The sequence below is a fragment of the Aquarana catesbeiana genome, linkage group LG01 (assembly GCF_042186555.1).
Source record: "Aquarana catesbeiana isolate 2022-GZ linkage group LG01, ASM4218655v1, whole genome shotgun sequence".
NCBI lineage: Eukaryota > Metazoa > Chordata > Amphibia > Anura > Ranidae > Aquarana > Aquarana catesbeiana.
In genome coordinates this window covers 22,139,974-22,212,062 of record NC_133324.1, presented here as the reverse complement: position 1 = coordinate 22,212,062, position 72,089 = coordinate 22,139,974, and the positions used below count along the sequence as shown (strand labels likewise).

General features: G+C 45.6%; 1 protein-coding gene across 1 annotated transcript; it reads left to right on the top strand.

Annotated features, from left to right (window-relative positions):
• The first annotated feature begins 18,056 nt into the window (after positions 1–18,056).
• LOC141131911 (vomeronasal type-2 receptor 26-like) lies at positions 18,057–49,677 on the top strand. The gene is made up of 4 exons (XM_073619768.1): positions 18,057–18,086; positions 20,307–20,546; positions 35,444–35,567; positions 48,773–49,677. Exons 1-4 carry the CDS (start codon positions 18,057–18,059, stop codon positions 49,675–49,677), a joined length of 1,299 nt encoding a protein of 432 aa, XP_073475869.1.
• The last annotated feature ends 22,412 nt before the right edge of the window (positions 49,678–72,089 follow it).

Here is a 72,089-nt window from a genome sequence, read left to right as displayed (position 1 = left end):
AGTACACCCCTAAGTGAAAATGCCCAAATTGGGCCCAAAGTGTTAATATTTTGTGTGGCCACCATTATTTTCCAGCACTGCCCTAAACCTCTTCAGCATGGAGTTCACCAGAGCTTCACAGGTTGCCACTGAAGTCCTCTTCCACTCCTCCATGTTGACATTACGGAGCTGATGGATGTTAGAGACCTTGCTCTCCTCCACCTCCTGTTTGAGGATGCCCCACAGATGCTCAATAGAGTTTAGGTCTGGAGACATGCTTAGCCAGTCCATCACCTTGGAGGTGTGTTTGGGGTCATTATCATGTTGGAATACTGCCCTACGGCCCAGTCTCTGAAGGGAGGGATCATGCACTGCTTCAGTATGTCACAGTACATGTTGGCATTCATAGTTCCCTCAATGAACTGTAGCTCCCCAGTGCCAGCAGCACTCATGCAGCCCCAGACCACGACACTCCCACCACCATGCTTGACTTTGTACTCCTCACCTGGTTGCCGCCACACACGCTTGACACCATCTGAACCAAATAAGTTTATCTTGGTCTCATCAGACCACAGGACATGGTTCCAGTAATCCACGTCCTTAGTCTGCTTGTCTTCAGCAAACTGTTTGCAGGTTTTCTTGTGCATCATCTTTGAAGAGGCTTCTAAAGATTTGATGCAGTGTTTGTATGATCTAAGCACTGACAGGCTGACCCCCCCCCCCCCCCCCCACACTCCTTCAACCTCTGTAGCAATGCTGGCAGCACTCATACATCTATTTCCCAAAGACAACCTCTGGAGATGACGCTGAGCACGTGCACTCAACTTTTTTGGTCAACCATGATGAGGCCTGTTCTGAGTGGAACCTGTCCTGTTAAACCACTGTATGGTCTTGGCCACCGTGCTACAGCTCAGTTTCCAGGTCTTGGCAATCTTCTTATAGACTACACCATCTTTATGTAGAGCAACAATTATTTTCTTCAGATCCAGAGAATTCTTTGCCATGAGGTGCCATGTTGAACTTCCAGTGATCAGTATGAGAGAGTGAGAGTGATAACACCAAATTTAACACACCTGCTCCCCATTCATACCTGAGACCTTGTAACACTAACAAGCCACATGACACCGGGGAGGGAAAATGGCTAACTGGGCCCAATTTGGACATTTTCACTTAGGGGTATACTCACTTTTGTTGTCAGTGGTTTAGACATTAATGGCTATGTATGAGTTATTTTGAGGGGACAGCAACTTTACACTGTTATACAAGCTGTACACTCACTACTTTACATTTTAGCAAAGTGTAAGTTCTTCAGAGTTGTCACATAATATATATATTTCTTTATTTTTTACCTTTATTTTAATGTCTCCTAGTTGGTCACTTAACATACTTGGTCCTCTTCCACCCTCCCCTTAAGTCTTCTGTCTGTACATAGACACTATGAGGCAGATCTGAGCATCACTCAGAACAGTTTGAGTTGCAGTTGCTGCAGCCAGGAGGGAGGTTGACTCCTGTTTGGAGACCAAGGCAAGATCCTTGAGACAGCCCTCCATGAGGGAGAGGTTCCAGGCCATTGAATCAAGAGAGTTGGACTAGCTGAAAGAGTCTGGGAGACTGCGAGAATCTGGGAGACTAGAGCTGAGGCAACTGAGCTCAGGCCAATACCGGAGAGAGAGAGGCAAGCAGAGCAAGGTCAATAGAAGGATGAGGTCAGTACCGGGGAGGGAGGCAGCGCAAGGTCAGTAGCAGGCCGAGGCCTGTACCAGGGAGGCAGGTAGAGCAATGTTCAGTAGCAGGCTGAGATCAGTAGCAGGGAGGCAGGCAGAGAAAGGTCAGTAGCAGGGAAGCAGGTAGAGAATAGTCAGAAGGAAAGCAAGATCGGTATCCAGAATCCACAGATCAAGGTCAGGAATGAGCCGGATCAGCAACGGAAGACCAGTCAGCAAAGGCAGGAACACAGGAACAGGAGACACTGAAAAGCTGAAGAACATCCAGCAAATAGCATACTCCAGGGCAGTGGTGGCATTGAGGGCGCACGGGCGCCGCTGCCCCTTTCCCTGCCGCTGCCTCCCTATCTTTGCACCCGGCAAATTTCAGGACGCCGGACACATGGATTCCTATGGCGGGGTGGGAGGGGGTGTTTTTTTTTAAGCACGTAATTAGAGCCAGAGGCTCTAATCCGCTTCAAAAAAGGGTGGGCTCGGGGCGCAGAGAGTGCGCCCTGATCCCACCCAGTTGTCTGACCATAGCGAATCAATTTTTGATATCTTCAAACTACAGTGCCTCCCTGCCAATCAGGAGGCAGGTTGGTGATACCTGTTTCCCGATTGGCCAAAGCGCCAGGCAAACCTATTGGATGCCTAGTGGCACTTTGGCAAGTGGAGGAAGCATGAGAGGAGCGGGTACCTCTGTCACTACTGCTGCCCAAGTGTGGAGGAGAGTGGACGAAGACTCAGAGGATGCGAGTCTACAGGTAAGTGCCGGACCTCCGTAGGGGTGGGGGGGTCTAGAGTTACGAGCCCCGAGGGGGGGTGTGCAAGTGCCAGCAGCTGCGATCGCTGAGCGGGGGGGTGTGTGTTTATTGACAGGGTAAGTGGCGGCATTTGATAGGCACAAGTGGCTGCATTTGATGGGAACAAGTGGCTGCATTTGATGGGCACAAGTGGCTGAATTTTCTGGGCACAAGTGGCTTCATTTGATTGGCACAAGTGGCTGCATATACTGGGCGCAAGTGCCTGCATATGATGAGCATAGGTGGCTGCATTTGATGGGCACAAGTGGCTGCATATGATGGGCACAATTGGCTGCATATACTGGGCACAAGTGGCTGCATATGATGGGAAAAATGGCTGCATTTGATGGGCACAAGTGGCTGCATTTGACGGCACAAGTGGCTGCATATGATGAGAAAAAGTGGCTGCATTTGATGGGCACAAGTGGCTGCATATGATGGGCACAAGTGGCTGTATTTGTTTGGCACAAGTGGCTGCATATACTGGGCACAAGTGGCTGCATATGATGGGCACAAGTGGCTGCATTTGACGGGCACAAGTGGCTGCATTTGACAGGCACAAATGTTGCTTATGATGGGCACAAGTGGCTGCATATGATGGGCACAAGTGGCTGCATATGATGGGCACAAGTGGCTGCATATACTGGGCACAAGTGGCTGCATATGATGGGCACAAGTGGCTGAATTTTACAGGCACAAGTAGCTGCATTTGACAGGCACAAATGGCTGTATATGACGGGCACAGTGAGGCTGCAATTGATGGGGGGAGAGTTCAGTATTTTTCAGTCTGTTTGCACCCCCCAAAAAATTTTGAGGACCAGCCGCCACTGCTCCAGGGTTTCCTGTAAATAGGCAGCTTGGTGTCTATGCACATGGACATACACAGAGATGCACCTAGATGTCAGTGCACAATAGATCTTAGCCCGAGCTCACATGCTGAAAACTAAAAAATCCAGTGCCTCTATCCATACAGCATAATATTAGTAGAGCTTACTGGTGTTTGATCCACAGTCGTTTATCTGAGAGAGGTAATTTATTAGGGTGATCCGCACAACTAGTTGTCAATAGACATGTGCACTGCCGAAAAATGTGTTTGTTTTCCTCTTAATCGTTTTTTTTTTCGGGTCATTCGTTATGATTGCAATTAGAAAATTTTTAAATTTGTAATTTCGGAAATTCCGAAAATCAAAAATTAGAAAGAAAATCTGAAAATAAGAAATAACGAAATCCGAAAATTCTAAATAACTAACTAATAATAACTAACTATTAAATTATAGGTATTGGCATTTCCTTTCAAATTTGGCTATTAGTGAACGTAACAAATTTATCCGAAGTTATAAATTATTTGAAGTAATGAATGTCGCATCTAAACAAATGGAACAGAACAAATTAATAATAAATAATAATATTGATAAAAAGTTTTTTTTATTATTATTATTATTATTGTTATTTATTATTATTAATGAGTTGCTCCATTCGTTTAGATACGGCATTCGTTATTTCGGATAATTTGTAACTTTGGATAAATTCGTATTCGTTACATTCACTAACAGCCAAATTTGAAAGGAAATTCCAATACCTATAATTTATTAGTTCGTTATTTTTTCAGATTTTCGGGTTTTGGGATTTTCGAATTTACATGTTTACGAATATTTGGAAAAATTAGTCAAACATCCGAACTAACAGATTTGTTGAAATTCGTTAAAAAATGAATTCGGGATGGAACGAATTGCACATGTCTAGTTGTTAACTCATAAAAATCATAATTTTTATTAGAAAAATCACAGTTTATAAACGCAGATAAGAGCAGTTGATGCGTTTCAGCCTACAAGGCATTAGGCTGGCCATACATGGTCGAATTTCAAAAGAATTTTCTTTTGAAAATGAGAAAATTTGTGCGTTTTGTGATCCGATAGTGCCACCATTGATTTCGAAAAAATTCGGCAAACCGAGCTTTCAATTTCACTTCATGTTGCTTCAGAAAAGAATTTTCGTGGCTGGAAATTCTTCTTTTCTTTCGAGGAATTTTCTTTTCTTGCACATGCGCATTTCTTTTTTAATTACATTTTTCACACGATTCTCCCATCATTGATTAGAAAATCGTTCGTTTTTCAAAAAAATTTCCAACATGTCCGATTATTCAAATTTGATTGCCGCACGAAAATTGGCTGTTGCTGCAGCCCCACTAATGGTGCGAAATACGAATGAAAATTCTTAGATAAGATTTTCGACCCATGTATGGCCTGCCTAAGTCATAATACTTAACCCAAGCTCGTCTTTGTCCTGGTACATGTGCATGAGCATTACCCGCACGGGAATTAGCATTATCATTAGTATTAGCTGTGTGAGTATTGGTCCTCTGAAAAATGATTTTATTTCGAATATATAAATATAATACAAAATTGTAACAAAAAAACACATCTTTAGAACTTTTCAAAGCACTTTTCTTTCAGATCAACTATCTTGTCACTGACCCCCTTTTCAGTAACAGACAAGTTTATCCAACTTTTTACCGCATTATTCAGGATGATCGTGTCCGTTACACGTCTGTTATAAAATGTCTGAAGCATTTCGGATGGAATTGGGTTGGAATGATCACACCAAGTGATGGAAGTGGGGACACAGAATTACAAGAGTTGAGTAAAATGATGAGTCGGCACGCCATCTGCATTGAGTTTCTAATGAAGCTTACAGATAAGGATCACATTAATAAACAGAGGATGCTGACCGCCGCTAAGAAGTCAAGTAGTGATGTCATCATCATTTGTGGTCTTTTCTCCCTAGACTATCTGTATGTGTATGATGAATTTAAAGCCACTATAGAAAATAAAACTCTGATACTACATGACTCATGGACCAATTCTAAGTTTATGGAATCTGATTTCGTTTCCATAATTAACTGTAGTTTAATTTTTATATTACCATCAAAAACAATTCCAAACCTGGATACGTTTATTGACAGTGCAAATCCATCCACCCGCCCCAATGATCCAATGATCGAGGACATTTGGCTTCAATTGTTCCATTGTCTTTCTCCGAACCCATTCAAAAATATCATCCTAGAATGTATATATAACTTTTCTGGGAGAACTTGTTCAGGAATAGGTCATATCCCCCCGATGTTCTCTAACATCAAGGATTCCAAGCCCTTCTATGCCTACACCTCCGTTTATGTGATGGCTCAAGCCTTGCACAGAATGAAGCTCAGCAAAGACAAACTAGGAACGAATAAATCACATCGATTAGTAAGTTTGTACCCTGTACATTAAATAGAATACATAATATACGGTACATTTGATGGACAGTTGTTTTTTGGATGGACTATGGTCATCAAGAATAGATAAATACATCTGTTTTGATCAGTGGCGGCTGGTGGTTTTAATTTTTTTTGGGGGGGTGGGGAGCAAACAATCCACCCTTCTGCCCCAACAGGGTCAGTGGGTCGGTCAGTCTGAAGACACATGAACCAAAGGTCAGTCACCACTTACCCCATCTAGGTCACAGGCAGCGCTTCCTCTGGGCAGAAGCTCCACCCTACGTCTGCTCATCCTCTGATTCACGGTGGCTTCCCCTGGGTCTCCTCCTCCTCGGTGGCCAATAGGATTGCTTCTCCTCTCGGCCAATTGGGTCTCAGGAACCACTTCCTGATTGGCAGGGAGGAGAATCAGGAAGGCAATAGCGAATATTCATTCGCTATTGTCACGCAACTGGGTGTACACTGCGCCTCGAGCCCACCCTTTTTTGAAGCCAATTAGAGCCTTAGGCTCTAATCACACGCTTCGAAAAAGACATTTTAAAAAAATAAACCCCATTGGAATCCATGCATCCGGCGCCCTGCATGTAGATTAGGGCGGGGCGCATGGATTAGGGGGGCGGCGTACCCGTACGTCAGTACTTTGATGCTAAATACCGGGTTATGGCAGCAGCTAGCTGCCATAACCCCAGTATTTTCGGGAACGGCGTGCATTTCTCTTTAGGATAAAAGTGGTCTCTGCGGCAGATTCGCCGCAAGATCACTTTTATCGGCGGCAAGAGAGGTGCCCACTCCCCTCCCGCTGCGCTCCAGTCATCTCCGCTGCTTACCGGACCCGCCAGTAGTAGTCTTCTCCCGTGGATGCCTGGCTGCCGACTGAGGAGAAGGCCCCAGCTCGGCACCATGGCATGGGAGGACGGAAGCGACGTCAAACGTCACTTCCGCCCATAGCTCTTAAAGGAGATTTTTTTTTTTTTTAAATGTTATTGTATTTTAGCGTAAATATGAGATCTGAGGTCATTTTGACACCAGATCTCATATTTAAGAGGTCCTAGCATGCTTTTTTTTTCTATTAAAAGGGATGTTTACATTCCTTGTAATAGGAATAAAAGTGACCCAAAATGTTATTTTATTTTAAAACTGTGTCAAAATAAAAAATTAAAAGTAAAATAAATAGGAAAAAAATATATTTTTTTAAAGCGCCCCGTCCCGATGAACACGCACGCAGGAGTGAACGCATACGCAAGTAGCGCCGCATATGAAAACAGTTTTCAAACCACACATGTGAGGTATCCCCGCGATCATTAGAGCGAGAGCAATAATTCTAGCACTAGACCTTCTCTGTAACTCAAAACTGGTAACCTGTAGAAATTTTGAAACATCGCCTATAGAGATTTTTAAGGGTAAAAGTTTGTCGCCATTCCACAAGCTGGCGCAAGTTTTAATATAGGGGGTGGCAAGGATAGGGGGGGTGGCGCCCGGGTGCCCCCAATGGACGGGCCGCCCCTGGATTCCTGACTTTACACGCACATGAATATTAATGTCACCCCAGTCTAAAGGTGGCTACACACAATTTTTACACAGTTTTCTTGTACAACTTTCCTTTAGATTTACCAAAACCATATAATATGAGGTCAAACCTAAACACTTTCAAATTGTATGCAATCAGGCAGGCCCTTGCACTACATACTTGAAGGTAAATCAAAAGGAAATTTTAATTCTATAATGTATATCCAGTCTTATGCCCCGTACACAAGGTCGGACTTTGTTCGAACATTCCGACAACAAAATCCTAGGATTTTTTCCGACGGATGTTGGCTCAAACTTGTCTTGCATACACACGGTCACACAAAGTTTTCGGAAAATCCGATCATTCTGAACGCGGTGACGTAAAACACGTACATCGGGACTATAAACAGGGCAGTGGCCAATAGCTTTCATCTCTTTATTTATTCTGAGCATGCGTGGCACTTTGTCCATCGGATTTGTGTACACACGATCGGAATTTCCGACAACGGATTTTGTTGTCGGAAAATTTTATATCCTGCTCTCAAACTTTGTGTGTCGGAAAATCCGATGGAAAATGTCCGATGGAGCCCACACACGGTCAGAATTTCCAACAACACGCTCCGATCGGACATTTTCCATCGGAAAATCCGACCGTGTGTACGGGGCATTAGTCTGTAGGGTTCATCATTGAGTCAGCCCACCCTTTGCAGCTATAGCAGCTTCAACTCTTCTGGGAAGGCTGTCCACAAGGTTTAGGAGTGTGTCTATGGGAATGTTTGATCATTCTTCCAGAAGCACATTTGTGAGGTCAGGCACTGATGTTGGATGAGAAGGACTGGCTTGCAGTCTCTGCCCTAATTCACCCCAAAGGTGTTCTATTGGGTTGAGGTCAGGACTTTGTTCAGGCCTGTCAAGTTCCTCCACCCCAAACTCACTCATCCATGTCTTTATGGACCTTGCTTTGTGCACTGGTGTGCAGTCATGTTGGAAGCGATCATCCCCAAACTGTTCCCACAAAGTTCATAGCATGAAATTGTCCAAAATGTCTTGGTATGCTGACGCCTTAAGAGATCCCTTCACTGGAACTAAGGGGTCAAACCCAACCCCTGAAAACAAAATAACCCCACACCATAATCCCCCTCCACCAAATGATTTGGACCTAGCTAGGAGGGGCAGTGGGGGTGGCATATAGAGGAACTGATGCCCGCCATTTTCCTTCTGCAGCCCCTGAATGCTGCAGGAGGGAGAGAAGGAGAAGCAGACATTCAGCGGCTTCAAAAGGAAAATGGCGGGCATCAGTTCCTCTATATGCCGCCCCCACATCCCTCCTATCCTCAATACACTGTTGCCATCCTGGAGGTCAGTCATAGTAGATGGTTGGGGGTAATTAATACTTTGCTGACCTTCATGGGCTCCTCTGCCCCTCTCCCCTCTTCTGGCACCTATACTTTAGCCTTTTCTGGATCCCTTTCCCCGTGACAGGTCCTCTTTCTCCCTTCCACTATTGGGTGTATGGCTCAGGAACAGGAGAGGGGCGGTCTTGGTGACAGGGGGTGGGGTTACCCATCTTTATTCCCCTCCCCATGACAGGTCCTCTTTACCCCTCCCACTGACTGGTGTAAGGGGCAGGAGGGCGGGTGGGCTCAGTGACAGGGGGTGGGATTACCAGTCTTTAATCCCCTCCCCCATGACAGGTCTGCTTTACCCCTCCTACTCACTGGTGTAAGGCTCAGGGACAGGACAGAGCAGGCTGAGTGACAGGAGAGTGGGGTTACCAGTCTCTAATCCCCTCCCCCTATGACAGGTCCTCTTTCCCCTGCCAGTGACCGGTATATGGCTCAGTGACAGGAGGGCGAATGGGCTCAGGTGCATCAGGCATGGTTACTATTAACATACTGGGCTCCACCACACTGTCACTTTCCCAGGCGGTCATTGTAAGTTCCTCTCCTGCACTTCTGGACCGTCATGTCTCTCCCTCCGTCCCCCTCTTCGCTTTCTCCGGCGCTCCCTCACAGGCTGGATGAATGAATAACAGAGCAGGGAGGCGGTGCGGGAGTTCCTGAGGTGCAGGCATGGACACCGCACCCACACCTGGCAGCAGGAACTGGATAGCATCAACGGCATATAGAGGAATTGATGTCCTCCATTTCCTCCGACACCCACTGAATGCCTGCGGGAGGGAGAGAAGGAAAAGCAAGCATTCAGTGGCTGCAGGAGGAAATGAAGGACATCAGTTCCTCTGTATGCTGCCGATCCTATGCAGCTGTACACGGGCCCCCTGGAGTAAGGGGCCAGGTTGCAATTGAGACCTCTGTGAACCCTGTAGGTACGCCCCTGCAACAATTTAAACTGTACTTATTTATTGATGAACCACTCACCCCCGTAGGAGCTGCTGATGAATCCTGCCTATCAACCCCAAGAACAGACTCAACCCCTCTGCCACACCTGTATGATAACGTTAGTGTGAGACCCAGCGGTAAAGAGAAACACAGTAATGGTACACTATATAGTATATTTACCGTAGCCTTGAAACTCGTCACTTCACCAGCTGTAGTAATAGATGGAGTCTCACACAAGTTGTCAATTAACCAGTTTATTGAGAAAATACTTAGCACAATATACACTGTGGTAACTTAGGAATAAAGAATGACAATAGACAACAGTCAATGTGTACATGAAACTTCAAAATTCAATGACCACCATAAGGATGTTCATGCAGACAGGCGCACAGTAAGACAGACGCTCAATATCCTCAAACACTTATATTTTTTTTAAAATAAATTTCTGTTTATTCAGCTTTTATATCATAGATACAACAGCCTCCGGGTCGCCAACATGGCAGTCACCCGACATTGCGGCCACGCAGGGCCCAAAAGAAAATACAGTCTAGAACAATCCTGACTAATATAGTCTACTAACTCTGACCTATAACCCCCTCCCCCTCTCCACTCCCCCTTGTCACAGCCCAGTTTCCCAGGTGAGAATGAGAACTGGGTTCTCACCCATTAGTCTTGTTTATAACCACCCCACCGCTGTGGTAGGCAGACATAAACACCTATCAGGCCTCCAATCTTCCCCTGTCATGCAGCCCTGCCACGACCCTCCGCCCAGAAGAGTCCCACTCTGTAAAATAATGACACTGCTTGAGAAAGCCTAGACATTAAGCACTTCCTGTCTATCCCACCGTACTATCTGATCCGTACCAGGCCTGCCATACCTTATCAAATTTCTTTCCACACCCCCTAGCCTTGTATGTAGATTTATAGAAGGGCATCATGTTATTCACCAACGTCTTCCAAAATGTAGTGTCCGGTGCCCTTGGATCTTTCCATTTAAGCAATATGGCCTTTTTTGCGTAAAACAACAGAATAGTGAGCAATGTTCTCAAAGCCCTGGTCTGAACCACCTCCTCCACCAGTCCCAACAAACACACCCTTATAGTTAGAGGAATGGGGGTTGTGAGAAGGTCCGATACACAAGATAGGACCTCCTCCCAACATTGTCTGATGTGGGGGCAGTGCCAGAATATGTGGTTAGCATCTGCTAGGGAAAATGCGCATCTCCAGCATTCCGCTGAAGCTGTTCCAAAAATCTTTGTCAACCTGGCTGGAGTATAAAAGCTCCTATGGAGGAATTTAAATTAAATCAGCCTATCTCTGGCTGATACCAGATGCCAAAAGGGTTGATTCCATACCTCATCCCAGTCCTCCCCCTGCAATTCTGGGACTTCTTCCTCCCATCTATTTCTGAATTTAGCCACTGCTTTAGGTGTGGTTTTGAAAAACTCCTTGTAAGATTTAGAGAGGGGTTTTTCCAGAACATCTTCCGATAACATAGATTTAAGGGTTGATGGAAGTGATTCCACTTTGCGGTCCCTAAATTATGACTGGTATGCGTGCCTAAGTTGTAGGTATCGAAATAAGTATGTATTTTGTAAGTCATGTCTCGCCTTCATCTGAGGGAATGTCAGAAGGTCACTGTAAGAGGTTATATCTCCTAATGTCTTAACTCCCTTTACCGCCAAGATCATGGGTTCGGGTAAATTATAGAAATGCTGCACATTAGGGTTCACCCACAGCGGGGTTGTGGGTGAGAAGCCCTGAAAACTTGGAGATGCTAATTGAACCGCAGTTTCCCAAGCTTTAATCGTGGTCATCACAGTGATTGTTATCGGTAGTTCAGATTTAAGGCCCCTGAAGAGTGCCATGCGCAAACTTTCATACGACCCCAGGTGAGCCGCCTCCAACACCGTGGCGGCGTCTCCCTCATCCATGGACAGCCATCTCTGGGCAAAGACCATTTGGCCTGCCAGATAGTACTTGTGCCAATCTGGGAGCACTAGTTCCCCCCTATCCACCGGTTCCTGTAGTACCTTAAGCCCAATTCTAGGGAACTTGGGGGCCCATAGGAAGGAGCCCACTATTCCATCTAATTGTTTGAAATACAATTTTGGAATCCACACTGGTGCATGTCTTAAAAAATATAGGATTACCGGGAGGCCCTTCATTTTGAGTAGACGAATCCTGCTTATTAGGGACAGTGGAAGTTTAGTCCACGCCTGTATTTTTTGTTTAAGAAAAGTTAACAGTGGGAGCAAGTTAAGGGATATGTAATCATTTATATTCGCTGTAACCTTTACCCCCAGGTATTTCATTGACGACACCCATTGTAATGGTAGGTCGGGATCCACTCCATTCTTTGCCCTATCATCTAAGGGGAGAATCGAGGATTTGCTCCAGTTCACCTGTAACCCCAAGAACCTGGCGAAGTCATCCAAGATTTCCAGTACAACCTTCAGCGAGTTCCCTGGGTTCTCAAGAAACAGGAGCATGTCATCAGCGTATGATGCCAATGTTTCATGAATTGTACCTACCCTAATATCCTGAACCCTTCCAGAACGCAAGGCGATAGCCAGGGGCTCCATAACCAGGGCAAAAAGGAAAGGGGACAGCAGGAAGCCCTGTCTGGTACCCCTACTCACTGCAAAAAATGGTGACATGCCTTTTCCATGCGTATAGCCACCTTGGGGTTCTTATATAACATGGAAATCTACTTCCGAAAGTGTGGTCCAAATCCCATGACCTCCAAGACCCTACTCATGAATAGCCAATTGACTGAGTCCAAGGCCTTTGCTATGTCTATGGACACCACAATTCTAGACTCAGAGTCGGTGGAGGGGAGTTGTAAATGTGTGAATAGTCTCCTGAGGTTGGTATCCGTCGATTTACCTGGCATGAACCCAGTTTGGTCTATATTAACTATTGTTTGGATAACCTTGGCAAGTCTAGTTGCTAACAGTTTGGTTGGGAGTTTAAGGTCTGTATTCAGGAGGGCTATGGGACAGTAGGATGCACATTCAGTCAAGTCCTTTCCTGGTTTTGGCAAAAGAATCATATATGCTTCCATCATAGAATCTGGCAGAGAGGAGCGTTCCAGGCAGTGTTCTAGTAACCAGTTAAATCTAACGGTTAATGTTTCAACATTAGCTTTGTAAAAGTCTGCCGGGAAGCCATCCGGGCCGGGGGCCTTGTTGGGCGGGAAAGCGAACATTGCAGCCTCAATCTCCTTAACCGTGATTTTGGCCTCTAACAGTACACAATCTTCTTTAGACAACCGGGGTATAGGCAGTCTCATAAGTACATTGTCTAATTCCGCTGTGTCATACGGAGGGATGGGAGAATATAATGACGAGAAAAAATCCACAAACTCCTGCATGATAAGTGTCGGATCACTGACCAGTGCTCCCCCTTGTCTTTAATAACTGGAATATGAGCCATCGAAGGGTGATCCGCCACCAGCATGGAGTTTCCCATTCTTGTCCCCCTCAGCAAAGACCTTATGAATTTTCTGAGACTCCTCCGTTTTTGTCAGCCCCTTGACGAACAGTGACAAACGCCGTCTAGCCTCCAGAAGGGATCCATACGAGGCCCTCGAAGGGGGACTCCGCATGGACACTAGCACAATCCCTCTCCTCCTGTTGTAAGCTGTTATTTTCCTCATTCTCATTGGCACAGACAGTCTTAATGGCTGATATGCAACCGCCTTGAAGGCATATTAAGCGCCTTCCCACTGACCTCCAAGTATGCACACCAGATCTGCAATAACTGTTATGAACATAAAGTGGTACAACACAATAAATATATCCTGTGCTCAAGGGCTCCCCCTAGGTTGTAATGCAATGTGCCCAATGCAAAGTAAACTATGGTACTTTGTAGGAGATGATAGAAGTCCCTTGTCTTCTTGGTCTTCAGCTAGCTCAGGGTATTAGACTGCAGTATTTGTAAATCCAACACGGAAACAAGTGGACAGCAGACTGTATGATAAGTGATGCGCTGATAATTGTGTACTTTCAAACAGAAGGCACTTGTAATACTTTCTCCTTAGCAGTGGATGTGATGCAGCATTAATGTTATAGCACAGGGAAGGAAAGCCTGAAGTTCCACTGTATGCAGCCTATGGATAAGTGAGATCACTTCTGTGGGACTACAAGTCTCACCAACAGTATATGGATGACACACTTAGTCAACAGTACACTATATTGATCTGGGCAAGTGCTCGCTCACTACAACAGGCCCAGATGCTTGTAAGGCTTCTTTCCTTTTATCTCAGTCCGATCCAAGCTTGCGCCGTCACACCACTCCGTCTGATGGCTGATGACTGTAATGCAGGAAACCTCTAGAAATCTTGGGTTCTCCGGTCCATCCGCATGCTGGTCCAGCTGACTGTGCTCTGGAACTCCTCAGAGGCCAAACGATTCCGCTCTGCGCCTTGCAGGCTGCAGTCTCCCGGTCACACACAGACCTCACTGCAGACAGGCTTTGAATGGCATCCCAAGAGGCCGGAAGATGGCCACCCGGTCCCTTTTATTTGCCTACCCAGCAGGCTGTTTTGTGACTTGGCATTGTGGGTAGGTGAACTGGGCATTGTGGGTCAGTAGTTCACAGACTGAATTTAAGCACATGAGACACTTCCTCATTAACTACATCTCCTACAATGCTTTGGAGCATGGCTTTACAGAAACCAAACAAATGTCTTAATAGCATTTTAAGAAAAAGACATTAGTGGGAGCCAAACTCTTACTTAAGAATATCACATTATTTAACATAGTAACTTGGGTGGCAAAACCCTTGCACTACATACTCCCCCTACTTTAAATATTTGGTCCCCAAAGATAGTCAAAATTCGTGACCTGTTACATGTTTTTGCATTTAAGCGATGACACAGAACTGAGACAGAGGAGCCTCCCACCAATTATCACATGAAGGGAGACTGTTCTGTACACCTGCTACTGACACCGTGGTGTTCTGTATAGATGTGCCAGGGGATGAGATGGGGTTGTCCTCCACCAAATCAGCGGTGGAGGGACCAGGCATTTCAGAAGTACTTTTTGAAACAGGACAAATCTCCTCGGAGCATTTACCCAGAATGTCATAGGTCAGTCTCTTGGGTGGTTGAATAATTCTCTTTGCTCTCTGTTCTTTGGGTTTTGGTGCTACCTGCACACTGACACTGTCCTTCTCCACTTCAGCCTCCGGTACTTCAGTATCTTGTATCTCAGGTTCACTGGAGGAAAAAGAACCCTCAGGGTCTGTTCCCTGCAAGGGGTGTGGAAGGTCTTCAGGATTTTCAGAAGGCCTATCTTGTGGCACAAATTCAGGGGCCTCTGGTCGAAGAGTTCCACTATCTGTCACCGTGGGATAAGGAAGAGGGGCAGTAGCAACCTCTGGTGTTCAAGGCAATCACAACCAGTCTATTCTCATCTCCTCTTCTTCGCTGCCTTCATCAGTTGCAGCAAGAGGCCTAGATTGGGACCTAGTCATTGGTCGAGGTCTCTGAGGGGTGGTAGATGTGGATGATGAATCTTGCTGGGGAGTTACCCAGACTGCTTCTGATAGAGGTAAAAGGTGATTACGAAAGTCTTTAATGACCCTGTGCATCCCTCTGGCCAAATCTGCTACACTGGCAGTCCTGGGAGTTGTTTGCAGATAACATAGGGCTGTGACTTCCAGCGATCAGCCAATATGTGTTTCCCAGGTACACCTAGATTCCTCAGCAACACTCTATCACCTGGTTGCAAGTCCTGTACCCGCACCCTGTTCCTGTTCCTCTGTCCTCGGGTATCTGATGCAGCTTGAGCCTTATCATAGGCGGTCTTCAGGCTTCTCCGCAGTCGGTCCACATACCCTCTGTGGGAAGTTGCTGAGGTATAGTCCAGAGATGCGCCGAAAGCTAGATCCACTGGTAGCCGGGCTTCCCGTCCAAACTTCACGCGGTATGGAGAGTATCCTGTGGCATCACTTGTAGCACTGTTGTAAGCGTGTACTATGGCCGTTATGTGCTTGCTCCAGTGTTGCTTTTGTTCGGAGGTTAGAGTTCCAAGCATGTTTAAGAGAGTTAGATTGAATCTCTCTGGTGGAGGATCTCCTTGAGGATGGTAAGGGGTAGTTCTAGATTTCTTGATGCCCAACAAATCTAAGAGTCTCTTAATGAGGCTACTCTCAAAGTCTCTCCCTTGGTCTGAGTGGAAACGCTGGGGTAGGCCATAATGGACGAAGAATTTTTCTACTAGGATTTTGGCCACCATGGATGCCTGTTGATCTCTTGTGGGAAATGCCTGGGTGTAATGGGTGAAATGGTCTGTTAACACCAGGATATTTCCCTGCCCACTCAGGTCAGACTCCAAGCACAGAAATCAATGCACACCAGATCCAATTGGGAGGAAGTAGAGAGGAGACATTGCTGGAAGTAGCAGCAGAGGAGATTGCCTGCTGCCTGCCTTAAAGATACAGAGGGACGGTCCTGATCCATATCCATCCAGCTTTCGATCTGTGACAAGCTTATTAAGCTTGCTATCTGGTAAGCTTGCATTTTATGTGGTGGTGGATCACTATGATGGGTGTTCTCTTATTTCCCACCTCCCTATATCGATCCCTATGAACAACGATCGAGGGTCTCTTCTCACTACTTATCGGACATCTGGTTATCCTACTATGGACTTGGTGTTTTAACTTCACTTTAAGTGTTTTGGCCATAATTTTTATATGCACTTATTATTAGTCAGACACTTGTTTGATCCTGCATAACTTTACTTGGCTTTATGATTTGGTAATACCTGTCATGTATTTTCACATATATGTTTTTTATAGCGCAGTTTCTGTTTGTACATTTTTTTCTATATTGCTGTGTATATCGCACATTTGAACTGCAGCTTATCTGATAGGGAAAGATATATTTACCAGATCCAATGGTCCTTGACTCTCTAGGTGGCCCATTGGGTCGGCTCGTTGAGGTAAAGTCTCTTTCTTTGAATGCATCTAAGGCAGGAATGGCAGTAGCCCTCGACTTCAGTCCACATGCAGGGCCAATAGAATCTGTCTTTCACCAGTTGAAAAGTCCTCTCGGACCCTAGGTGGCCGTGGTAATCGTGTAGAGCAATTAACACTTTCTGTTTCTCTGCTAAGAACAACTGCCATTTCTCTTCTGGATCTTCAGAGGGGCCCCTTCGGTAGACCACCCCTTGCTGCAACTACAGCCAATCCCACTCTCGGTGTACACACTCTTTTAGGGAGTCAGTAAGAAGCAATTCGGGACGTTGGCTCTCCAGTGCCTTCAATGCCAAACTACAGAGGGGGTCTTCCAACTGATCCTTACGCAGGTCCTTTTTTGAAAGTTTTGGCAGACCTTCATCCCCGACTTGGGTGATGTTGCAATAGCTTCTGGGCACCCCAGCAGCTGACACTCCAATCTCCTCAGCTCTGGCCCCACCCCTTACTTGCTGTTCTGCCCCTTCACAAAGGGCTCTCACTCCTTCAGGGGTTAGCTGGGTCCATTCTTCTGGAAAGGGAACAGTGGGGTCTTCATGACAAAGCATCTGCATCCTTGTTCCCGACCCCCAGCCGATATTTCAGACTGAATGTAAAGCCTGATAGAGCGGCCAACCATCTATGGCCCGTGGCATCAAGTTTTTCAGTAGTGAGTAGGTGGGTGAGAGGGTTATTATCTGTCTTGATTATGAATTCTGCGCCATATAGGTAGTCCCTCAGTTTGTCCACTACTGCCCACTTCAAGGCCAGGAATTCAAGCTTGTGGGTGGGGTAGTTCCTCTCAGCAGGTGCCAAACTCCGACTCACATAAGCGACAGGCCTTAAGTGACCGTCATGTTCTTGGTACAGCACTCCACCCAACCCATCTTGGCTGGCGTCTACATGCAGTTCATATGGTTTGGCTGGAGTTGCATAGGCCAAGACTGGGGCAGTTGTGAGGCTCCACTTCAACTGTATGAAAGCCTCTTCACACTGAGTGGTCCACTGCTCTTGGATGGACTCTTTGGGCTTCGTGGCCCCTCCTGCTGGTTTTACAGACTTGACTGAGTTTGGATCGTCGTCTTCCTCCTTCTTCAATAGCTCAGTGAGTGGGCGAGCTATCTTAGCAAATCCCTCAACAAATCTCCGGTAATACAAGCAGAATCCCAGAAATGACCTAAGCTCGGTCACATTAGTGGGTCTCGGCCAGGAGGTAACAGCTTCCAGCTTCTGAGGGTCTGTAGCCACTCCTTCGTCAGACATGATGTGGCCCAGGTAATTGACTGAAGGTTGGTAGAACTGGCACTTTTCCATGGAGAGCTTCAGGCCTTCGTCATGGAGCCTCTTCAGGACATTTTCCAGGCGCTCTTTATGCTCCTCCAAAGTCTTGCCAAACACGATGATGTCATCTAGGTATACCAATACTTCAATCAGATTCATGTCACCCACAGTCTTCTCCATTAATCTCTGAAAGGTGGCTGGGGCGCCAGACAGGCCTTGAGGCATGCGATCAAATTTGAAGAATCCTACTGGGGTAATGAAAGCAATCTTCTCCCTATCTTCAGGGTGCATGGGGATTTGATAGTATCCACTCTTCAGATCCAGCACGCTGAACCACTTTGTCCCTGACGAATATACCACACCCAGGATAGAAGATGCAATACAGAGCATTCCCTTTTATTTGCCTACCCAGCAGGCTGTTCTGAGACTTGGCATTGTGGGTAGGTGAACTGGGCATTGTGGGTCAGTAGTTCACAGACTGAGTTTAAGTACATGAGACACTTCCTCATTAACTACATCTCCCACAATGCTTTGGAGTGTGGCTTTACAGAAACCAAACAAAAGTCTTAATAGCATTAAAAGAAAAAGACACTAGAGGGAGCCAAACTCTTACTTAAGAATATCACATTATTTAAAATAGTAACTTGGGTGGCAAAACCCCTGCGCTACATTAGTAAATGTAATTTTTCCAGTTGCATATCCTAAAGAAGGAATTTTAAAAAATGTCCCCCCAAAATACATACCAGATCTTTTGAGTTGTATTTGACAAAAAATAAAAAAAAGTGTTAGGTCCCCAAAAAATCTATACCAGGCCCTTAATCTGAGAATGCAGTGTGGCTGGCCAACAAAGGAGGGGTAACCATGCACCCCCTCTCTGAACCATACCAGACCGCAAGCCTTCTAGCAAAGCACCTTCTCCTTCTTGATGAGAACAAGGGCCTCTTTCCTGCAACCCTTGTAAAGTGGTTGTGGGGGGTATGTGGGCAGGGGGCTTATCAGCACCTGGAAGCCCCCTTTAACAAAAAAGGGGACCCATATACCAGCCCCCTATTTGAATGGATAAGGGGTACACAGTAAAGGGCCGGCAGGTGCTGGCTGTAAGCAGTTAAGTATGTGTTGAGCATTTTATTAGTGCATGCTAAAAATATAAAAAATAGCCTGGCCATGTAAGGTGAACAATGGCAGCTGGTCCATGGCAGTAGATATGTGCACAGTCAAAAAATTAGTTTTTTGTCGTCTCATTTGGGTTTTTTGTTTTTTTATTTTGTTTTTTGGATCACTCGTTATGATCAAAATTCGTTATTTAGAATAAATTCATAAATTTGTAAATTCGAAAATTCGTAAATTCGAAATGCGAAATTTTGAACATTTGGAAATCCAAAAATGTGAAAATCCAAAAATGTGAAAATCCAAAAATAAGAAAGAAAATCCATAAAGTCAAAAAAACGAAAATTTGAAAATAAGAACGAAAATCAGAAAATTCAAAAATCAGAAATAATAACAAACTAACTAACTAATAATAACTAACTATTAAATTATAGGTATTGGAATTTCCTTTCAAATTTGGCTGTTAGTGAACGTAACGAATACGAATTTATTCGAAGTTACAAATTATCCGAAATAACAAACGCCGCATCTAAACAAATGGAACGTAACAAATTAATAATAATAAATAATAATAAAACATTTTATTATTATTATTATTATTATTATTTTGTTACATTCCATTCGTTTAGATGCAGCATTCATTATTTGTGATAATTTGTAACTTCGGATACATTCGTATTCGTTATGTTCACTAACAGACAAATTTGAAAGGAAATTCCAATACCTATAATTTAATAGTTAGTAATAGTTATTATTAGTTAGTTATTATTTCAGATATTCAAATTTTTGGGTTTTCTAATTTCAGGATTTTCATTCTCATTTTCGGATTTTCTTTTTTTTGAATTTTCAAATTTTCGGGTTTACCAGTTTTCAGATTTTCGTTCTTTTAAATTTTCCAATTTTCCAATTTTGAAGATTTTAGTTCTTATTTTCATTGTTTAGAATTTTCGGATTTTACTTCTTATTTTCGGATTTTCTAATTTCCAAATTTCTGAATCTTCGAATTTACGAATTTTCAATTTTTGGATTTTCGAGTTATCAAATTTACGAATTTTTTCGAATTTTCAGCTTTTTGAATTTCGGAAATATTCGTTGAATGGGTTTTCGTTAATTTTAACATTTCCGAATTAACGAATTTGTCGAATTCGGAAACGAAACAAATGACACGTCTACATGGCAGTGAAAAGCTTAAAGCGCATTGAAACTCACTCAAAACACACTGAGGTCTAATTTTCACCCAGATTTAACAATGCAAAAACTCAAAATGTTGCTGATCCCCTAATTGTAAGCCAATATCTATGTAAAGATTACTTTCATATTCTGTTTAGTTTACTTTATCATTTGTGTCTCAATTTTTCCATTGAAGTTGCGCAGCTATATGAGAAGGGTTCATCACTCGGACTCCACTGGAGCGGAGATCTTCTTCAATGATAAAGCAGAAGTCCCCAACAAGTTGATTTTAGCAAATATTGTCATTTACAAAAACGAGACCGACTACAGATTTCTCACGGTGCCATTGCTTGCCTTTAACAAGACTCTGGATGAAGACGATGATGATGATATTTTCAGTATTGAACTTACTAATGTCTCATGGAAAAATGCCATTGTAAGAAATGATTTCTGAATTTATAGAGAGTCTTGTTTTATTTGTACATTTTATTTACCAATTGGCACGAATGCTGGCCATACACTAGACGAAAAATCGGACGAAAATGGGCCATTTAGACACTTTGTTCATCTTTTCGCCAAGTTAACCTCTTAAGCCCCAGACCATTTGGCTGGCCAAAGACCAGAGCAATTTTTGCAATTCGGCACTGACAATCGCACGGTCTCCCAAACAAAATTGATGTCCTTTTTTCCCCACAAATAGAGCTTTCTTTTGGTGGTATTTGTTCACCTCTGTGGTTTTTATTTTTTGTGCTATAAACAAAAAAATAGCGACAATTTAAAAAAAACGCATTCTTTTTTGCTTTTTGCTATAATAAATATCCCCAAAAAATATATAAAAAAACATTATTTTTCCCCAGTTTAGGCCGATATGTATTCTTCTACATATTTTTGGTAAAAAAAATCGCAATAAGCGTTTATTGATTGGTTTACGCAAAAGTTATAGCGTCTACAAAATAGGGGATAGTTTTATGGCATTTTTATTTTAATTTTTTTTTTTACTAGTAATGGCGGCGATCTGCGATTTTTATCAGGACTGCAACATTATGGCGGACACATCGGACATTTTTGACACATTTTTGGGACCATTGTCATTTATACAGCAATCAGTGCTATACAAATGCATTGATTCCTGTGTAAATGACACTGGCAGTAAAGGGATTAACCACTAGGGGGCAGTGAAGGGGTTAAGTGTGTCCTAGGGAGTGTTTCTAATTGTGGGGGGGTGTGGTTATGTGTGACACGACACTGATCACCGCTCCCGATTACAGGGAACTGTGATCAGTGACAGTGTCATTAGGCAGAACGGGGGAATGCTTGTTTACATCAGCATCTTCCCTTTCTTCCTCTCCGTGAGATTATCGCGGGTATCCCTGCAGACATTGAGTCTGCGGGACCCGCGATCACACTCACGGAGGTCGCGCTGGGCCCGCAAACTGCTTCTTAAAGGGCAACGTTCAGGTACATTAATCTGCCTGATATCGGCGTGAGCCGGTTGGCAAGCGCTTAATGGGCACAAATCGTTAATCGGTTGTGATGTATTTGTGGCAAAAAAAGACACAACGGCAAGTTTGGAAAACTTCTGCCGTATGAACGATAAATTGCAAGGTTAATCGCATTATTCGTTCCGGGGAAAAAACGAATGGTTGCTACTGCGCATGGGTGAAAAACATTGAACCAGGAAGGTAAATATTCATGCCAAAGAACGTTCACATTGAAAGGTCACGCCAAATCGTACGCACCACCAACTATATAACCTGCACCCTCGTCAATCGTGATATACCGATCTTGTAAAAAACGAGTACAACAGACCAAATATGCAACCTGTCCCCATCCGCGCTATAGCCGAATGACGGCTTCAGCATGGACCTACATTGCTTGGAGGCCGTCAATAGATGTCCTCCCCTTTGCACGCTCCCCTTGCGCCCCCTCTACCATATCACCTCTTCTAGCACAAACCCCCCAAATTCCCCCTCCTAGCACAAATTCTCTATCCCGCAAATTTCCCCTCCAAGCAAAAATCCTCACCCCCAGCTGAAATCCCCACTGCCAGTACAAATATTTGCCCCCCATCCCCCCTCCAAGCTCAAATTCTCTCTCTCTCACCACATCCCTTTAGCACAAATCCCCCCCCAAAAAAATCATCCCTCCTAGCAAAAATCCTCTACCCCTCAAACTTCCCCTCCAAGCACAAATCCTCTCCCCCCACTCCCACCCCCCTAGCACAAATCCCCCCCCATTTCCCATCCTAGCACAAATCATCCCCAATCATCTCTACTAGCACAAAATCCCCCCCCCCCCGCCCAAAAGAATACCCAGCACAATTTTCCTCCCCCCTCTACCATATCACCTCTTCTAGCACAAACCCCCCCAAATCCCCTCTCCTAGCACAAATCCCCCCAATCATCATTCCTACACCCCCCCTAACTCCCCTTCCTATTCCTATCCTCTGCTACCCTCCAACTTTCTCCTCCCAACACAAATACCCCCCTCTTATCACCTTGTGGTGCCCTCCCTACCTCACATGATACCACAGTGCCCAGGGCCGCTCCCTCTGCTCCTTCCTAAAAGTGGAAGCTCTGCTTAACTTTCCCCCCCTCCAGTGCCACATTTGACACCTTTCAGGGGGGAGGGGGTTACAGGTACCTGTTTTTGACCATTTCCGGGAGACTGTGCTGCCGCAACGTCCCTCAGAAGTTTGGCCCCTAGACATGTGCACTGCCGAAAAATTTCTTTCTTCATTTTCAATTTATTCGTTCTTATTTTTTTTCGGGTCATTCGTTATGATCGGAATTCGTAAATTCGTAAATATGAAAATAAGAAAGAAAATCAGAAAATTTGAAAGAATAACTAACTAACTAATAACTCGTAGGGATGAGCTTCGTGTTCGAGTCGAACCCATGTTCGACTCGAACATCGGCTGTTCGCCCGTTCGCCGAATTGCAAACGATATGGGCCGTTCGCGCCAAATTCGTGTGGCGCGTCACGGCCCATAATTCACTGCGGCATGGCAGTGCATTGCTTGCTGATGATTGGCCAAGCATGCACTATGACCCGCATGCTTGGCCAATCACAGCGCCGCCTGAACAAAGAGCCATAATTGGCCAAAGCCAAGGAGGCTTTGGCCAATTATGGCTCAGGGGATTTAGTACACGCCCCACACTATATAAGGCCGCCTGCACGGCGGCCCTGTGTAGTGTGTGTTCCGGCGTTCATTGAGAGAGAGAGAGAGACAGACAGTGTCATTTGATTTGAGTTAGATAGATTAGGCAGAACAGTCAGTCAGTTAGCTGCACTTACAGTGTATTGTGTATATATATGCATCCCACTGTATTCAGTTTAGCTAGATCCGTTCCTGTTATCTTCTAGACTATTTACATTTAGTGCAGTGCGTCCTGCTCACAGTGTTCAGCTAGATCCGTTCCTGTTATCTTCCTACTGACAGGCAGGCTTGTCTGGTTACAGTATATAAAGCTACCTGAAGAAAATTACTGGTGTTCTATTTGATCCTATTAGTACCACGGTCAGGCAGCTAGACTATTTACATTTAGTACAGTGCGTCCTGCTCACAGTGTTCAGCTAGATCCGTTCCTGTTATCTTCCTACTGACAGGCAGGCTTGTCTGGTTACAGTATATAAAGCTACCTGAAGAAAATTACTGGTGTTCTATTTGATCCTATTAGTACCACGGTCAGGCAGCTAGACTATTTACATTTAGTACAGTGCGTCCTGCTCACAGTGTTCAGCTAGATCCGTTCCTGTTATCTTCCTACTGACAGGGAGGCTTGTCTGGTTACAGTATATAAAGCTACCTGAAGAAAATTACTGGTGTTCTATTTGATCCTATTAGTACCACGGTCAGGCAGCTAGACTATTTACATTTAGTACAGTGCGTCCTGCTCACAGTGTTCAGCTAGATCCATTCCTGTTATCTTCCTACTGACAGGCAGGCTTGTCTGGTTACAGTATATAAAGCTACCTGAAGAAAATTACTGGTGTTCTATTTGATCCTATTAGTACCACGGTCAGGCAGCTAGACTATTTACATTTAGTACAGTGCATCCTGCTCACAGTGTTCAGCTAGATCCGTTCCTGTTATCTTCCTACTGACAGGCAGGCTTGTCTGGTTACAGTATATAAAGCTACCTGAAGAAAATTACTGGTGTTCTATTTGATCCTATTAGTACCACGGTCAGGCAGCTAGACTATTTACATTTAGTACAGTGCGTCCTGCTCACAGTGTTCAGCTAGATCCGTTCCTGTTATCTTCCTACTGACAGGCAGGCTTGTCTGGTTACAGTATATAAAGCTACCTGAAGAAAATTACTGGTGTTCTATTTGATCCTATTAGTACCACGGTCAGGCAGCTAGACTATTTACATTTAGTACAGTGCGTCCTGCTCACAGTGTTCAGCTAGATCCGTTCCTGTTATCTTCCTACTGACAGGCAGGCTTGTCTGGTTACAGTATATAAAGCTACCTGAAGAAAATTACTGGTGTTCTATTTGATCCTATTAGTACCACGGTCAGGCAGCTAGACTATTTACATTTAGTACAGTGCGTCCTGCTCACAGTGTTCAGCTAGATCCGTTCCTGTTATCTTCCTACTGACAGGCAGGCTTGTCTGGTTACAGTATATAAAGCTACCTGAAGAAAATTACTGGTGTTCTATTTGATCCTATTAGTACCACGGTCAGGCAGCTAGACTATTTACATTTAGTACAGTGCGTCCTGCTCACAGTGTTCAGCTAGATCCGCTCCTGTTATCTTCCTACTGACAGGCAGGCTTGTCTGGTTACAGTATATAAAGCTACCTGAAGAAAATTACTGGTGTTCTATCCCAGCTTAGTGCAGCTACAGGCCATTAGTATGTCTGGAAGGCCAAGAAGGAGAGGCAGACAGTCACAAGCCAATAAGAGAGGGCAAGCAGGCTCTGTGTCTAGTGCTGGTCGTGGAGACGGTGCATCCTCATCAGCACGTGGCCATGGGACACGCTGGGCCTTTTTTTCGGCAGCTGGCCGTGTTGAGCCGCAACATGCGGAAGACTTGGTCGAGTGGATGACCAAGCCGTCCTCATCCTCCTCATCCTCTCTCACCCATGCCCAGGGTGCTTTGTCTGGCAAAGCAGCGGCCTCTTCCCTCAGCTCAATGTCATCAGTGACTCCTTCCCTAGCTCCACCATGTCCTCATGAGGATTCCCTCGAACTGTTTGACCACAGTGTTGGGTACATGCTCCAGGAGGATGCCCAGCGTTTGGAAGGCTCTGATGATGATACTGAGCTCGATGAAGGCAGTAACATGAGCACGGACAGAGGGGGTGCCCAAGAAGGACAGCAATCTGGCAGTCATGCTCCCCCTGCTGCAGCATACTGCCAGGTTTGCTCCAGTGATGAGGAGGGAGGGGATGATGAGGTCACTGACTCAACGTGGGTGCCTGATAGGAGAGAGGAGGAGGAGGAGGAGGCGGCACATCACCAACGAGGCAGGATGCCCTCCAGGGGCCAGCCTAAGGGCAGCACATTGACTGCATCACACCCCAAAGCTCCACATGTGCAGGGCGCTGCAGTCTCTGCGCGTTATTCAAAAAGTTCTTTGGTGTGGGCCTTTTTTGAGACGAGTGCATCAGATCGCACCACTGCTATTTGCAACATATGTCTCAAGCGTATCTCACGTGGCCAAAACATCTCCCGCTTGGGTACCACATGCTTGACCAGACATATGTTGACCTGCCATGCAGTTCGTTGGCAAGCGTATCTAAAAGACCCACACCAAAGAACAAAGTGGATCTCTCCTTGCTCCTCATCAGCTGAGATTTCCAACCCCACTAGACCTCCAGTCCTCTCTGAGACCTGCAGTGAGAGGAATGAAGGTGTAGAATTAGGTGTGTCACAGCCAAGTACTTGTGGGCAATCTGCTTTTGGTACACCGACGTCAGATTGTACCAGGCAAATTTCCCTGCCCCAGCTGCTGCACCGCCGAAAGAAGTTTGCGCCCAGCCATCCACATGCCCAGCGGTTGAATGCTAGCTTGGCAAAATTGCTAGCACTTCAACTGCTGCCTTTTCAGTTGGTAGACTCTGCCCCCTTCCGTGAGTTTGTGGAATGTGCGGTTCCTCAGTGGCAAGTACCCAAACGCCACTTTTTCTCACGGAAGGTGATTCCGGCTCTCTACCGGCATGTGGAAGGCAATGTCCATGCCTCGCTGGACAGGGCGGTCAGCGGTAAGGTGCATATTACCGCTGACTCATGGTCCAGCAGGCATGGACAGGGACGTTACCTAAGTTTCACGGCACATTGGGTGACTCTGCTGGCAGCTGGGAAGGATGCAGGACAAGGTGCAGTAGTGTTGGAGGTTGTTCCGCCACCACGCCTCCAAAATGCTGATTGTGACACACCTCTCTCCTCCACCCCCTCCTCTTCTTCTTCCTCCATGGCCTCTTCCTCGGAACCAGCGGTGCTCCGTAGTCGTTCAAGGGGCTACGCAAGTACGCAGGCCAAAAGATGCCATGCGGTGCTTGAGCTGGTGTGCTTGGGGGACAGGAGCCACACTGGGGCAGAGGTTCTGTCAGCTCTGCAGGGGCAGGTTCAGAGGTGGTTGATGCCACGCCAACTTAAGGCAGGAATGGTGGTTTGCGACAATGGCACCAACCTCCTCTCTGCCCTCCGACAGGGACAAATGACCCATGTGCCCTGTTTGGCTCACGTCCTTAACTTGGTGGTGCAGCGGTTCTTGGGCAGGTACCCGGGCTTACAGGATGTCCTGAGGCAGGCCAGGAAAGTCTGTGTGCATTTCCGCCGGTCATATAATGCCAGTGCTCGGCTGACGGACCTCCAAAAGGAGTTTAACCTGCCCAAGAACCGCCTAATCTGTGACATGCCCACCAGGTGGAACTCAACGTTGGCCATGCTGCAGCGGCTGCACACGCAGCAGAGGGCCATCAATGAGTACCTGTGCGACTATGGCACCAGGACAGGGTCAGGGGAGCTTGGTTTTTTTTCCCCACGCCAGTGGGCCATGATCAGGGATGCATGCACTGTCCTGTCACCATTCGAGGAGGCCACGAGGATGGTGAGCAGTGACAGTGCATGCATCAGTGACACTGTCCCCCTTGTCCACCTGTTGGAGCACGCGCTGCGTGGAATAATGGACAGGGCACTTGAGGCAGAACAGAGGCAGGAAGAGGAGGACTTCCTTAGCTCTCAAGGCCCCCTTTATCCAGACAGTGTTCCTGCGTGCCCGCCGATCACACAGGAAGAGGACGAGGAGGAGGAGGAGGAGGAAGATTGTGTCAGTATGGAGGTGGAGCCTGGCACTCAGCATCAGCAGCAGTCTTTAAGGGATCAGTCCCAAGAAACACATGGACTTGTACGTGGCTGGGAGGAGGTGGCTGCAGACGTTGTCGTCCTTAGTGACCCAGAGGACTCCGGACCGAATGCCTCAGCAAACCTACGCTGCATGGCCTCCCTGATCCTGCAAAGCCTGCGTAAGGATCCTCGTATTCGTGGTATCAAGGAGAAGGACCAATACTGGCTGGCAACCCTCCTTGATCCACGTTACAAGGGTAAGGTTGCGGACCTTATCTTGCCATCGCAGAGGGAGCAGAGGATGAAACATCTTCGGGAGGCCTTGCAGAAAGGTCTGTGCAATGCGTTCCCAGAGACTGGGAGGTTACAAACTCCTGTTTCTGGACAACGTGTTGCTGAGGCTTCGGTCAGTCAAAGAAGGAGCGGTGGAGAAGGTGGCCGTCTGACCGATGCGTTCAGACAATTTTTCGGTCCGCAGCTAGACTATTTACATTTAGTACAGTGCGTCCTGCTCACAGTGTTCAGCTAGATCCATTCCTGTTATCTTCCTACTGACAGGCAGGCTTGTCTGGTTACAGTATATAAAGCTACCTGAAGAAAATTACTGGTGTTCTATTTGATCCTATTAGTACCACGGTCAGGCAGCTAGACTATTTACATTTAGTACAGTGCATCCTGCTCACAGTGTTCAGCTAGATCCGTTCCTGCTATCTTCCTACTGACAGGCAGGCTTGTCTGGTTACAGTATATAAAGCTACCTGAAGAAAATTACTGGTGTTCTATTTGATCCTATTAGTACCACGGTCAGGCAGCTAGACTATTTACATTTAGTACAGTGCGTCCTGCTCACAGTGTTCAGCTAGATCCGTTCCTGTTATCTTCCTACTGACAGGCAGGCTTGTCTGGTTACAGTATATAAAGCTACCTGAAGAAAATTACTGGTGTTCTATTTGATCCTATTAGTACCACGGTCAGGCAGCTAGACTATTTACATTTAGTACAGTGCGTCCTGCTCACAGTGTTCAGCTAGATCCGTTCCTGTTATCTTCCTACTGACAGGCAGGCTTGTCTGGTTACAGTATATAAAGCTACCTGAAGAAAATTACTGGTGTTCTATTTGATCCTATTAGTACCACGGTCAGGCAGCTAGACTATTTACATTTAGTACAGTGCGTCCTGCTCACAGTGTTCAGCTAGATCCGTTCCTGTTATCTTCCTACTGACAGGCAGGCTTGTCTGGTTACAGTATATAAAGCTACCTGAAGAAAATTACTGGTGTTCTATTTGATCCTATTAGTACCACGGTCAGGCAGCTAGACTATTTACATTTAGTACAGTGCGTCCTGCTCACAGTGTTCAGCTAGATCCGCTCCTGTTATCTTCCTACTGACAGGCAGGCTTGTCTGGTTACAGTATATAAAGCTACCTGAAGAAAATTACTGGTGTTCTATCCCAGCTTAGTGCAGCTACAGGCCATTAGTATGTCTGGAAGGCCAAGAAGGAGAGGCAGACAGTCACAAGCCAATAAGAGAGGGCAAGCAGGCTCTGTGTCTAGTGCTGGTCGTGGAGACGGTGCATCCTCATCAGCACGTGGCCATGGGACACGCTGGGCCTTTTTTTCGGCAGCTGGCCGTGTTGAGCCGCAACATGCGGAAGACTTGGTCGAGTGGATGACCAAGCCGTCCTCATCCTCCTCATCCTCTCTCACCCATGCCCAGGGTGCTTTGTCTGGCAAAGCAGCGGCCTCTTCCCTCAGCTCAATGTCATCAGTGACTCCTTCCCTAGCTCCACCATGTCCTCATGAGGATTCCCTCGAACTGTTTGACCACAGTGTTGGGTACATGCTCCAGGAGGATGCCCAGCGTTTGGAAGGCTCTGATGATGATACTGAGCTCGATGAAGGCAGTAACATGAGCACGGACAGAGGGGGTGCCCAAGAAGGACAGCAATCTGGCAGTCATGCTCCCCCTGCTGCAGCATACTGCCAGGTTTGCTCCAGTGATGAGGAGGGAGGGGATGATGAGGTCACTGACTCAACGTGGGTGCCTGATAGGAGAGAGGAGGAGGAGGAGGAGGCGGCACATCACCAACGAGGCAGGATGCCCTCCAGGGGCCAGCCTAAGGGCAGCACATTGACTGCATCACACCCCAAAGCTCCACATGTGCAGGGCGCTGCAGTCTCTGCGCGTTATTCAAAAAGTTCTTTGGTGTGGGCCTTTTTTGAGACGAGTGCATCAGATCGCACCACTGCTATTTGCAACATATGTCTCAAGCGTATCTCACGTGGCCAAAACATCTCCCGCTTGGGTACCACATGCTTGACCAGACATATGTTGACCTGCCATGCAGTTCGTTGGCAAGCGTATCTAAAAGACCCACACCAAAGAACAAAGTGGATCTCTCCTTGCTCCTCATCAGCTGAGATTTCCAACCCCACTAGACCTCCAGTCCTCTCTGAGACCTGCAGTGAGAGGAATGAAGGTGTAGAATTAGGTGTGTCACAGCCAAGTACTTGTGGGCAATCTGCTTTTGGTACACCGACGTCAGATTGTACCAGGCAAATTTCCCTGCCCCAGCTGCTGCACCGCCGAAAGAAGTTTGCGCCCAGCCATCCACATGCCCAGCGGTTGAATGCTAGCTTGGCAAAATTGCTAGCACTTCAACTGCTGCCTTTTCAGTTGGTAGACTCTGCCCCCTTCCGTGAGTTTGTGGAATGTGCGGTTCCTCAGTGGCAAGTACCCAAACGCCACTTTTTCTCACGGAAGGTGATTCCGGCTCTCTACCGGCATGTGGAAGGCAATGTCCATGCCTCGCTGGACAGGGCGGTCAGCGGTAAGGTGCATATTACCGCTGACTCATGGTCCAGCAGGCATGGACAGGGACGTTACCTAAGTTTCACGGCACATTGGGTGACTCTGCTGGCAGCTGGGAAGGATGCAGGACAAGGTGCAGTAGTGTTGGAGGTTGTTCCGCCACCACGCCTCCAAAATGCTGATTGTGACACACCTCTCTCCTCCACCCCCTCCTCTTCTTCTTCCTCCATGGCCTCTTCCTCGGAACCAGCGGTGCTCCGTAGTCGTTCAAGGGGCTACGCAAGTACGCAGGCCAAAAGATGCCATGCGGTGCTTGAGCTGGTGTGCTTGGGGGACAGGAGCCACACTGGGGCAGAGGTTCTGTCAGCTCTGCAGGGGCAGGTTCAGAGGTGGTTGATGCCACGCCAACTTAAGGCAGGAATGGTGGTTTGCGACAATGGCACCAACCTCCTCTCTGCCCTCCGACAGGGACAAATGACCCATGTGCCCTGTTTGGCTCACGTCCTTAACTTGGTGGTGCAGCGGTTCTTGGGCAGGTACCCGGGCTTACAGGATGTCCTGAGGCAGGCCAGGAAAGTCTGTGTGCATTTCCGCCGGTCATATAATGCCAGTGCTCGGCTGACGGACCTCCAAAAGGAGTTTAACCTGCCCAAGAACCGCCTAATCTGTGACATGCCCACCAGGTGGAACTCAACGTTGGCCATGCTGCAGCGGCTGCACACGCAGCAGAGGGCCATCAATGAGTACCTGTGCGACTATGGCACCAGGACAGGGTCAGGGGAGCTTGGTTTTTTTTCCCCACGCCAGTGGGCCATGATCAGGGATGCATGCACTGTCCTGTCACCATTCGAGGAGGCCACGAGGATGGTGAGCAGTGACAGTGCATGCATCAGTGACACTGTCCCCCTTGTCCACCTGTTGGAGCACGCGCTGCGTGGAATAATGGACAGGGCACTTGAGGCAGAACAGAGGCAGGAAGAGGAGGACTTCCTTAGCTCTCAAGGCCCCCTTTATCCAGACAGTGTTCCTGCGTGCCCGCCGATCACACAGGAAGAGGACGAGGAGGAGGAGGAGGAGGAAGATTGTGTCAGTATGGAGGTGGAGCCTGGCACTCAGCATCAGCAGCAGTCTTTAAGGGATCAGTCCCAAGAAACACATGGACTTGTACGTGGCTGGGAGGAGGTGGCTGCAGACGTTGTCGTCCTTAGTGACCCAGAGGACTCCGGACCGAATGCCTCAGCAAACCTACGCTGCATGGCCTCCCTGATCCTGCAAAGCCTGCGTAAGGATCCTCGTATTCGTGGTATCAAGGAGAAGGACCAATACTGGCTGGCAACCCTCCTTGATCCACGTTACAAGGGTAAGGTTGCGGACCTTATCTTGCCATCGCAGAGGGAGCAGAGGATGAAACATCTTCGGGAGGCCTTGCAGAAAGGTCTGTGCAATGCGTTCCCAGAGACTGGGAGGTTACAAACTCCTGTTTCTGGACAACGTGTTGCTGAGGCTTCGGTCAGTCAAAGAAGGAGCGGTGGAGAAGGTGGCCGTCTGACCGATGCGTTCAGACAATTTTTCGGTCCGCAGCCCCAAGGTATGATCGGTTCCAGCAACCATCGCCAGCGTCTGTTTTACATGGTGCAGGAATACCTAGGGGCAAGATCAGACTTGGACACCTTTCCCACCGAAAATCCTCTGGGTTACTGGGTCTTGAGGATGGATCACTGGCCAGAGCTTGCACAGTATGCAATTGAGCTACTGGCCTGTCCTGCATCCAGCGTTCTTTCGGAACGCACATTCAGTGCTGCTGGAGGCGTGGTAACCGATCACAGGGTGCGTCTGTCCACCGACTCGGTCGATCGGCTGACCTTCATAAAAATGAATGAGTCTTGGATCACCACCAGCTACCAAGCACCTGATGCTGATGTAACCGAATAATTTTTTTTGAAATCTCAGATCCCTTCAAAGACTGCCTATGCTGATGCTGAGTGACTATCCCTGAGTAATTATCCTCTTCCTCCTCAATCATCACGCTGATAGCTTGTAAGAACATTTTTGGTTCTGGGCGCCACCACCAGTGCCTAAGGCACAATTTTTCAGCCCCTGTTTAACAGGGGCGTGTTAATTACAATTTTTGATGTAATACTTTGCAGCAGGGCTCGTTCCTGCATTCCAACTAGAGTGTCCGTGAGGGGTTGCAGTGTTGTGGCACCAGCACCAGTGCCTAAGGCCCAGTTTTTCTGCCCCTGTCTAACAGGGGCGTGTAATTACAATTTTTGATGCAATACTTTGCAGCAGGGCTCGTTCCTGCGTTCCAACTAGAGTGTCTGTAAGGGGTTGCAGTGTTGTGGCACCAGCACCAGTGCCTAAGGCCTAATTTTTCAGCTCCTGTTCAACAGGGGCATGTAATTACAATTCTTGATCTAATATTTCACAGCAGGGCCCTGTGAGGGCTTACAGTGTTGTGGCCACAGCAACACCTAAGGCCCAAATTTCTGCTGAGTATATAGGGCAGGACCCTACTTTCAAACATCTAACTTACAAACGACTCCTACTTGCAAACGGAAGGAGACAACAGGAAGTGAGATGAAATCTACCCCTAGGAAGGGAAATTCTCTCCTGTAAGAGTTAATATGGGAAAACAATTTCTCCTTTCCACTGATGCTTTCCAATCCTTGTTCCACAAAAAACCCAAATTTTCAAAAAACATTTTTCATTGGGACAAAAAGTGAGGTGAAATCTTCTGAAGAGGAGGAAAGACAGCAAAACAAATGTCACAGGGGTGATAACCCTTCCCTATGTTTTCCAAAAAGCTTAAAAAAGATTTTTTGGCTGGAGCTAAACGCTTTAAAAATTTACCCGTTCAAAATTACAAAGAGATTCTACTTAACAACAAACCTACAGTCCCTGTCTTGTTTGCACCGCCTGTATACTGCTGTTCAGAGTATATAGGGCCTTTCCTTATTTTAATTTGGGTGCGGGGTTCCCCTTAATATCCATACAAGACCCATAGGGCCTGGTAATGGACTGGGGGGTACCCATGCCGTTTGTCTCACTGATTTTCATCCATATTGCCATGACCCGACATGACATTAAACCCGCAAGCAGTTTTAAATGAGATTTTTTCCTTTAAAAATGACATTTGGTGCAGGGACTGTTCTAAACACGGGAAACACGAGCCACTTTACAGGCCTACTATAGACACACCCCAGGTACGATATTTAAAGGAATATTTCACTTTTTTTTTTTTACTTTAAGCATCATTAAAATCACTGCTCCCGAAAAAACGTCAGTTTTTAAAAGTTTTTTTTGCATTGATACATGTCCCCTGGGGTAGGACCCGGGTCCCCAAAACCTTTTTAGGACAATACCATGCAAATTAGCCTTTAAAATGAGCACTTTTGATTTCGAACGTTCGAGTCCCATAGACGTCAATGGGGTTCTAACGTTCGTGCGAACTTTCGGTCCGTTCGCAGGTTCTGGTGCGAACCGAACCGGGGGGTGTTCGGCTCATCCCTAATAACTCGTAAATTAGAAATTTCGTAAATTCGTAAGTTTGAAAATTCGTAAATTCATAAATTCGAAAATTCATAAATCTGAAAATAGGAAAGAAAATCTGCAAATTTGAAAGAATAACTAACTAACTAAGAATAACTAACTTTTAAATTATAGGTATTGGAATTTCCTTTCAAATTTGGCTGTTAGTGAACAATGTAATAATAAATAATAATAATAATAATAACAATAATAAAAAGTTTTCATTATTATTATTATTGTTATTTATTATTATTAATTAGTTACATTCCATTCGTTTAGATACGGCATTCGTTATTTCGGATAATTCGTAACTTCGGATAAATTCGTATTCGTTACGTTCACTAACAGCCAAATTTGAAAGGAAATTCCAATACCTATAATTTAAATAGTAATAGTTAAGTTATTATTAGTTAGTTATTATTTCAGATCTTCGAAATTTTGGAATTAAGAAATTTACGAATTTTCGAATATTCGAATTTATGAATATTCTGAAAAATTTGTTAAATGGGTTTTTGTTAATTTGCATATTTCTGAATTAACTAATTTGTCAAAATTTGTTAAAAAAACAAATTCGGAATTAAATGAATTGCACCGACCAGTCACGTACCTGACACATCAATGGTCTTCAAGTAGTTGTACCAGTTTGATGCCGGCAGCTGCTGTTTTTTTGGTCGGCTCTCTTGTAATAGCAATCTGAGCAGCTAACTAGCCGCTTAATTGTTATTACAAGCAGTGGGAGGGGACGGCCCCATCACCTTACACAGCTTGCTTGGACTCTACTGGCCCACCGGAAGACCCTCGTTACCAGCAGGCTAGCCAGATCAAGCAGGGATTTCCTTTGATCGGCTCTTCGGTATAGTAACCCGGAAGTGGTTACATGACATCACTTCTGATAGCGCCATTTTCAAAAAAATCTTGGTCTTTTGAATGCTTTTACTGTAAGTGCAGAGGAGGGATTTGAGCTCTTATAGACTCCAGATCTCTCCATAAATGGTACATATTGCTGTCACAAGGATGTTTGCATTCCCTGTGACAGCAAAGTGAAAAAAATAAAAAATAAACAATAAACAACAGTGTAAATAAAATAAAATAAGATAAAGTACCCCCCACCACCCCCGTGCTTGCACGCAAAGGTGAACACATGATAGGCACTGATAACACTGATAGGTGGCACAGATCTAGACCAATATCCCTGTAACAGAAGCTGGTTACCAGCTTTATCCTTTTTCCCCTCATGCTGATCGTGAGCAGAAAAAAAGCCGATAACAGCTTCTGTTTACTTCCTGATCAGCTGTCATTGGCTGCTAGCTGATCACTTGGTAAAGGGCCACTGTGATTGGCCCTTTACCCTGTTTTGTGATCAGCCGAGTCTGAAGGACTCGGTGATCACAGAGCTCGCTGGCCTCCCTGGGGCGCCCGAGCAGCGTGATCACGGGAGGACGTCTATTGACACCCTCCTGGAACCGGAAGCCCGTGCTGTAGCCGACGTTCAGGTATAGCGCGGGCGGAAGGTGGTTAAAGTGTGACATGTTTGGTCTCTGTTTACTCAGTGCAACATCATCTTTAATATGTTACAAAAAAATTGTTTTTTTTTTATGTGTTAAAATTCTAAAAAGTGTATTATTTCCCAAAACATTTTGCCTCTTAATCTTTAATGTTTCTCTTTTATATCCCACATGTAATTCAAGATTCCAGAATCCCGATGTAATGAGAGATGTCCTCATGGGTACAGAAAAGTTTCTAAAGGAAGAACCCATGTGTGCTGCTATGACTGCATCCCGTGTTCTGAGGGCGAGGTGTCCAATGTAACTGGTAGGAATGTGATAACTAACCATAGATGGTCAGAAGGTGGAGTTTATAGTGAATGTACCCGGGCAATTATTATTATTATACACGATTTATATAGCGCCAACCGTTTACATGGCTCTTTACAATGCAGAGGGGGGACAGCACAATTACAGTACTGTTCAATACAGAAGGGACAGGAGGGCCTCTTCTTTTCCACCCCCTCTAAAGGGAAGGGGTGGAAAAGAACATGTACCTGCTTCAACAACAGGAAGTTCAGATAGATAAGGTCCAAAGAGGATAATCATTTCACAAATTCACTTATCATACTGATCTAAACTGTAGGTTCCTGTAGTTAGTTTATTTGTAACCCATGAAGGTTCCATATTGTGGTGGTTCAGTGTAGATTGGCAGCAGAATGTTTTTCTATGCCATTATTGAAAATAGACAAAACGAAAGCTTTCAAGCATTTGTCATACACGTTACAAGGTATTTTGATATTTGAACTATGGTATGTTCACTATATTAACAAAAGTATTGGGACACCTACCTTTACACGCACATGAACTTTAATGGCATCCCAGTCTTAGTGCGTTGGGTTCAATATTGAGTTGGCTCACCCTTTGCAGCTATAACAGCTTCAACTCTTCTGGGAAGGCTGTCCACAAGGTTTAGGAGTGTCAAATTAAAGGGAACTCACTGCTCCAGGACACCAACAAGCAGTCTTAGTAGATTGTGGTTGTGCTTAATCATCACATAGTTACATAGTTACATAGTAGGTGAGGTTGAAAAAAGACACAAGTCCATCAAGTCCAACCTATGTGTGTGATTATATGTCAGTATTACATTGTATATCCCTGTATGTTGCGGTCATTCAGGTGCTTATCTAATAGTTTTCTGAAACTATCAATGCCCCCTGCTAAGACCACCGCCTATGGAAGGGAATTCCACATCCTTGCCATTCTTATGCTGCGTACACATGGTCGGAATTTCGAAAACAAATGTTCAATGTGAGCTTGTTGTCGGAAATTCCGACCGTGTGTAGGCTCCATTGGACATTTGTTATCGGAATTTCCGACAACTAAAATTTGAGAGCTGGTTCGACAACAAAATGCGTTGTCGGAAATTCCAATCGTGTGTACACAATTCCAATGCACAAAATTCCACGCATGCTCGGAATCAAGCAGAAGAGCCGCACTGGCTATTGAACTTAATTTTTCTCGGTTTGTCGTACGCGTTGTACGTCACCGTGTTCTTGACATTTGGATTTTACGACAAAATTTGTGCGACCGTGTGTATGCAAGACAAGTTTGAGCCAACATCCATCGGAAATAAATCCAGGATTTTGTTGTCAGAATGTTTGATCGTGTGTACGCGGCATTACATTAAAGAACCCTCTATGTAGTTTAAGGTTAAACCTCTTTTCTTCTGATTTTAATGAGTGGCCACGAGTCTTGCTAAACTCCCTTCCGCAAAAAATTTTTATCCCCATTGTGGGGTCACCAGTACAGTATTTATAAATTGAAATCATATCCCCTCTCAAGTGTCTCTTCTCCAGAGAGAATAAGTTCAGTGCTCGCAGCCTTTCCTCATAACTAATATCCTCCAGACCCTTTATTAGCTTTGTTGCCCTTCTTTGTACTCGCTCCATTTCCAGTACATCCTTCCTGAGGACTGGTGCCCAGAATTGGACAGGATACTCTAGGTGCGGCCGGACCAGAGTCTTGTAGAGTGGGAGAATTATCGTTTTATCTCTGGAGTTGATCCCCTTTTTAATACATGCCAATATTATGTTTGCTTTGTTAGCAGCAGCTTGGCATTGCATGCCATTGCTGAGCCTATCATCTACTGGGACCCCCAAGTCCTTTTCCATCCTAGATTCCCCCAGAGGTTCTCTCCCCAGTGTATAGATTGCATTCATATTTTTGCCAACCAAATGCATTATTTAACATTTTTCTACATTAAACCTCATTTGCCATGTAGTTGCCCACCCCATTAATTTGTTCAGGTCTTTTTGCAAGGTTTCCACATCCTGCAGAGAAGTTATTGCCCTGCTTAGCTTAGTATCGTCCACAAATACAGAGATTGAACTGTTTACTCCATCCTCCAGGTCGTTTATGAACAAAATAAATAGGATTGGTCCCAGCACAGAACCCTGGGGAACCCCACTATCCACCCCTGACCATTCTGAGTACTCCCCATTTATCACCACCCTCTGAACTCGCACTTGTAGCCAGTTTTCAATCCATGTACTCACCCTATGGTCCATGCCAACGGACCTTATTTTGTAGAGTAAATGTTTATGGGGAACTGTGTCAAATGCTTTTGCAAAAACCAAATACACCACGTCTACGGGCCTTCCTTTATGTAGATGGCAACTCACTTCCTCATAGAAGGTTAATAGATTGGTTTGGCAAGAACAATTCTTCATGAATCCATACTGATTACTGCTAATGATACCGTTCTTGTTACTAAAATCCTGTATATAGTCCCTTATCCCCTCCAAGAGCTTGCATACTATTGATGTTAGGCTAACTGGTCTGTAATTCCCAGGGATGTATTTTGGGCCCTTTTAAAATATTGGTGCTACATTGGCTTTTCTCCAATCACCTGGTACCTTTCCAGTCAGTAGACTGTCAGTAAAAATTAGGAACAAATGGTCTGGCAATTACTTGACTGAGTTCCCTAAGTACCCTCGGGTGATTTATTAATGTTAAGTTTCCCAAGTCTAATATTAATTCTGTCCTTTGGTAACCATGGAGGTGCTTCCTGTGATGTGCCATAAGGATAAACACTGCAGTTTTGGTTACTGAAGCCCCCCAATTCCCTCATGAAGACTGAAGAGAAGAATAAATTCAATACCTTAGCCATCTCCCCATTCTTTGTAACCAGATGTCCTTCCTCATTCTCTATGGGGCCAATATGGTCTGTCCTCCCTTTTTACTGTTTACATACTTAAAGAATTTCTTGGGATTTTTTTTGCTCTCCTCCGCTATGTGTCTTTCGTGTTCTATTTTAGCCACCCTAATTGTACCCTTACATTTCTTGTTGCATTCTTTATAAGTCTGAATGCTGATGATGATCCCTAAACCTTGTATTTTTTGAAGGCCTTCTCCTTTTCTTTTATATGCATTTTTACACTGGAGTTAAGCCATCCAGGACTTTTGTTCACTCTTTTAAATTTATTACCCAATGGAATTCATTGGCTAAAGCCCTTATTTAATATGCTCCTAAAGCAAACCCATCTCTCCTCCGTGTTCTTTGTTCCTAAGATTTTATCCCAATTCATGCCTTCCAACAAGGTTCGTAGTTTAGGGAATTTGGCTCTTTTGAAATTCAGTGTCTTTGTATTTCCCTTATGTTTCCTATTTGTGTGGTTTATACTGAAGCCAATGGACCATCGATCGCTGTTTCCTAAATTGCCCCATATTTCCACATCCGTGATCAGGTCTGTATTGTTCGTAATCAGTAGATCCAGTAACGCTTTATTTTTAGTTGGTGCGTCTACCATCTGAACCATAAAATTGTCCTGCAAGACATTTAGCAATTGGCGAGCCTTAGACAAATGCGTGGTTCCCTCTGCCTAGTCTATGTCTGGATAATTAAAATCCCCCATTATTATAACACTTCCCATCCTTGCTGCTAATCCAACTTGTGATAGGAGATCCGTCTCCCCCTCCTCCCTCAGGTTAGGGGGCCTATAGCATATCCCAAGTAATATTTTCCCCTTAGCTTCATCCCTTTGGAGCTCTACCCAAAAGGATTCCACCTCCTCCCTAGCTCCCTTTGTGATGTCATCTCTCACATTCACTTGTACATTATCCTTGATATATAGGCATACCCCTCCACCTTTTTTAACCCTCTCTATCCCTGCGATAAAGGGTATACTCTTGAATGGTTGCCAGCCAATCAAGAGAGCTGTTGAACCAGGTCTCTGAAATTCCCACAAAATCCAAATCCTCCTTGTACAACAGTAGCTCTAGTTCACCCATCTTGTCCGCCAGGCTCCTGGCATTGGTGAACATGCCACGTAGTTTTGTCCGGTCCATACTATCCTCTTATTGGGTGTTCCGAGGTTGCAATTAGGACTTGTTACTATACTTACCTTGGGTTTATGTGCTTTAGTCAACCTACCACTAATGCCCCCAATACTACCCTCTGGAATATGTTCCACGCTGACTATCTCTACCTCTGGAGCCCCCCCCCATCGCCTAGTTTAAAAACCCCTCTAACTTTTTGGCCATCTTTACTCACAGCTGATCTGCACCCTCCTCATTTAGATGCAGTCCGTCCCTTCTATAGTACTGGTGATCGACTGAGAAGTCGGCCCAGTCCTCCAGGAACCCAAACCCCTCCTTACTACACCAGCTTTTCAGCCACTTGTTTACTTCCCTAATCTCTATCTGCCTTTCTGGTGTGACTCGATGTACCGTTATGCCCTGTACACACGGTCAGACATTGATTGGACATTCCGACAACAAAATCCATCGTTTTTTTTCCGACGGATGTTGGCTCAAACTTGTCTTACATACACACGGTCACACAAAGTTGATTGGAAATTACAAACGTCAAGAATGCGGTGACATACAACACGTACGACAAGCCGAGAAAAATTAAATTCAATAGCCAGTGCTGCTCTTCTGCTTGATTCCGAGCATGTGTGTGTCGGAATTGTGTACACACGATCGGAATTTCATACAACGGATTTTGTTGTCGGAAAATTTTATAGCAAGCTCTTAAACTTTGTGTGTCGGAAATTCCTATGAAAAATGTGTGATGGAGCCTACACACGGTCGGAATTTCCGACAACAAGGTCCTATCACACATTTTCCATCGTAAAATTCTATCGTGTGTACAGGGCTTTAGTGTTCCTGAGAATACTACCATGGAGGTACTTTTCCTCAATTTAGCTCCCAAGTCCCTAAAATCGTTCTTTAGATACACTCCATCTGCCTCTGACTTTGTCATTGGTGCCAACATGCACCATGACAGCCGGGTCTTCCTCAGCGCCTCCCAGTAATCTGTCCACCAGATCCGTGATGTACTGAACCCGAGCTCCCGGTAGACAACATACAGTTCGGCGCTTCAGATCTTTGTTACAGATTGCCTTCTCTGTCCTTCTAAAAATTGAGTCCCCTACCACCAGAATCTGTCTTTCCTTTCCCTTTGCTTCCCCCCACTCTCACTGGAGGAGTTCTTCCCCCGGCATCTAGGAGAGTCCCTCAGCTCCAGCAGTGCTGGTCCCTGACTGGTTTCACCAATTTCACTCAATGGAGAATACTTATTGGGATGCTCCAGCCCTGGATCAGCCTCCCTGGCACTTCCCTCTCTGCCTTTTCTGACTGTCACCTATGTACTCTTTCATAGTGCCTGCACCACTTTGTCTCCACCCGCCTCTGCGCTGGCTCCTGCCGGAACCTGCCTTGTATGTTCCTGGCTCTCCTTTAGTATTGGGAGACTTCTCAGTGCTGACAGTTGCATCCCCAGATTCAGAACCTGGGCTTCCAGGGAAACAATGTGCTTACATTTTGCACAGCAGTATTTGCTCTCTATTGGATGATCAAGGAACGCACACATGCCGCAAATTGTACACCGAGTCGCAACCCTGTCCAAATTACCTAACAACTAGCTTCCTGACACTAATACTCAATAAGACAATACACAGGTACTCAACAAAATAATACACGGGTACTCGCATACCAACGTGCACTTGCAGACCAACGTGCACCAGCTGACCAACGTGCACCCGCTGACCAACGTACACCAGCTGACCAACGTGCACCTGCTGACCAATGTGCACCCGCTGACCAACTTGCACTCACAGACCAACGTGCACTCGCAGACCAATGTACACACACAATACACAAGTACTAACGATCCACACACACTACTCAGACAACACTCAGGTACTCACAATACACAGGTACTACATGACACTAATACTCAATACAGCTCACGTGAACTCACAGCACTCATGTACTTACAATACACAGGTACACACTCACCCTACACAGGTACTTGACCCCTGTTACAACCTCTTATTTTCAACTCTGTTTTTTTAAACTCACCACCTAGTCCAGTTTCACTTGGTCTGAGTTCCAGCAAGCTCAAAGATGAGCAGGCTCACAATGAGTTCTAAAGAAGGTTATATAGGCCTCAAGCACCTGTGACCAATTAACCACTCCCCTTAGTAGGCTGAAGAAAGCAAAGAAAAAAAAGCCGTTTTAAAAAGTGACAGAAAAAGGTGTTAAAAAGCTACAAGGAAAAGCCCCAAAAAGAACCTAAAAATGCAACCCAGCAATCACCAGTAGTCAAAAAGCTAAATTTGTTCACACTCTCCACTCAAGCTCCCCACTGTTTAGCTTCCACAAAAGAAAGGTCCATAAAGACATGGATGAGCAAGTTTGGGGTGGAGGAACTGGCCTGCACAGAGTCCTGACCTCAACCCGATAGAACACCTTTGTGATGAATTAGAGCAGAGACTGCGAGCCAGGCCTTCTCGTCCAACATGAGTGCCTGGCTTCACAAATGTGCTTCTGGAAGAATGGTCAAACATTCCCATAGACACACTCCTAAACCTTGTGGACAGCCTTCCCACAAGAGTTGAAGCTGTTATAGCTGCAAAGGGTGGGCCAACTTAATATTGAACCCAATGGACTAAGACAGGGATACCTTTAAAGTTCATGTGTGTGTAAAGGCAGTCATCCCAATACTTTTGACAATATAGTGTATACTGAACTTTTTTTTTATACTACTAAAGGCAGTGATCAGTGACTTATAATGGAACTGTGATAGTGTGGTGGTGAATTTGGCACTAACTGAAGCTGGGGAGAGCTGACTAACTGCCACTGCCATCACCAGTGACACTAATACAATGATAATATCAGGGCTTTTTTCAGCTGGAACTTGGTGGAACTCAGTTCCACCACCTCTGGCCCTCTGCTCCATACTCACCACTATCACTTGTAAACACAGAAGTCCGGCTTCTGTGTTTACAAGTGTAAGCTTGTTTCCCAACGGCTCCCACAGGTTTGATCTCCTGAGTGACTGCCACTGAGTGCAGGATGGGGACAAGAGAGATGCAGGTGCAAATCCCAATACCCCAACTGAATGATCCCCCTGCAAGTGAGAGAGGCAGAGCCACCTACAGTGTGCAGGGAGGTACTAGAGCAGGCTGGGTGCTTCAGCTTAATACACCAACACAAGTAAGACATGTGGAAGATGGGAGTTGTATGCAGAGGTCAGAGTTGAAGAGGGGGGAAAGTGAAGAGGATACGGGATGCATAGTTAAACAGCTGTGGAAGAAGGCTGAGCTCTGCACTCTGTGTGTTTTGCACCCCTGAGCTTTGCACTCTGTGTGTAGTGCATCCCTGAACTTTGCACTCTGTATGCAGGGCACCTCTAAACTCTACACTATGTACATAGCCCACCCCCGAACACACAACCTGAACTCTGCACTCTGTGTAACACCCCCCCCGAAACTCTGCACTCTGTACATAATGCACTCCAGGTATTTATTGCCCCTGTCCTGACAAAATATGCAACTCGGTAGAATATAGAACCACTTCCCGTTTCTTAAAACCCCCAGTAATTGCACATTTTGACGAATTTACGTTTGGACACAACAGCGACAACCGAAAGTAGTCAGCTAAAGGAACATTTGGATGTTTTTACAGCACAGCAGATAATGGGGATGAAGTTGTCGCCGCCTCGGAGGCGGCCATTTTGTTGGTTAGTGTTGGGGCGGAGTAAAGAATATTATTAATATCTAATATTCTTGTATCTCAGAGGCATTTCTGAAAAAATAGCATTGATAGTCAAACTGACTTAAACAAAGTGTGAGTTTATTGTCACACAGTTGGTATCATAAATGCAATGTAAAAAAGTATAATAGTTCAGTTTAGTGTGGGTAAAAATATATGAAATAGAATAAAACGTTATAAAGCTGTAATAAGCTTATGAAAGCATGTGTGCTTCATGGATGCTGCCCTCCTGTTTCCATGCTGTCTTGTCCTTCAAGAAGAAGCAGGAAATGACATTCTCAGACTTCTGGCAAAATTCAGCTGTCCCAACTTGTTATGTGAATATGTCAGTGTCATCTATCCTAGAGGGAGTGTGTGTGTCTGTCTGTGTGTGTCTCCCTTCTGTATAGACACGTTGGCTTCATATGTTACATGTGAACGTCATAACCTCACAAAAACTTAAAACCTTGTATGGCACATATTCATTTCTGCTAACTTCAGCAATATGCTATACAAAAGTAGATACTAACTCAGAGTCATATATGGCATTCAATTGACAAGCACACATGTAACACTCCATTCTTGAAGTAATGTGCTGATCATGTAATGTCATATAACCAAACATCTATATAATATGAACACATATTATCAACTTTACATTGAGTAACTATATACTAATACTTATTAATATGACTGGAACTACAAACTAACTTAACTTAACAGGATATAATCCACAATGTATTATTCCTTTAGCTACGTGGACACGTGTCTATTTTTGTCTTCTCATGACATTCTATACCAAGATACCTTATATGTCATACTCAAATTGGCTACACCAGAAAAATCCAGCAATGCTCAGCTTTAGATGAAGAATCATGTCAAATCAATTGATCAAGGTCATTCACACATACTCTATTGATTATAACTAATCATAAAACCAAATATGTTTTGCAAGCTTGCCATGAATATAATATAACACCTATAAGTGCCGAATTATGTATTATATGGAATAATATTCTAACAATCCCCCCTGAATTATGATTAATCATATTAAATTAATCTAATACATTCAAAACATCATTCATGTCACATTTACACATCCTTGTATCAAATGATCGAACACAATATTCCTCAGAACGGAAGCAGCTAGAAATAACTCTCCTTCTAAATGCTTTTCTGTTTACTTTAACTCCTCTTAGTTCTATCTATTCAAAATCTTAAAATAACGGTATAGAATTTAAAAATGTATAACATAATGATGACTCATATCAATAATTATTAATAATAATAATAATAATTAATAATAATTATTAAAATAAATAAAAGATGCAATAATATATTTCCCTCTTTGGAAATATACTTTACACTCTAAAACTTGTCATAACTTTCCATAGTTCTATTAAGAGTGATATGTTTCTTAAGTTATGAACAAAAGATGTTCTATAAACTAGAATGAGTGTGCAGTTGTTACCTAAAAATATTCAATATATGAATAAGGAAAAATAAATAAAAATAATAATGATAATCCTAACTTAATATGAACATTAATATCAGAATAATTGGATTATCAAAAAATGTATATGTGGTCAAATGTTTGAGTCCCAAATTGTTTATCTATAGTAGATAGATAAAGTTTCTTCTGATTAATTTTTTTCTTCATGAAATGTCTTTAAAGTTTCTTCTTCAAGTTCTGTTAGGTTAGAAAAATCTTGCTAAATAAGATAAAACAGTCATAAATATGAAGTATAAATCTTTTGTCCAAAATTCTTCCCTAGAGGATTCCTTCTTTAACTTTGAATTTTCCTGATATTCTCTTTGCTCTTCATATGAACTTATCTTCCATATTTATTTGATTTTAGATGCCATTTCGTGTTTAGAAGAATTTCTCGTCTTCAGCCATCTGCTACTGGACTGTTGTCCACATCTGACCCAACACAAACACCTCTTGGTTGATAGGTTCTGAACCGTCTGTTTTCTCGAGACTTGAATATTCGCAAAACTGCACTAATCTCTCCCCCCTCAGCAAGGATCGAGATTTCCGTAAAAATTGAGAAATGACGGAACTTTCTGGCTCGCCATTGAAGAATATTATTAATATCTAATATTCTTGTATCTCAGAGGCATTTCTGGAAAAATAGCATTGATAGTCAAACTGACCTAAACAAAGTGTGAGTTTTATTGTCACACAGTTGGCATCATAAATACAATGTAAAAAGTATAATAGTTCAGTTCAGTGTGGGTAAAAATATATGAAATAGAATAAAAAGTTATAAAGCTGTAATAAGCTTATGAAAGCATGTGTGCTTCATGGATGCTGCCCTCCTGTCTCCATGCTGTCTTGTCCTTCAAGAAGAAGCAGGAAATGACGTTCTCAGACTTCTGGCAGAATTCAGCTGTCCCAACTTGTCATGTGAATATGTCAGTGTCATCTATCCTAGAGGGTGTGTGTGTGTGTCTGTGCGTGTGTCCCTTCTGTATAGAAACGTTGGCTTCATATGTTACATGTGAACGTCATAACCTCACAAAAACTTAGAACCTTGTATGGCACATATTAATTTCTGCTAACTTCAGCAATATGCTATACAAAAGTAGATACTAACTCAGATTCATATATGGCATTCAATTGACAAGCACACATGTAACACTCCATACTTGAAGTAATGTGCTGATCATGTAATGTCATATAACCAAACATCTATATAATATGAACACATATTACCAAACTTTACATTATGTAACTATATACTAATACTTATTAATATGACTGGAATTACAAACTAACTTAAACTTAACGGGATATAATCCACAATGTATTATTCCTTTAGCTACGTGGTCACGTGTCTATTTTTGTCTTCTCATGACATTCTATACCAAGATACCTTATATGTCATACTCAGATTGGCTACACCAGAAAAATTCAGCAATGCTCAGCTTTGGACGAAGAATCAAATCAATTGATCAAGGTCATTCACACATACTCTATTGATTATGACTAATCATAAAACCAAATATGTTTTGCAAGCTTGTCATGAATATAATATAACACTTATAAGTGCCGAATTATGAATTTGGAATAATATTCTAACACGGAGTAACAATCTCCATTCATAATACCGTGCGCCGGACTTCATTCGGTTTCCGCTCTTGTGTCAAAACATGTATTTCTCATCATGTGAAATTACTTCATAGAAATCTACAATTAATCATGTTTTTAAATAAACTGGAAGTGACGTGGTTTGATATTCTGTCGAGTTGCCTATTTTGTCAGAACACCCCTTCCACTGTAAGTGAAGTCTGACCACACTCACTATTTGATGCGGTTTGGAGGGTTTGTGTGGGGTGGGGGAGGGTTTTTTTGAGAGGTCGTGGTTGAGTTCCTGCACCTATTTTCTAAAAAAAAAGCCCTGGATAATATTATGCACTGTCACTGTACCAATGACACTGGCTGGAAAGGGGTTCAAATCTAGGGCGATCAAAGAGATGAATATGTGCCTAACTATGTATAATATGTGTAAAGTGTGCTGCTTTTATTAACTGATCTCTAAGTTTTTCATCCATGGGATGAAAATCAGAGAGATCATTCTCTCTCATTGTTTGCCAACACAGGGCTTTGGGCTGTGATTGGACACAGCTGATCAGCAGATCTCGGCTGTGAATCATTGGCTGGAACTTGCTGACAGGCTCTGGCTGTGAACAATCAGGCAGCGTTTATTTGGTGGAGGCAACACACCAAGGGTATTTAACCTGAAATTTACTGATCACTTTGGAGTTATACGGACTTCATAGAAGGACACTCTATCCATTTTTTTTCTGTGGTTCATATTTTTATATATATATTTTTTAAGTCTATTTCATGTACTTTCTGTTATATATATCTTGAATTGGGTGTTTAAACTTTACACAGATACTCACTTACCCTAGGGTCACACCTATGCGTTTCTTAGTGCGTTTTGCAGTTTGCAGAAATGCACTACAGTCCATTTAACATTTAATTTCTCCTATGGTACACATTCACTTCTATGCGTTTTGCGACCGGTGCATTTTTGTAAAGGGTATAGGACTTTTTTCCACGTTTTGGATCTAATAGACTTCAATGAAATTGCACCAGAAATGCAAGTGTTGTGTTTGTAATGCAATTTTTGACGTGTTTTGCATTTTCCGGTTTGTATTTTCCTGTTTAAGCACTGTTTATAGCTACTTGCTAAGGAGGGGGCTGGGAAGCCAGCTGCTGCAGCCTTAAAAACCGATGAGTCATCAGCTGTCAGCGAGGTTCCCTGTTGACAGCTGAATGTAAAAAAAAAATTGCCGGAAAAAAATAAAAAAACTTTAAAAAGTGGTGTGGGCCCCCCCCAGGTCTATACCAGGGGTCTAGTATGGATTTGGGGGTTAAAATAAGAAAAAAATGGCATGGGCCCTGCCCCAAAAATAATTACCAGACCCTTATCCGAGCATGCAGCCCAGCAGGTCAGGAAAGGGAGGAGACACGCAAGTGCCCCCCCTCCTCCTGAACCATACCAGGCCGCATGCCCCTAACATGGGGGGATGGTTGCTTTGCTCTGTCCCCCACCCCAAAGCACCCTGCCCTCATGTTGATGGGAACAAGAGCATCTTCCCGACAACCCTGGGCTGTGGTTGTCAGGGTCAGTGAGCAGGAGGCTTATAGAAATTTGGAATCCCCCTTTAACAAGGGGACCCCCAGGTTCCACCCCCCCCTATATGAATGGGTAGGGGTACTGTACCCCTACCCATTCACCCCAAAAAGCAGTGAAATGTAAGAAGAAACAAGAGCCAGTTTTTGACAAGTCCTTTATTAAAAAATAAGCCCCAAGCTGTCTTCTCCCCTGAGCTGTCTTCTCCCCAAGCTGTTTTGACCCCGAGCTGGTTTCTCCCCCAAGTTGTCTTCTCCTTGTGCTGTCTTCTCCTGGAGCTGTCTTCTGCCCCGAGCTGTCTTCTCCCCAATCTGTCTTCTCTCTGAGTTGTCTTCTCCCAGAGCTGTCTTTTCTCTTTGTGCTGTCTTCTCCCCAAGCTGTCTTCTCCCCTGAGCTTTTTTTACATTTTTTCCGGCAATATTTTTTTTTTACATTCAGTTGTCAGAGGGGTATCCTGCTGACAGCTGATGACTCATCGGTTGTTAAGGATGTTTCGGCAAGCTTCCTGCCCCCTCCTTAGCAACCAGCTATATAAAGTATGTTTACAGTGTGTTTACAGAGAAAAAAAAATAAAACTCCATGCAAAAACGCTTTAGAAACGAGGGATACAAATGCAAATTGCACTGCAAAACGTACCTGAAAAATGCATCAAGCACAGCAGCATAGATGTGAACCTAGCCTTATATTTGTGTTTTATCCATCCTATAATAGTGCTGCATTTTTCTTTACTTGTATTATCTGGTGTTTGTATATCTACACTGTTTGCACGCTGCTGTACACAGACCATTTTAGCGCTGACAAAAATATTTTAATTTACAACAGTTTTTCTCTTATTTAACAGACAGTGAAAGCTGCTACAGGTGTCCCAATGAAGAATGGCCGGATGAGAGAAAAGTGACATGTGTTCCCAAAGTTTATTATTTTTTGTCCTATAAAAATGATGTTATTGTTACAATATTTTCATTATCATCTTTACTTTTTTCAGCCATAACAATAATTATATTATTAATTTGTATTTACTACTGGGACACTCCAGTTGTGAAAGCCAATAACCGGACAGTGAGCTTCATCCTCCTGACCTCCATCTTGCTGAGCTTCCTCTGTGTCTTCTTGTTCCTCGGACGTCCTGTGGATATAACCTGCATGCTGAGACAAGTGTCATTTGGGATCTTCTTCTCCATCGCAGTTTCTTCTGTTTTGGCCAAGACTATCATTGTCTGCATTGCATTTAAAGCTACAAAACCGGGAAGTTCCTGGAGGAAGTGGGTGGGGGTCAGAGTGGCTTATTTTGTATGTTCAGTCTGCTTCTCTGTTCAAGTTGTGATCTGTGTTATTTGGCTGTCAGTGTCTCCTCCCTACCAAGAGTATGACATGGACTCCTATCCTGGGAAGATCCTCGTTCAGTGTAATGAAGGGTCAGTTATCGGCTTCTACTCTGTGTTGGGTTATATGGGGTTTCTGGCAGCTGTGAGTTTTGTTCTGGCTTTCATGGTGAGGACATTACCGGACAGTTTTAATGAGGCCAAGTACATCACCTTCAGCATGCTGGTGTTCTGCAGTGTCTGGATTGCCATGATCCCGGCCTATCTGAGCACCAGAGGGAAATACATGGTGGCTGTGGAGGTATTCGCCATACTGGCCTCCAGTGCTGGAATATTAGGCTGTATATTTTTTCCAAAATTATATAACCTATTTTTTAAACCTGAGATAAATTCCAGAAAATTTATGTTGGTGAAAAAAAATTAATAAAGCAAATAAATGCTTATACTGAATAACACACAAATAAAATGATACACCTGAAAACATTCTTTTATTATTTGTTCATCCGCAGTTTTATCCTTTATCATCTTAAATAAAAAAAAAAATGGAATTCATATTTTTGACGTGGATTATAATTTTAATTAACAATTGAATTTCTGTTTTATTGGTCAATTCCAGTGATGGCGAACCTTGACACCCCAAATTTTTTGGAAATACATTTCCCATGATGCTCATGCACTCTGCAGTGTAGTTGAGCATAGTGGGAAATATAGATCCAAAGCATCTGGGGTGCCAAGGCTTGCCGTCACTGGTCACTCAAATCCTCAAACCCACAACCATTGATTTCATGGGCTGTTGGGTCAACAGGTTGGATCAATAACCTGACAAGCTCAGTTTTCCATATAGATTGTCTGCTGCCCAGCCTTCAACATTATTTTTTTTAAATTATTACAGCAGGTGGCATTTTTCCAAAAAAGACCACTGGAGTATCACCTGAATGCTTTTAGAAGTTGACAATTATAAAAATTAAGTGAGGTCCCATAGTTTTAAATCACATGGTCCTGATGCCAGACACTGCCATCACCATTGGCACCAGCAGTCAACACCACCTAAAGATCCTGCCACCATGCCTTCTTCCAGCCCAGAAGACCTAAATACTCATTTGTGCCACTAAAGAATAAAAAAGAAAAATTATATATATATATATATATATATATATATATATATATATATATATATATATATATATATATATATTATTACTGCTTCTAAGCTCTGTCCTTTTGGGGCTATAGGGTATGACTTCAACATATTTTGAGTATGAAAAAATGGCTATAGTAAAAAAAAAATGCCTGAGGCAGCCAGAACGGCGGTCTGCCTATGCAAACAGCAAACGCTGTCTTTGTCTTCTTATAGTGCAAGCACCTACCCCATAGTTAGAGAGTAGGGATGGGTGAACGGTTCGGCCCGAGCATAAGTTCGGGCAGAACTTTCTTTGTTCGGTCGTTTGACCATTTGTTCAGGCCCCCGAACCGACCACAATGCATTGCGGCACTGAACAGTGCATTGCAAGCTCTGATTGGCTGAAGCAGTGAAAGGTTCAGCCAAACAGGGCACAGAGCACTGTCAGAGTCATGATTGGACACTGTCATCATGACTTTATCCAATCATAGCTCATTCCCGCCCCACAGAAAAAAGTATTCTTTCAATGGCAGCCATTTTCAGTGTGATTTCGGCGTGGAGAGAGATAGAACACGACTCTGTTCAGTGCTATTAGTTATTAGTGTGCTATACTGTGCTATTTTGCTTCAATTGTCAGTGTAGAATATTAGTTTAGTGTCAGTCTAGGGATAGTGTGAGTGTAGTGAGGAGGACCATCATTCAGCTTTGCATAGAGTGTAGCTAGAGTAGGGACAGCTCACATAGTTTCACTGTACAGTAGTGAGACCGTGTCATTCATACATACATTAGTGTAGAGTAGGGACAGCTCATATAGTTTCAGTGTAGTGTAGTGAGATTGTGTCAGTAATCTTGACATTAATGTATAGCTAGAGTAGGTACAGTAGAGATAGCGTCAGTGTAGTGACGGTGAATACCGTCTATTTGATTGTGTTACTGCCAATTTAACTCCATATCGTTTTGTGTGCGTTACTGCAAGTTTAACGCCATATAGTTTTGTAACGCCTTTTACTTCTGCGTGCGTTACTGCCAGTTTAACACCATATAGTTTTGCATGCGTTTGTCAGAAAAGAGCCTGTCAACATCGGAAGGTTCCTGTGCGTTTGCGCGGCGGAGCCACGCTTCGGCGCATGCGCGTTAGCAAAGTAGCGGCACACACGGGTTCACTACACGGCGTAACGGCGTAATGGCGTACGAACGTTCGCTCGTCAGCGTCACGCCCCCTTTCTGGCCTATATAAGGACTGACTTTTGCCCTGTTTAATTGCTGGTTTGTCTTTCAGCTTCCAGTGTTCCGTTCCTGATTCCTGCTTCTTGTGTTTACCTGTTTGACCCGGATTTGCCTGACCTACCTTGTCTCTCTCCAGCATTTTGACCTCGGCTTGTTTAAAGGACTTTCCCACGATCTGCTTCCAGTGTTTGACCCTCTGCCTGTCTCCGGATTCTCCTGCCTTCTCGTGTATGACCCCGGCTTGTCTAAACGGACTTCTCTGCTGACATCTCCAATCCCCTACCTCTGGCTTGCCTTCAGGATTCCTCTACTTACCATCTGCTGTGTTTGACCCTCGGCCTGCTTCAAGGACTTCCTCATCTACCAGTCTCCAGTATTAAGTTATCGGTCTGCATCATAGACTCTCCACTACTGGGTTCTCAGTGCCTGATCTCCTGCACTTATCCCAGCTCCCATTGTGTTTGCGGGTTAGAACCCCGGCCGGGTCTTCGTCTCCAGCTCTGGGTCAGAGCCACCGTTGCTCTCATCTCTGCGTGACTGAAGTCCTCCTCTCAAGAAGCTTCCTGCCTGCAGGCGACCCGTGCCTCTCTGTGCCCTACACCCTCTGTACCACTACCAGGGGTGTGGTGCGCTTAGCCGCAAGGGAAGCCACTCCCAGCATCTCGGCCTCGGTGAGTACCCGTGATAGTACAAACCAGCCAGATGTCTGAGGCCGACAGAGTGGGTTCCCCTCTCGAAGCTCTATGCCAGCAGGTAACGACCCTTACGCAAGCAGTCCAGAGGCTACAAGATGGCTATTTCCAACTAGAAGGTCGTCTCCAGCACCTAATCTTATCTCCCGGGGATGCAACTTCCACATCCCCCAGTGGGGCCAGCTCTTCACAAGATCACTCCAGCACAGCTCCTGCAGTTGTTATGACTCTCCCAGAACCTAGGGTGCCCACACCCGAACGATTTTCCGGAAATCGGAAGAGGTTTAGAGCATTTAAAAACGCCTGCTTGTTATACCTGGCTCTCCAACCTAAGACTTTCAGCTCTGAGACAGTAAAAGTAGGGTTCATCATTTCCTTGTTGTCCGAAGAACCCCAAGCTTGGGCTCACAACCTCCTGGAGCAGAAAAGTCCCTTACTAAACTCCGTGGAAACCTTCTTTGAATCTATGGGAAGATTATATGATGATCCCCAACGCATAGCCACGGCCGAGTCCATCTTACATACCTTAGTCCAGGGAAAAAGACCGGTGGAGGACTATACGGTCGAATTTCGGAAATGGTCAGGGGACACTGGATGGAATGAGGCGGCTCTCAAATACCAGTACCGCCAGGGACTCTCAGAGACTCTCAAAGACGAATTGGCACGTGTGGATTCTCCTTCCACCCTGGAGGAGTTGATCCAGCTAGCCATAAAACTAGACCGACGTCTACGGGAACGACGTTCTGAACGTCTTCAATCTCCTCGGCCTACATGGATGCTACCCAGGGTCCCCACAGGTCATCCCCTTCCTGCAGTCCCTTCCTCCTCTACCTTGGAGAGCGAGCCAATGCAACTGGGACTGATCCGGGCTCCACTTACACCTGATGAGAAACAACGCCGGCGGGAGGCCAATCTCTGCCTATACTGTGGAGGGTCAGGCCACTTTTTGCGCAACTGTCCTATAAGACCCAGTAAGTCCCAATTACAAACAGCTATGAACTTTCAAGTCAATGGTTCAAGTACAACTCATCTTGTCCTTCCTGTCTCCCTACAGGTGGCAGGCGAGGAGATCCGGCTACCAGCCATTATTGATTCTGGCGCCTGCAGCTGCTTCCTGGATACATCCCTATCTCGAAGTTTACGCATCCCTCTGCAAAATAAAAGACAAAGGCTCCAAATCCACCTGGCCGATGGATCATCCCCCTGTTCCGGGCCTGTTACCCAAGAAACTAAACCCATTCTCACCATCACAGATTCTGGACATCAAGAATTTCTGTGCTTTGACATCATCTGCTCCCCCATGTTCCCTATCATCCTGGGACTTCCATGGCTGCAAGCTCACAACCCCCATATCAATTGGAGTGAGAAGAAGATCTCCTTCTCTTCGGCTTACTGCTCCCAGCACTGCTTCACCTCTGGTCCTGTCTGCACAGCTTCCTGTCTAACTGTCCAGCCAGTTCCTGATCACCTTCAGCACGTCCCTGCAGCCTACCATGAATTCATGGACATTTTTGACAAAAGGAGAGCTGACAGTTTGCCTCCTCACCGACCATACGACTGTCCCATTGATCTCTTACCTGGTTCCGAGATTCCTTTTGGTCGTATATTCCCTCTATCAGAAAAGGAGTTGGAGGCTCTGCGGTCCTACATCAACGAAAACCTTGAAAAGGGATTCATTCGTCCTTCCTCTTCTCCGGCTGGAGCAGGGATTTTCTTCGTTGAAAAAAAAGATGGTACTTTAAGGCCTTGTGTGGACTACAGGGAGATCAACAAGATCACCATCAAGAACCGTTATCCACTTCCCCTCATCCCAGAACTGTTCCAACGGTTTCGAACCGCACGAGTTTTCTCTAAACTTGACCTAAGGGGCGCCTACAACTTGGTGCGGATACGCCCAGGGGATGAGTGGAAAACGGCTTTTAGGTCTAGGTTCGGACATTTTGAATATCTAGTGATGCCATTCGGTCTGTGCAATGCCCCAGCTACATTCCAACACCTAGTAAATGATATTTTTCGTGAATACTTAGATGACTTTGTGATTGTTTACCTTGACGATATTCTGATTTTCTCTACAACCATTGAGCAACACCAGGTCCATGTGAAGAAGGTACTCACGATCCTCAGGAAGCACGGACTTTACCTAAAGGGAGAGAAATGCGAATTTGAAAAAACAGTAGTCCAATTCCTAGGGTTCATTATCTCCACTGAAGGGGTCTCAATGGATCCTCAGAAAGTGAAGTCTATCCAAGAATGGCCAGCCCCTACAGACAAAAAGGGGGTCCAACGATTTGTGGGCTTTGCCAACTTTTATCGCAGGTTCATAAAAGGATTTTCATCGATCATTTCTCCCATAACCCAACTGACTCGCCAGCAAAGTCGATTCCAGTGGTCCTCAGAAACTCAGGAAGCATTTGATAAACTGAAGAATCTATTTACTTCTGCCCCGGTACTACTGCATCCAGACCCCGCTTTTCCCTATGTGTTGGAAGTAGACGCCTCAGAATCCGCTTTAGGAGCAATTCTATCCCAAAGACGAGGCCAGAAGGCCCTTCTTCATCCTGTGGCATTTGCCTCCCGGAAACTGTCCCCGCCGGAAAGGAACTATGACGTGGGGGAGCGTGAACTACTGGCCATCAAATTTGCTCTTGAGGAGTGGAGATATCTTTTGGAGGGCGCTTCTCACCCCATTATGATCTTCACAGATCACAAGAACCTGGAGTACCTCAGAACAGCAAAACGCCTCAGACCCCGGCAAGCCCGCTGGGCTTTGTTCTTCTCCAGGTTCAACTTTCACATTTCCTATCGGCCTGGTTCCAAGAATGGGAAAGCGGACGCCCTATCTCGAATGTTCCCAGAAACCTCTCAAACAGCAGAACCTGGTACTATTCTATCCTCACAGAATTTTCTTTGTTCAATCCAGCCAGATCTAAGAACTGCCATTGAACAGGCCTCCAGCCAATGCTTAAACCCTGAAGTACCCACACTGAGGAAACAGGATGGTTTACTATGGGCCCAAAACAAAATATTTGTTCCAGCGCAAGTAAGACCCTTGGTACTAAAGACATTTCATGATAACAAATTTGCAGGACATTTTGGGGTACAAAAGACCTCGGAACTAATACATCGTTCCTTCTGGTGGCCAGGGTGGAGTCAGGACTGTAAGAACTACGTAAACTCTTGTATTATTTGCCAGCGCAGCAAGGGATCCAATGCAAAAGCCTGGGGTCTATTAAGACCATTACCCATTCCAGAGCAACCCTGGAAGGAAGTGGCTATGGACTTTATCGTTGACCTACCACCTGCTGAAGGATTCTCCACCATTCTGGTAGTGGTCGACCGCCTTTCGAAAATGGCCCACTTCTTACCCATGAAGGGCACACCCTCTGCCTCAGATACCGCGGATATATTCATCAAGGAAGTGGTTAGGCTACATGGAGTACCCGTTAGCATTGTGTCTGACAGAGGAGTCCAGTTCACCTCAAAATTTTGGAGAGACCTTTGTAAATCCCTGGAAATCAAGGTATGCCTATCCTCAGCATATCATCCTCAAAGTAATGGCCAAACAGAGAGGACGAACCAAACGCTGGAACAATATCTGCGCTGTTTCTGCTCATGCTCTCAAGACAACTGGGTTTCACTCCTCCCCTGTGCAGAATTTGCCTATAATAATTCCATACATACAGCAACCAATCAAACTCCTTTCTGGGCTAATTATGGATTTCACCCCTCTTTTTTGCCTAATTCTTTTTCAGAAGTATCAGTTCCCGCGGTGCAAGACCGAATAAATTCCATTCAAGCCAATTTTCAAATAATTCAGGAAACTATGAAGAAGGCTCAGGACAGCTACAAGAAATACTATGACAGGGGGAGGAGGAGCAACCCAATTTTTAAGATTGGGGATGAAGTCTGGCTATCTGCAACAAACCTCAAACTTTCTTGTCCTTCACGCAAATTAGGCCCAAGGTTTATTGGTCCCTTCAAGATAAAGAGAGTAGTGAACCCCGTGGCCTTTGAACTCTCTTTACCCAGCTCTTACAGAATTCATCCTGTCTTCCATACTTCCCTTTTGAAACCAGTAACTCCCAGTTCTTTTCCAGGAAGGGAGAAGTTGCCACCTCCTCCAATTAATATTGAAGGCGAAGATGAATTCGAGGTTGAGGCTATAATGGACTGTAGAAGGAGGGGGGGTCATATCCAGTACCTGGTCAAGTGGAAGGGGTACCCCCCAGAAGATAATTCTTGGGAACCCTCCTCCAATATACACGCCCCACGGTTAATACAAACATTCCACAAGAAATATCCGGGAGTACTGGCCAGATTGGGCACCCGGAGGTTGCCCTTTGGGGGGGGGCACTGTCAGAAAAGAGCCTGTCAACATCGGAAGGTTCCTGTGCGTTTGCGCGGCGGAGCCGCGCTTCGGCGCATGCGCGTTAGCAAAGTAGCGGCACACACGGGTTCACTACACGGCGTAACGGCGTAATGGCGTACGAACGTTCGCTCGTCAGCGTCACGCCCCCTTTCTGGCCTATATAAGGACTGACTTTTGCCCTGTTTAATTGCTGGTTTGTCTTTCAGCTTCCAGTGTTCCGTTCCTGATTCCTGCTTCTTGTGTTTACCTGTTTGACCCGGATTTGCCTGACCTACCTTGTCTCTCTCCAGCATTTTGACCTCGGCTTGTTTAAAGGACTTTCCCACGATCTGCTTCCAGTGTTTGACCCTCTGCCTGTCTCCGGATTCTCCTGCCTTCTCGTGTATGACCCCGGCTTGTCTAAACGGACTTCTCTGCTGACATCTCCAATCCCCTACCTCTGGCTTGCCTTCAGGATTCCTCTACTTACCATCTGCTGTGTTTGACCCTCGGCCTGCTTCAAGGACTTCCTCATCTACCAGTCTCCAGTATTAAGTTATCGGTCTGCATCATAGACTCTCCACTACTGGGTTCTCAGTGCCTGATCTCCTGCACTTATCCCAGCTCCCATTGTGTTTGCGGGTTAGAACCCCGGCCGGGTCTTCGTCTCCAGCTCTGGGTCAGAGCCACCGTTGCTCTCATCTCTGTGTGACTGAAGTCCTCCTCTCAAGAAGCTTCCTGCCTGCAGGCGACCCGTGCCTCTCTGTGCCCTACACCCTCTGTACCACTACCAGGGGTGTGGTGCGCTTAGCCGCAAGGGAAGCCACTCCCAGCATCTCGGCCTCGGTGAGTACCCGTGATAGCGTTACTGCCAGTTTAACGCCATATAGTTTTGCGTGTGTTACTGCCAGTTTAATGCCGTATAGTTCTGTGTGCGTTACTGTCAGTTTAACGCCATTTACTTCTGTGTGCGTTACTGACAGTTTATTACCATATCGTTTTGTGTGCGTTACTGCCAGTTTAACACCATATAGTTTTGTGCATTACTGTCAGTTTAACGCCATATAGTTCTGTGTGCGTTACTGCCAGTTTAACGCCATTTACTTCTGTGTGCGCTACTGCCAGTTTAACACCATATAGTTTTACGTGCGTTACTGCCAGTTTAATGCCATATAGTTTTGTGTGTGTTACTGCCAGTTTAATGCCATATCGTTTTGTGTGTGTTACTGCCAGTTTAATGCCATTTAGTTCTGTGTGCGTTACTGCCAGTTTAACGCCATTTACTTCTGTGTGCGTTACTGCCAATTTAACACCATATAGTTTTGCATGCGTTACTGCCAGTTTACCGCCATTTAGTTCTGTGTGCCTTACTGCCAGTTTAACGCCATATAGTTCTGTGTGGGTTACTGCCAGTTTAACGCCATATAATTTTGCGTGTGTTATTGCCATTTTAACACCATATAGTTTTGTGTGCGATACTGCCAGTTTAACGCCATATTGTTTTGCGTGCATTACTGCCAGTTTAACGCCATGTAGTTCTGTGTGCGTTGCTGCCAGTTTAACGCCATATAGTTCTGTGTGTGTTACTGCCAGTTTAACACCTTATAGTTCTGTGTTCGTTACTGTCAGTTAAATGCCATATCGTTTTGTGTGCATTACTGCCAGTTTAACACCATATAGTTCTGTGCGTCACTGTACATTTGACGCATTATATTGCAGTATATTATAGTGTATCCATGGAGTGGGTCTGTGTAGTGTGAGTACTCAAATTAAAGTGCACCAAACACCTCTTTACATTGATTAAAGTGCATCTACGTACAGATTTCAACTTCTTCTTTACATTTTCTTATAAGCACCGCCCCCTCCCTCCTAATAATGTCTGGGAGGACAACAAGGAGAGGCAGACGTTCCCTTGGCACTGTAAGGGGGCCAGCAACAAATGTGTCCACAAGCAAAGGTGGACGTGGTAGTCAGTCCTCAGGCAGGGCATCATTTCCTCTTTTTAGTGAGTTTGCCCATGCTATCCAGCCACATGAAGAAGAGGTGATAGACTGGCTTACTAAACCTTCCTCATCCTCCTCATCCTCTGTCACGCAAGCAGAGACAAGTGAGCAATCCCCTGCAGTTGCCAGAGTGGATAAACCTGCCTCCTTGTCCACATCTATTCCTTCCATAGCCCCAACATCAGCCATTAAGGAGTCAGCTGAGTTATTTGACCACAGCTTCAGCCACTTGCTCCTTGATGATGTCCAGCCATTACTGGATTCAGATGTTGATTCTGAGGTTGAGGATGACAGGAACATGAGCCTAGAGAGAGGGAGGAACACTGGTAGACAAATTGGCATTCATTTTCCCCAAGCTGCAGTGTATTGTCAAGTTGTCTCCAGTGGTAACAATGAAGATGGAGGAGATGGAAGTGATGATGATGATGAGGTCACTGATGCGACTTGGGTGCCAGATAGAGCAGAGGAGGAAACTGAAGGTGAAGCGGCACAACCCAAAGGAGGCCGACATCAAGAAAGAGTAAAGAGCAGCCACCCTATTCCATCACATTCTGCAGCTGTTATCTCCTGGCCCAATCCCCAAAGCTCAGCTGTCTGGGCCTTTTTCAGCACATCTGCAGCAGATCGCACTGTTGCTATCTCCAAACTGTGTCTCAGGCACATCAAATGTGGCAAAAACACCAACCGTTTCGGTACCACAGGCATTTAACGTCCAACCACTCAGCCCGTTGGCATAAATCTGTCCCTCCTCCTCCTTACCCACTTCAGTCGGCCCCTGCGATACCAAGTCATTACTCTTAGTAGCCTCCACTGCTTCTCTTCCTCCGCCACCTCCACGTTATCCTCTGCAGACCTGTCCTATGAACATCAGGTACCCCCTAAGCGTTCAAAGGGCTTTTCCTAGAGTCAGGCTAAAAGGTGCCATGCAGTGCTTCAGCTAGTGTGTTTAGGGGACAGGAAACACACCAAAGCAGAGATTCTTTCAGCTCTGCAGGGACAGGCCCAGAGGTGGTCCACACCACGCCAGCTGGAGCCAGGAATGGTGGTGTCCAATAATGGCTCAAACCTCCTGCCCGCCCTTGGACAGGGAAAGTTGACACATGTGCCATGCCTGGCACACGTCTTTAATTTGGCGGTGCAGCGTTTCCTAAGTACGTACCCAGGGTTGCAAGATGTACTAAAGCAAGCCAGAAGAGTATGTAGCCATTTCAGGTGGTCACACACAGCCAGTGCTTCGATTCTGAGCATGCATGGATCTTTGTGCGTCGGAATTGTGTACACACAATCGGAATTTACGACAACTGATTTTGTTGTCGGAAAATTTGAGATCCAGATCTCAAATTTTGTGTGAGGGTAATTCCAATGGAACATGTCTGATGGAGCCTACACACGGTTGGAATTTCCAACAACAAGCTCCCATCGAACATTTTCCGTTGGAAAATCCGACCATGTGTACGGGGCATTACTGTGTGATTGGGACATCACTGGTGCTGGCTGCTCCATGCTGTGAAGGGTCAGGTGCCCATTAGAGATTCCACTGATAGTGAAGTAGCAGACTCCAGACTGGTTCTTTGGGGTGCCGGGAGTGGGGCCCCCTACTGACCTGTCCCAGATGCAGTGTCACGTGCCAGAAGATAGAGGAGGTGGGTGGATGTCAATAGTGGAATGGACTAGGCGCCGACTTTGAATGCAGGGCAGGGAGTTGCAGCCATGACATCACTGGTTGCTAGACGTCAGGCGGCTCTAGCAACCAGTGACCAGTAGATTATCAGCTATCAGAGTATCAGCTGGAGGCAGAGTGTGCACCAGTGCTATGGCAAAGCTTGCTCACTCTGTTAGTTTCATTCCGGGACATTGTATTGTCCCGGAATTATCCAGGAAACAAAGTCACCCAGTAAGAGACTTGGGGCTATGGGCCCCAGATTTGGAGCTTTAGCCCCAGAAGCCACCCCCTAGCGACACCACTGATTTTATGTAAGGAAATGTACTGTAATTGTCACCTCTATACGAGTGGTCATAGAATACAGCTTAGGATAGTGTCACCTATAGCAGTCCCAGTTGCTATAAACCTAGCAAGCCTAGTCTACCAGTACTTGACTGCTCCCAGGAATGCCATGTTTGTGGGCCAGAAAGTACAGGAGTAGGGATGAGCCGAACACCCCTCGGTTCAGTTCGCACCAGAACCTGCGAACGAACCGAAAATTTGCGCAAAGGTTAGAACCCCATTAATGTCTATGGGACTCGAATGTTCGAAATCAAAAGTGCATATTTTAAAGGCTAATTTGCTTGGTATTGTCCTAAAAAGGGTTTGGGGACCCGGGTCCTGCCCCAGGGGACATGTATCAATGCAAAAAAACTTTTAAAAACGTCCGTTTTTTTGGGAGCAGTGATTTTAATGATGCTTAAAGTAAATAAAAAAAAGTGAAATATTCCTTTAAATATCGTACCTGGGGGGTGGCTATAGTATGCCTGTGGTGGTTGTTTCCCATGCTTAGAACAGTCCCTGCACAAAATGTCATTTTTAAAGGAAAAAAAGTCATATGAAACTGCTTGCGGCTTTAATGTAATGTCGGGTCCTGGCAATATGGATGAAAATCAGTGAGACAAATGGCATGGGTACCCCCCAGTCCATTACCAGGCCCTTTGGGTCTTGTATGGATATTAAGGGGAACCCTTCACCCAAATTAAAAAGGAAACAGCAGTATACAGGCTCTGTACTCTGAACAGCAGTGTACAGGCGGTGCAAACAAGACAGGGACTGTAGGGTTGTTGTTAAGTAGAATCTGTTTGTAATTTTGAACTGGTACATTTTTAATGTGTTTAGCTCCAGTCAAAAAATCTATTTTAAGCTTTTTGGAAAATATAGGGAAGGGTTATCATCCCTGTGACATTTGTCTTGCTGTCTGTGCTCCTCTTCAGAAGATTTCACCTCACTTTTTGTCCCAATGACAAATGTTTTTTGAAAATTTGGGGTTTTTTTGTGAAACAAGGATTGGTGATAAAGCATCAGCGGAAAGTAGAAATGTTTTTCCCATATTAACTCTTACAGGAGAGAATTTCCCTTCCTAGGGGTAGATTTCATCTCACTTCCTGTTGTCTCCTTCCGTTTGAAAGTAGAAGTCGTTTGTAAGTTGCATGTTTGAAAGTAGGGGCCTGCCCTATATACTCAGCAGAAATTTGGGCCTTAGGTGTTGTTGTGGCTACAACACTGTAAGCCCTCACAGGGCCCTGCTGTGAAATATTAGATCAAGAATTGTAATTACATGCCCCTGTTGAACAGGGGCAGAAAAATTGGGCCTTTGGTGGTGGTGATGGTGCTGGTGCCACAACACTGTAAGTCCTCACTCGTCTTGGTGGGCGCAGAAACGGGCCCTGCTGTGAAATATTAGATCAAGAATTGTAATTACATGCCTCTGTTGAACAGGGGCTGAAAAATTGGGCCTTAGGCACTGGTGCTGGTGCCACAACACTGCAACCCCTCACAGATACCCTATTTGGAAAGCAGGAACGAGCTCTGCTGCAAAGTATTGCCTCAAAAATTGTAATTACATGCCCCTGTTAAACAGGGGCTGAAAAATTGGGCCTTAGGCACTGGTGCAACAACACTGCAACCCCTCAAAGATACTCTTTTTGGAACGCAGGAACGAGCCCTGCTGCAAAGTATTGCATCAAAAACTGTAATTACACGCCCCTGTTAAACAGGGGCAGAAAAATTGGGCCTTAGGCACTGGTGCTGGTGCCACAACACTGCAACCCCTCACAGATACTCTAGTTGGAACGCAGAAACGAGCCCTGCTGCAAAGTATTGCATCAAAAATTGTAATTACATGCCCCTGTTAAACACGGGCAGAAAAATTGGGTCTTAGGCACTGGTGCTGGTGCCACAACACTGCAACCACTCACAGATACTCTAGTTGGAACGCAGGAACGAGCCCTGCTGCAAAGTATTGCATCAAAAATTGTAATTACATGCCCCTGTTAAACAGGGGCTGAAAAATTGGGCCTTAAGTACTGGTGGCGGCGCCCAGAACCAAAAATGTTCTTACAAGCTATCAGCGTGATCATTGAGGAGGAAGAGTATAATTACTAGTCACTCAGCATCAGCATAGGCAGTCTTTGAAGGGATCTGAGATTTTAAAAAAAATGATTTGGTTACATCAGCATCAGGTGCTTGGTAGCTGGTGGTGATCCAAGACTGATTCATTTTTATGAAGGTCAGTCGATCGACCGAGTCGGTGGACAGATGCACCCTGTGATCGGTTACAAAGCCTCCAGCAGCACTGAATGTGCGTTCCGAAAGAACGTTGGATGCAGGACAGGCCAGTAGCTCAATTGCATACTGTGCAGGCTCTGGCCAATGATCCATCCTCAAGACCCAGTAACCCAGAGGATTTTCAGTGGGAAAGGTGTCCAAGTCAGATCTTGCCCCTAGGTATTCCTGCACCATGTAAAACAGACGCTGGCGATGGTTGCTGGAACCGATCATACCTTGGGGCTGCGGACTAAAAAATTGTCTGAATGCATCAGTCAAAGTGCCACCTTCTCCATCGCTCCTTCTTTGACTGACCGAAGCCTCAGCAACACGTTGTCCAGAAACAGGAGTTTGTAACCTCCCAGTCTCTGGGAACGCGTTGCACAGACCTTTCTGCAAGGCTTCCCGAAGATGTTTCATCCTCTGCTCTCTCTGTGACGGCAAGATAAGGTCCGCAACCTTACCCTTGTAACGTGGATCAAGGAGGGTTGCCAGCCAGTATTGGTCCTTCTCCTTGATACCACGAATACGAGGATCCTTACGCAGGCTTTGCAGGATCAGGGAGGCCATGCAGCGTAGGTTTGCTGAGGCATTCGGTCCGGAGTCCTCTGGGTCACTAAGGACGACATGGTCTGCAGCCACCTCCTCCCAGCCACGTACAAGTCCATGTGTTTCTTGGGACTGATCCCTTAAAGACTGCTGCTGATGCTGAGTGCCAGGCTCCACCTCCATACTGACACAATCCTCCTCCTCCTCCTCCTCCTCGTTCTCTTCCTGTGTGATCGGCGGGCACGCAGGAACACTGTCTGGATAAAGGGGGGCTTGAGAGCTAAGGAAGTCCTCCTCTTCCTGCCTCTGTTCTGCCTCAAGTGCCTTGTCCATTATTCCACGCAGCGTGTGCTCCAACAGGTGGACAAGGGGGACAGTGTCACTGATGCATGCACTGTCACTGCTCACCATCCTCGTGGCCTCCTCAAATGGTGACAGGACAGTGCATGCATCCCTGATCATGGCCCACTGGGCTACGGAGCACTGCTGGTTCCGAGGACAAAGCACAGGAGGAGGCCATGGAGAAAATAGAAGAGGAGTTGGTGGAGGAGAGAGGTGTGTCACAATCATTAGTAGTGGCATTTTGGAGGAGTGGTGGCGGGACAACCTCCAACACTACTGCACCTTGTCCTGCATCCTTCCTAACTGCCAGCAGAGTCACCCAATGCACGGTGAAACTTAGGTAACATCCCTGTCCATGCCTGCTGGACCATGAGTCAGCGGTAATATGCACCTTACCGCTGACCGCCCTGTCCAGCGAGGCCAAGACATTGCCTTCCACATGCCGGTAGAGAGCTGGAATCGCCTTTTGTGAGAAAAAGTGGCATTTGGGTACCTGCCACTGAGGAACCGCACATTCCACAAACTAACGGAAGGGGGCAGAGTCTACAAACTGAAAAGGCAGCAGTTGAGGTGCTAGCAATTTTGCCAAGCTAGCATTCAACCGCTAGGCATGTGGATGGCTGGGAGCGAACTTCTTTCGGCGGTGCAGCAGCTGGGGCAGGGAAATTTGCCTGGTACAATCTGACGTCGGTGTACTGAAAGCATATTGCCCACATGTACTTGGCTTTGACACACCTAATTCTACACCTTCATTCCTCTCAGTGCAGGTCTCAGAGAGGACTGAAGGTATAGTGGGGTTGGAGATCTCAGCTGATGAGGAGCAAGGAGAGGTCCTCTTTCTCTTTGGTGTGGGTCTTTTAGATACGCTTGCCAACGAACTGCATGGCAGGTCAACATATGTCTGGTCAAGCATGTGGTGCCCTAGCGGGAGATATTTTGGCCACGCGAGATACGCTTGAGACATATGTTGCAAATTGCAGCGGTACTATCTGATGCATTCGTCTCAAAAAAGTCCCACACCAAAGAACTTTTGGAATAACGCGCAGAGACAGCAGCGCCCTACACATGCGGAGCTTTGGGGTGTGATGCGGTCAGTGTGCTGCCCTTAGGCTGGCCCCTGGAGGGCATCCTGCCTCATTGGTGATGTGCCGCCTCCTCCTCCTCTCTCCTATCAGGCACCCACGTTGAGTCAGTGACCTCATCATTCCCTCCCATCACTGGAGTAAACCTGGCAGTATGCTGCAGCAGGGGGAGCATGACTGCCAGATTGCTGTCCTTCTTGGGCACCTCCTTAGTCCGTGTTCACGTTACTGCCTTCATCTAGCTCAGTATCATCATCAGAGCCTTCTAAACGCTGGGCATCCTCCTGGAGCATGTACCCAACACTGTGGTCAAACAGTTCGAGGGACTCCTCAGGAGGACATGGTGGGGCTAGGGAAGGAGTCACTGATGCCATTGAGCCCAGCGAAGAGGCCATGTTGGCAGCTGCTTTGCCAGACAAAGTACCCTGAGTATGGGTGAGAGAGGATGAGGAGGATGAGGACGGCTTTGTCATCCACTCAGCCAAGTCTTCCGCATGTTGCGGCTCAACATGGCCAGCTGCCGAAAAAAAGGCCAAGCGTGTCCCACAGCCACGTGCTGATGAGGATGCACCATCTCCACGACCAGCACTGTTGCCTCTAGACACAGAGCCTGCTTGCCCTCTTTTATTGGCATGTGACTGTCTGCCTCTCCTTGTTGGCCTTCCAGACATACTAATGGCTTGTAGCTGCACTAAGCTGGGATATATATATATATATATATATATATATATATATATATATATATATACATATTGATACTGCAGCTAGCAAAATCAACTGCCTGCCTGTAGTATGAGAACACCACCAACCTTCTACAGGTAGCTTTAGTTGAACCCTGTGCAGAGCTCACAAAAAACTAACTTGTAGCTTATTTAGCTGCCTGCGGTAGTGATAGGATCAGGAAAACACCACCAACCTTCTACAGGTAGCTTTAGCTGAACACTGTGCAGAGCTTGCAAAAAACTAACTTGTAGTTTTAGCTGAACACTGTGAGGAGGACGCACTACACTAACTTGTAGCTTTAGCTGAACACTGTGCAGAGGTCGCACTACACTAACTTGCAGTTTTAGCTGAACACTGTGAGGAGGATGCACTACACTAACTTGTAGATTTAGCTGAACACTGTGAGGAGGACGCACTACCCTAACTTGTAGCTTTAGCTGAACACTGTGCAGAGGTCACACTAAACTAACTTGTAGCTTTAGCTGAACACTGTGAGGAGGATGCACTACACTAACTTGTAGCTCTAGCTGAACACTGTGCAGAGGTTGCACTATACTAACTTGTAGTTTTAGCTGAACACTGTGAGGAGGACGCACTACACTAACTTGTAGCTTTAGCTGAATACTGTGCAGAGGACGCACTACACTAACTTGTAGCTTTAGCTGAACACTGTCAGGAGGACGCACTACCCTAACTTGTAGCTTTAGCTGAACACTGTGCAGAGGTCACACTAAACTAACTTGTAGCTTTAGCTGAACACTGTGAGGAGGACGCACTACACTAACTTGTAGCTTTAGCTGAACACTGTGCAGAGGTTGCACTATACTAACTTGTAGTTTTAGCTTAACACTGTGAGGAGGATGCACTACACTAACTTGTAGCTTTAGCTGAACACTGTTCAGAGGACGCACTACACTAACTTGTAGCTTTAGCTGAACACTGTGCAGAGGTCGCACTACACTAACTTGTAGTTTTAGCTGAACACTGTGAGGAGGACGCACTACACTAACTTGTAGCTTTAGCTGAACACTGTGAGGAGAATGCACTACCCTAACTTTCAGCTTTAGCTGAACACTGTGCAGAGGTCACACTAAACTAACTTGTAGCTTTAGCTGAACACTGTGAGGATGACGCACTACACTAACTTGTAGCTTTATCTGAACACTGTGCAGAGGTTGCACTATACTAACTTGTAGTTTTAGCTGAACACTGTGAGGAGGACGCACTACACTAACTTGTAGCTTTAGCTGAACACTGTGAGGAGAATGCACTACCCTAACTTGCAGCTTTAGCTGAACACTGTGCAGAGGTCACACTAAACTAACTTGTAGCTTTAGCTGAACACTGTGAGGATGACGCACTACACTAACTTGTAGCTTTATCTGAACACTGTGCAGAGGTTGCACTATACTAACTTGTAGTTTTAGCTGAACACTGTGAGGAGGACGCACTACACTAACTTGTAGCTTTAGCTGAACACTGTGCAGAGGTTGCACTATACTAACTTGTAGTTTTAGCTGAACACTGTGAGGAGGACGCACTACACTAACTTGTAGCTTTAGCTGAACACTGTTCAGAGGACGCACTACACTAACTTGTAGCTTTAGCTGAACGCTGTGCAGAGGTCGCACTACACTAACTTGTAGTTTTAGCTGAACACTGTTCAGAGGACGCACTACATTAACTTGTAGCTTTAGCTGAACACTGTGCAGAGGTCGCACTACACTAACTTGTAGCTTTAGCTGAACACTGTGAGGAGGACGCACTACACTAACTTGTAGCTTTAGCTGAACACTGTGGGGAGGACGCACTACACTAACTTGTAGCTTTAGCTGAACACTGTGAGGAAGACGCACTACACTAACTTGTAGTTTTAGCTGAACACTGTGCAGAGGTCACACTAAACTAACTTGTAGCTTTAACTGAACACTATGAGGAGGACGCACTACACTAACTGTAAATAGTCTAGCTGCCTGACTGTGGTACTAATAGGATCAAAAGAGCATCAGCAATTTTCTTCAGCTAGCTGTAAATACTGTAACAAGACAAGCCTGCCTGTCAGTAGGAAGATAACAGGAACGGATCTAGCTAAACTGAATACAGTGTATATATATATATATATATATATATATATATACACACACAACACCTGGGATGCATATATATATACACAATACACTGTATGTGCAGCTAACTCACTGACTGTCCTGCCTAATCTAGCTAACTCAAATTAAATCACACTGTCTCTCTCTCTCTCTAAGCATGCCGGAACACACTACACAGGGCCGCCATGCAGGCGGCCCTATATAGTGTGGGGCGTGTTCTAACCCCCGAGCCATAATTGGCCAAAGCCACCCTGGCTTTGGCCAATTACAGCTCTCTCTACTGATGGCGCTGTGATTGGCCAAGCATGCTTCATAGTCATAGTGCATGCTTGGCCAATCATCAGCCAGCAATGCACTGCGATGACGCAGTGAATTATGGGCCGTGACGCGCCACACGAATTTGACGCAAACGGCCCATATCGTTTGCAATTCGGCAAACGATCGAACAGCCGGAGTGTCTGGCTGCACCATTAGGGCTCGTTCACACGTGAGGTTGGGGGGTGGTAAAACCTCATGATTGAGCCGTGGTTTTACCACCCTTCAATTTTTATCCTTTAGGTGCAGAGGAAGAGGCTTTGGGTGTACACCTGCCATGGCTGTGATGCTTTTCTTTGCAGCTGTGGAAGGAATTATACCCCCTGTATGCCCACCGATCATGACCAGTCAAGTGAATGCTGTTACTTGTACAGGGTCCAAAGGGTTAAAGCAAGTGGTGAGGAGGCGATACAATGCATTCTCACTGCCTTTCAAAGGCTAGGTATGTTTTTACACTCGATCATGGAGAATGAACCACAGCAAAATGGGAGGCTGCAAACACTACACATGGGCCAGGTGATGTGCGATTGCTATTTCATGGGGGTCATCAGTAGGGATGAGCCGAACACCCCCCACGTTCGGTTCGCATCTAGAACACGCGAACAGACCCAATGATGATTTATAAAATTTGGGGTTTTTAGGGAAACAAGAATTGGTGATAAAGCATCAGTGGAGAAGACACCTTTTTCCCATATTAACTCTTACAGGAGAGAATATCCCTTCCTAGGGGTAGATTTCCTCTCACTTCTTGTTGTCTCCCTCTGATTGTAAGTATGAGTCATTTGTAAGCTGGATGTTTGAAAGTAGGTGCCTGCCCTATATTCTCTGCAGAAATTTGGGTCTTGGGTGTTGGTGGTACCAGAACACTGTAAGCCCTCACAGTTACTCTTGGTGGGCGCAGGAACAGGCCCTGCTGTAAAATATTAGATCAAAAATTGTAATTACACGCCCCTGTTGAACAGAGGCAGAAAAATTGGGCTTTAGGCACTGGTGCTGGTGCCACAACACTGCAACCCCTCACAGATACTCTAGTTTAGTGCAGGAACAAGCCCTGCTGCAAGATATTACAGCAAAAAATGTAATTACACGCCCCTGTTGAACAGGGGCAGAAAAATTGGGCTTTAGGCACTGGTGCTGGTGCCACAACACTGCAACCCCTCACAGATACTCTAGTTTAGTGCAGGAACAAGCCCTTCTGCAAAATATTACAGCAAAAATTGTAATTATACTCCCCTGTTGAACAGGGGCAGAAAAATTGGGCCTTAGCCACTAGTGGTGGTGCCCAGAACCAAAAATGTTCTTACAAGCTATCAACATGAACATTGAGGAGGAATAGGATAGTCACTCAGCATAACAGGATAGTCACTCAGCATTAGCATAGGCAGTCTTCAAGGCATCTCACATTCATAAAAAAATTAGTCGGTTACATCAGCATCAGGTGCTTGGTAGCTGGTGATCCAAGACCGATTCATTTTTATGAAGGTGAGCCAATCAACAGGCGCACTCTGTGATTGGTTACAAAGCCTCCAGCAGCACTGAATGTGCGTTCCGAAAGAACGCTGGATGCAGGACAGGCCAGTAGCTCAATTGCATACTGTTCAAGCTCTGGCCAGTAATCAATCCTCAAGACCCAGTAACCCAGAGGGTTTTCAGTTGGAACAGTCTCCAAGTCTGATCATGCCCCTAGGTATTCCTGCACCATGTAAATCAGACGCTGGCGATGGTTGCTGCAACTGATCAGACCTTGGGGCTGCAGACTAAAAAATTGTCTGAAAGCATCTGTCAGACGGCCACCTTCTCCACCGCTCCTTCTGTGACTGACCGAAGCCTCAGCAACACGTTGTCCAGGACTAGGAATTTCTAACCTCGCAGTCTCTGGAAATGCGTTGCACAGACCTTTCTGCAAGGCCTCCCGAAGATGTTTCATCCTCTGTTCCCTCTGCGACAACTGGATAAGTTCCGCAACTTTACTCTTGTAATGTGGATCAAGGAGGGTTGCCAGCCAGTACTGATCCCTGTCCTTAAAACCACAAATCCGAGGGTCCTTTCACAGGCTCTGCAGGATCAGGGAGGCCATGCAGTGTACTGGGTCACTAAGGATGACCTGATCCGCCACCACCTCCTCCCAGCCACGTACAAGTCCATGGGTTTCTAGGGACTGTAAACGATCCCTTGAAGACTGCTGCTGATGCTGAGTGCTAGGCTCCACCTCCATGCTGACACAATCCTCCTCCTTCTCTTCCTGTGTGATCAGGGGGCCTGCAGGAACACTGTCTGGATAAAGGGGGCCTTAAGAGGTAAGGAAGTCCTCCTCTTCCTCCCTCTGTTCTGCCTCAAGTGCTCTGTCCTATTCCACGCAGCGTGTGCTCCAACAGGTAGACAAGAGGGACAGTATCACTGATGCATGCACTATCACTGCTCACCATCCTCGTGGCCTCCTCAAATGGTGAAAGGACAGTGCATGCATCCTTGATCATGTGCCACTAGTGTTGCGAAAAAAAGCCAAGCTCCCCTGACCCTGTCCTGGTGCCATAGTTGCACAGGTACTCATTGATGGCCCTCTGCTGCATGTGCAGCCACTGCAGCATGGCCAACGTTGAGTTCCATCTGGTGGGCATGTCACAGATTAGGCCGTTCTTGGGCAGGTTGTATTCCTTTTGGAGGTCAGCCAGCCGAGCACTGACATTATATGACTGGCAGAAATGCACACAGACTTTCCTGGCCTGCCTCAGGAGATTCTGTAAGCCTGGTTACCTGCACAAGAACCGCTGCACCACCATATTAGGGATGTGAGTCAAACAGGGAACATGGGTCAAGTGTCCCTGTCAGGGGGCAGAGAGGAGGTTGGTGCCATTGTTGCAAACCACTATTCCTAGCTGAAGCTGGCATGGCGTCAACCACCTCTGAGCCTGCCCCTTCAGAGCTGACAGAATCTCTGCTCCAGTGTGGCACCTGTCCCCTAAGTACACCAGCTCAAGCACCGCATGGCATCTTTTTGCCTGAGTGCTTGCGTAGCCCCTTGAATGCAAACGGAGCACCGCTGGTTCTGAGGACAATTCTATAGAGGAAGAGGCCATGGAGGAAGAAGATGAGGAGGGGTGGAGGAGAGAGGTGTATCAGAATCACCACTAGTAGCATTTTGGAGACGTGGTAGTGGAACAAGCACCAACAATACTGCACCCTGTCCTGCATCCTTCCCAGCTGCCAGCAGAGTCACCCAGTGCACCGTGAAAGATAGGTAATGTCCCTGTCCATGCCTGCTGGACCATGAGTCAGCGGTAATATGCACCTTACCACTGACCACCCTGTCCAGCGAGGCCAAGACATTGCCTTCCACATGCCAGTAGAGAGCCGGAATCACCTTCCGTGAGAAAAAGTGGCATTTGGGAACCTGCCACTGAGGAACCCTACATTCCACAAACTCACGGAAGAGGGCAGAGTCTACCAGCTGAAAAGGCAGCAGTTGGAGTGCTAGCAATTTAGCCAAGCTAGCATTCAGCTGCTGGGCATGTGGATGGCTGGGACCAAATTTCTTTCGCCAGTTTAGCAACTGGGGTAGGGAAATTTGCCTACACAGTGCAGGTTTCTGAGAGAACTGAAGGTATAGTGGGGTTGGAGATCCCAGCTAATGAGGAGCAAGGAAAGGTCCGCTTGACAACGGACTGCATGGGAGTTCGACATATGTCTGGTCAAGCATGTGGTGCCCAAGCAGCTGCTGTTTTGGCCACGCTTGATACGCTTCAGACATGTGTTGCAAACAGCAAGAGTGCAATCTACTGCATATGTCTCAAAAAAGGCCCACACCAAAGAACTTTTGGAAAAACGCGCAGTCAGCAGTGCCCTGCAGATGCAAAGCTCTGCGGATTGATGCAGTCGGTTGGCTGCCCTTAAGCTGGCCCCTGGAGGGCATACTGCCTCATTGGAGATGTGCCTCCTCCTCCTCCTGTCTCCTATCAGGTACCCACATAGAGTCAGTGACCTCATCATCCCCTCCCTCCTTATCACTAGAGCAAACCTGGCAGTATGCTGCAGCTGAGGGAACATGACTGCCAGTTTGTTGTCCTCCTTGGGCACCCCC

Bases quoted from the DNA above. Each gene is read 5' to 3' on its own strand.
- LOC141131911 (XM_073619768.1), top strand. From the start codon at position 18,057: ATGCGATCAAATTTGAAGAATCCTACTGGG. The intron at 18,087-20,306 runs GTAATGAAAGCA...TTTCCATTGAAG, and splicing joins ATTTGAAGAATCCTACTGGG to TTGCGCAGCTATATGAGAAG. The intron at 20,547-35,443 runs GTAAGAAATGAT...ATGTAATTCAAG, and splicing joins TCTCATGGAAAAATGCCATT to ATTCCAGAATCCCGATGTAA.